The sequence below is a fragment of the Mesoplodon bidens genome (assembly GCF_964165515.1).
Source record: "Mesoplodon bidens genome assembly, chromosome: 3".
Lineage (NCBI taxonomy): Eukaryota > Metazoa > Chordata > Mammalia > Artiodactyla > Ziphiidae > Mesoplodon > Mesoplodon bidens.
In genome coordinates this window covers 64247666-64317261 of record NC_138178.1, presented here as the reverse complement: position 1 = coordinate 64317261, position 69596 = coordinate 64247666, and the positions used below count along the sequence as shown (strand labels likewise).

General features: G+C 57.0%; 2 protein-coding genes across 2 annotated transcripts; one reads left to right on the top strand and one right to left on the bottom strand.

Annotated features, from left to right (window-relative positions):
* Positions 1 to 17625: 17625 nt before the first annotated feature.
* CIMAP1C (ciliary microtubule associated protein 1C) lies at positions 17626 to 20773 on the bottom strand (the record flags this gene model as incomplete). Its single annotated transcript, XM_081228415.1, has 4 exons — positions 17626 to 18107; positions 18725 to 18838; positions 19734 to 19844; positions 20653 to 20773. 4 exons carry the CDS (start codon positions 20771 to 20773, stop codon positions 17626 to 17628), a joined length of 828 nt encoding a protein of 275 aa, XP_081084541.1.
* Positions 20774 to 31295: 10522 nt separating this feature from the next.
* Positions 31296 to 67797, top strand: CSPG4 (chondroitin sulfate proteoglycan 4). The gene is made up of 10 exons (XM_081228065.1): positions 31296 to 31747; positions 51010 to 51173; positions 52674 to 56201; positions 57581 to 58063; positions 58396 to 58572; positions 60221 to 60419; positions 60499 to 60633; positions 60733 to 60899; positions 64548 to 64731; positions 65055 to 67797. The coding sequence occupies exons 1-10, from the start codon at positions 31660 to 31662 to the stop codon at positions 66881 to 66883; spliced, it is 6954 nt and encodes a 2317-aa protein (XP_081084191.1). The 5' UTR covers positions 31296 to 31659; the 3' UTR covers positions 66884 to 67797.
* The last annotated feature ends 1799 nt before the right edge of the window (positions 67798 to 69596 follow it).

Below are 69596 nucleotides of genomic sequence, written 5' to 3'. Positions count from 1 at the left end.
AGAGTCTCCTCCTCCCTATTGCCTTCACCACCCCCACCCCCGCCACCCCACCCCACCCCCGCCGCCCAGGGTGCTTTCAGGCCTGGCCTGGCTCAGTGTCCTCACAGGTCCCTGGACCAACACCAGGCCCCCTTTGATGATGTCATATTTACCAGGAAGAATTCTGCTTTTTCTGCACCCCGGGCATCATGAATCTTACATAATTTTTTCTCCCTCCACCATGATGCTAAAATCACTGCATTCGATGGGGAGCCATTGGGGAGTTTTCAGCAGAAGAGGATGTGGTGGAATTTGTGACTTGAAGGCTGCTCTAGTTACCAGTGAGGGACAAGGGTGGAGGCGGGGGGACCACTGGGGCAACAAACAAGGCATCCGAACTTGGGGTGGGGGGAGGGAGGCAGAGGTGTGGGAGGCCCCTGGGCAGACCCGAGAGCCACTCAGAAGGTGGAATCAAGAACTTGGCAGAGAGTCAGAGAGGCAAAGCCTGACTCCACGGTCCCTGGGGAGGAAAGAGGAGCAGGCCTGCCACCCACCTGCTCCCGACACCACTCGGGGTGTGGAGAGGGAGAGAAATATCGGGGGAAACGCCTGCATGGGGTTGTGGCCTCTGGAGGAGACTGGGCCGTAGGAGGGGGTGAGGCGGGGACAGCCATTTATCTTAGAACTTTTAAAACTAGTTGTATATATTAATTTGATCCCAAAAAATCAACTGAAATAAAAGCACTTAGAGTCAGAGCTCCTCAGTCATGCTTTCTTACACATGAGAGGTTCCAGGAGTTCATAGTCCAAGAAATTATGCCAAGTTGGGTTATGTGGCTGCAGGTTTTTTCTGAAAAGGGGTCTATATGTTTTATTGAATTCTCAAAAGAGCCTGGTGACCTGGTAATACTAATTAACATTTATATAACACCATACTTCAGGCTCTGCACTATATATATGCTCATTTAATCCTCACAGCAGCCCTGTGAGAGACAATCTATTGTCATCCCCATTTTACATATGTAGGGACTGGGGCACAGGGAGACTAAGCAAGGTGCTGAAGTTTGCTCAGGTTAGTGAGATTTGAGTCTCCAGAGTGTCAGCCACTAACCTGGACCCAGTCTGGTTCTATACTGAACTTGCCCAGATGGACAAGTAAGGTCCCAGGGCACAAGCGTTCACCCCAGGTCTGAGGACAGACAAAGCTGGGCAGCCAGGACGTGTGGACCTCTGTGCTCCCAGCCCTTCTCATGATCAAGTTCAGAAGCAATAGGAAATCTGGACCCCTCACTGTCATCCCGGCCCATGGAAGGAAAGGCAATCTTGTGCCAGGGTCATCTCAGGAGCAAACGTGGGGGAGGGAAGCCTCCTTCCAACACCCACTGGTACCCCTGCTGCTACTGGTCCCCCAGGCGCCACTGCAGAGGCCAGCCTAGCCTGGCCGACACTCTGCAGGGACAGAGATCCTCCTTCCTCAATAGCCAAGCCTTGTTGTCTCCCTGGTCTCTCCTCCACACCTCTGCCCTCAGCCTCGTCTGTGGCTGAGGACGAGCCCCAGGCTCTCCACGCTGGGTGGGCCCAGCACCTCTAGCCTCACTTTCCCTATCTCTCCTCCCTGCTGTCTAGCCTGAGCAGGGGTTGGTCCCTGCCCAGGTCTTGTCCTCTGAAGCCTTGACTGGGTCTAGCCCCGCTCCCTCCTAGGAGTACATGAGCCCCTCGGCCAGGTTGGAGCCCTCCCCCAGGGAACTGTGGCAGAGGCAGGACCTGGAGTAGAGGCAGGGTAAGAGGCTGCCAGCAGGGTGGGGCTGCCTCAGGAAGTAGTGAGGGCCCTGCCCTAGGAGACATGTGAGCAGAGGCTGGACCCCCAGTCTCTGAGAGGGGCCTGGACCAGCGGTCATGCCCAGATCTCCAATTTTCCCCTTCTAGGACTCTGTGGGGGGCATGGCGACACTTACAGGATGTCACAATAGCATGTACAATGGGCTCCAACCAGATGGACCTCAGAGCCTGATTTCACAGAGGGACAGTGGCTTGTCCAAGGTGCCACAGCATCTTGAGGTGCACTAGGGGAAGGGCAGCCCTGGGGGGAGAGGGATATACTTGGAGGAGTGGCTGATCCCTTGAGCAGGAGGATCCGAGTAGCTTCCTGGAGGACAGAAGACATACACAAGGGTCCCTCAAGGTAGATAGGACATCTTCAAGAAAAGCAGGAGATGGCTGGAGTCAGACATCCAGATGGTGGGTCTCAGTGGGGACGCTGAGAAGAATGCTGAGCCTAGCAGGAGAGTCCCCTGTCGACAGCCCCCCACCCCGCAGCCCACCTAGGACAGAACCCATCCTGGTGCACCGTCTCAGGCTGACAGGGGGACTGCCCCAATTATCCTAACAGTGTGGCAGTTGGGAGGGCAGTTCTGGGCCTCCCCCACCCACCCTCAAGTCGGAGCTCTGTCTGCCCGCCACAGCCTTCCCAGAGCAGGGTCCCGGCTCTCACCAGCCCCGCCCACCTCCAGGCCTGGCAGGTGGCGCAGACACCGGAGAGGTTGCCCCAGCTACAGCTCCTGAGCTGATTTTCCCCGGTTCTGGTGGCGTCAGCCAAGAGGGAGCGGGCTATTTTTAGCGGGTTCTCCGCAGCAGCGAGAGGGCTCAGAAGTGCCAGCGTGGTCGGTCCCACACCGTTCTCAGCTTTTAGCTCTTGCAGGGAATGATTCTCGCACCCAGCACGCTCTGATTACCAGGGTGACCTGAGCAGCTGCCAGGCATCTCCTTGTGGGCTAAGCCCGCAGGCGGGAGAGACATGAGAGGAGCCAGGGCAGGCCTCCCCACCACTCTGGTGCCCGTCACATTCCAGGACCATGGGGGCAGAGGGTGGGGTGGGTGAGTGACTTCACTGGACTTCGTTGACTTGATTTGCATAGCCTACCTGGTGCTTCACGGGGTGTGAGGAACATTCCAGGAGCCCACCTGTGCCTCCGCCCTTTGCAGAAGGACATGCCATGGAGGGGGTAGACATAGGTCACCCCCATGAAGAGGAGCTCTTTGAGAAGGGCCCCGCGCACTCCCCTTGACAGGGGTCAGACACTGAAATGCTTTCACGGGGGTTCAGCGGGTGCCAGGAGTGAAATGATCTGCTTTGCATGTAAATGGTTTGTGCCATTCTTCAATTCCACAGAGGGATGTGTGCACACTGTGTTGATAGGTCTTCTCGTTTTTTTAAGAGAACTTTAAAATTCAAAATCTGTTGTGGAATCGCCCAGGTTTGAAATGTTGGCACCCAGGTCAAATTTTAAAAGAACATTGTGTGATTTAAACAAAACACATTCAGGAACCACACCTGATCCACAGGCCAGGAGATGGGAGCAGTGTTAACAGTGGTGCCAGCTTTCCAATGCCTCTCTTGCCCCAAACCAAGATGTGTCCCCATGGGAGGCCCCCTCCATACCAGGGCGCGGAGCAGGCCTCAGGACCCCAGATCCCAAAGGACAAGGCACCACACTTTAGGGCCCATCCAGCATTTTTCAAACAGTGATCCAGGGAAACTAGTTCCTAGAGCAGTTCAAAGATGTTCCTTATTTATGGGCAAACACTCTGGGAATCTCTGCCTTAATTAAAGAAAAGCAGACTTCTTTACTACAGGACTTGTCTGATCATTTAACATGCAACAAAGTGCCTTGTGAATCTCTGGGAGCTGGAGCATATGCAGTGCTCCTCAAAACAGTTTCACGTGGACCCCCTTTTCAAGGCAGGCATACACATTAACTCTGGAAAAACACTAGTGTTCTATGGAATATGGTTCTGGAAGTAGGGCTCACAACACTGACCTAGGCAGTCCACAAACCAACATCCTAGGGTAGCTGGAGCACAGGAAGGGAGTGGAGAGGGGCATCAGAGAAGCTGAGACCAGCAGGCACTGGTCAGGAACATGGCTTTGTCCTCAGGGCAGTGGGAACCACCAAAGGGTTTAGACAAGGAGGGGTGCAGTTGGTGGACTGCTCTCACTGCATGGCGAGCAGACTGAAGAAGGGACACCAGGCCGGAGGCAGGGAAGCTGGTGCAGAGGGGATGGGTCCCAGGGGTGTTTTGGAGGTGGAACAAATTGTCAGGACTAGGTGGCTGGAAGGCTGTGGGGAGTGTAGGAGAGGGAGGAGGTGAAGACGAGGCCAGGCAATAGGCTAAATGGGCGGAGCCCAGACTGAGGCTCTGAGCCAAAGGAGGGGAGAACTTCAGAGTCCAGGCTGGGAATCAGTCCTCTCCCTGCCCGTCTCATCAGGGAGCCGGCTTCAGGTAAACTTCAGCCACCTGGGGTTCCCATGGCAACCGGGAGAGAGAATCAGCTGAGCATCTGGGCAAGCAGAAGATGGGGAAGGGGTCAGGAAGTGTTTCTGGCCTGATCAGTGTGCTGTGGGCCCCAGGGGTTCAGAACGTGGTCACCCTGTCCCCCAGGCAGCTGGCAGTGGCCAAGGGGTGGCCAGGAGAGAAAAGCTCCTACCCCCCAAGGCGCCTGATCCCAGAGCCAAGTTAGGAGGGTTGTGCGGGTTCTTGCTGCTGCAGTAAACCCAGCGCCCCGCTCTGGGACCAGGCCTGTGTCCCTCATCTTTCAGCAGCCCTGGTTACTTCCTCTGAGAGAAAAGGCAGGGCGATTCCCATGACTGTGCTTCCTGCTGCCCTCACAGCCACGAGGCTAATTTTAGCCCTGACATCAGCTTGTAGCTTGGGCACTGGGTCAGAGAGGGCCGTGTGTCTGCCCAGCTCAGAATGTAGGCCCTGGGAGCCCTACCCCCAAAAGAACCAAGCAGCTCAGCCAAACAGCCCTTCTGACACTCCCACCTCCACCCCCAGCACCCACCTCCCTCTCCACACCCTCACCCACCCTCAGGCCTCCAGGAGCTGACCCTGCCCACTTTTCAGTTAACTCCCGAGGCTCTGGGCTCTCTCACCAACCGAGTTTAGACTGCTTGGTAGTCAGCTCCCCCAGTCCCCAAAGCAGAGCAAACATGCTACACCATCCATGTCGACAAAGATAGGATGCTTCCGGGCTTCCCTGGTGGCTCAGTGGTTAAGAATCCGCCTGCCAATGCAGGGGACACGGGTTCGAGCCCTGGTCTGGGAAGATCCCACATGCCGCGGAGCAACTAAGCCTGTGCGCCACAACTACTGAGCCCACTCGCCACAACTACTGAAGCCCGCGCACCTAGAGCCCGTGCTCCTCAACAAGAGAAGCCACCGCAATGAGAAGCCCGCGCATCACAATGAAGAGTAGCTCCCGCTTGCCGCAACTAGAGAAAGCCCGCATGCAACAACGAAGACCCAACACAGCCAAAAATAAATAAATCTATTAAAAAAAAAAAGAAAAAAAGAAATGGATTAAAAAAAAAAAAAGATAGGATGCTTCCAGCAACCCCAGAACCACATGCTAAGATCCCACCTTGTGGCGCTGGTCAAATATCACCCCCTCCGTGAAGCACCCCTACTCCTCAGTCAAAGCTAAATTCTCCCTCCTCTGTGCACCCCAAGTTCCCTGTGTCCCCATATGTCACTGTTTTGGGACACATTGTCTCCCACGTGAGACCCTAAGCCCCTGAGAGCAAGGACTGAGTCTTGTTCATCTCCGTCCCCCCATAAGCCCAGCATGGTGCTTGGCACACGGTAAGCATTGCTGGAGCCCAGGTGGAGGGGACCAGGGTGGGGGGCGTGAGTGTAGCCTCTGAGCCAGGGAGAACAAGGCTGGTGAGCCCAGCTCAGCCATCAGTTTGCCCGGTGGTCGTGGTCCCCTGTCCCCCCTCCCTCCCTCCAAGGAAAACAGCATCACTCCCAGGTCTGATGGCTCCTTCTGGGTCACCCTGGAGCCTATGAATGTCTGACCTCTGAGGCCACACTGTGGGCTGTTCACTGACCGTTGGCCTGGTGGGAAATAACCCAGACCAGACTGTCCCCCTAAGTAACTTGACCTGGGACCTTCCACATGATGCAGTCAGTTCACGGCAGAGGCAGAAGCAAAGAGCATACGTCTAGAGAGGCCAGGATGTAGAGTCAGGACCGTAATGGAGATGTAGGAGATGAAGATGAGGAACAAGCAAGGAAGAGAAGGAACAGTTCCTTCCCAGGCTCAGCCTCAGCCCTCCCTCCACTGAGGCCCCCACCTCCCACTCAGTCCCGCCCACCCAGCCCTGCCCCAATCCCTGCTCTGTGCAGAGGCCCTGGGCCACTCTGCCTGGCAGGTTCGTGAGAATGATTCAGTGCCTGCGACCCCCCTAAATAGACTCCGCATGCAGCCCAGGTGGTGGGTGACGGTCCAGCTCCCTCTTGCCCGGGTGAGCTCTCGCTCAGGGCAGGGAAGCCCAACCTTGCCCCTCCCTGGAGGAGAAGGCTCAGGGACGGCGGGAGGACCGCAGCAGGGAGAACACTGTGCCCTCACACGGAGGTCAATGGCTTCTCTCCTGTGGGAAAGTGGGCTCCCGAACACAGCTATGGGCCCCAGCCCTAAGGAATAGACACCCCTCAAATGTACAGGCCACAGGGATCAGGGTCTCCAAGTCCATGCTACCACTCTGGGAGGAAAGACAGGGAGTTTCCTCAGGGCCTCTACTTGCCAGCCCACAGAGAAGGGTCCCGACAAGCCAGCATCAGGCAAGGCCCATGACCTCTCCAGCGGGTGCCAGAGACCTCCCTGCCCACGGGCCATGGCCTCTGCTGTCCAGTCCTGCTGCAAGGACCCTGATGCTCAGCCTCCTAGGCTGGTAGCTATGGATGTGCTGGGCTGAGGCAGGATACCACCGGCCACATGATTCTCCCCCTGGGTCTCAGTTGCCCCTTGTGTGAACTCCCGAGGGCAGAACCCAGGGTGGCCCCCTGTCTCCCAGTCTGGACCTTCTCCCAGGCAGGGGTGGAGCTCTTCTGATTCCATCCAAGGGCACCAGGGCTGGGCACACACCAGGCCTGACACAGATCTGTTCCCTCCCACCCCCCTGAGCCAGGAGATGCTGGAGGAGGGGAAGGTGGAGAGGCCCCGAAGCCTGGGATGGAGCAGGCCCAGGAATGACCAACCTGCCTTGCCTCACCCCCACCACGGGCAGCAATCCCCGAGGACCCACTTCTCCAGGAGAAGGGACCCAGGTGGCAGCCGGCGGTCATATAGCCGTCTCAGAAATGCTCCTGGCAGCCAAATGTAAGTGCCCGTGTCACCGTGAGTAGCAGAGCTGATAAATTACCGCTGAGGGTTGCACACACACCCCTTCTCTGTTTACATCCGCCTTCGTGCCTAAAAATGGATATTTATGCATTTTCAATATTCAGGGCAAACGCTCCATCACTCAGCACTGCGTGGCTGCAGCACATTACCCCGGCCCCCCACCGAGACATTCCTCTTCCACCTGGTGTGCCACACCACCTGGTTTGCTTCCAAGTACGGCCTAGACCCTGAGCCCCTGCAGAGCCCCCACCCCCATCTGCAGGCCTGTGTGCCCCAAGGGGAAGTGGAGGGAACAAAAGGCCAGGCCAACCTCCCCGCGGGGCCCCAAGGCCCACTCAGAGGCTGACTCCCCTCCCCCACTTTACAGACCAGCAGCCAAGGCTCAGAGAGGTAGGGTGGCCTGGGCAAGGTCACACAGCATCTCCTCTAGGTCAGGGTTACACCCCCATGTCCCCACGTGGAGTGGCTCCCTCATCACCAAGGAAAGTGGCGGAGCTGGGCTGTCTCTCCCGCTCTCCCAATCCTTCTTTGCCTCCTTTACTTGAGGTCTGTCTCCTCTGGCTCTGACTCTCTCTCTAGATTCCTCTCTGTGTCTCTGCACCTGGCTGGCTCTCACCAGCTCAGTCTCAGTGTCTCTCACATCTGTCTCTGTCTCTCCTTAGTGTTCCCATCTCTTTCAACTCTGGTCCCTGTGTCTCTGTCTTCCTCCCACCCACACCCCACACACACACCCTTTCTCTTCCTCAGAGCCCCTGTCTTTGTCCACCCTGTCTCCCCAGCTTCGTCTTGGGTCTGAGATCGGGGTGGGGGGAAGCAGATGTACTGATGTCCAGGAGGGGCTTCCTTGGGCAATCGTGTCTCCCCCACACTGGCCCTGTGAAAGGGGAGCCTCCATGGCCCCTGAGCTGAGAGACCCACAGAACAGAGTGGGGCTGAGGTGAGAGGTTCAGGGGGGCAGATTTCCACTCACTGGAAGCAAGTGAAAGATGGGCTGAGTTTCCCATCCCAGGACCTGCAAGATTTCTACATCAGCCCAACCACTTGACTTTAAAGGACCCATCTGGTTTGGTGATTGGGGCTGAGTGATGGGGTCCTGGGCCTGCCCTGAGCTGAAAGGGCTAATGCCCTGGGCCCTGAGGGCCTCTCAAACCTGCTCCCACCCCCACTTCACCTGCACCCCTCCAGCTGCTCCTTTTGCTCTCTCTCTCTCTCCCCATCCATCCCTCTCTCCCTCTGTCAGGAATGATAAGAATTAATTAAATGTGTCCTCAGCCCCTGTCTGCTCACTTCCCCCAGGGAATTAACCAGTCCCAGCACTTCAGGCCTTGTTAGATTCCAAGAAAAACATACCACTTGTGCACTCTGTAACATGTATGTGTGCACGTAGCTGTCCCTGCACACAAAGGTGCACACAGGGTCGGTGTGCTATTGCATGTTTCTGCATGTCCCATCTGCTGGCTCATCAACATGTACAAGACTGTGTACAACTCCATATGCGCTCCTGAATGTGGAGACACACGTCAGGATGTTGGTGTGGATACGCATACGAGTCTCTTGGTGTGGCCGTGTGTCTACACCCTGAGTGGGCATGCACACGTGTGCATTGTATTTCTTCACATTCAGGTTCACTCTGTGTGTGGACAGGTCTCTACTGAGTCTCTGTGCTTGTACTGTGAGTCTGGGTAGACCTCATTACCATGCAAGTCTGTTTGGATGTAAACATATATGTCTCTGTGTTCTGTGTGTGTGTGTGTGTGCATAAACCTATGTGTGCACATCTAAGAGTATGCATGCACTGGTGCATGAGCATGTGTGGGGGGCACATGGGCCATGTGTGTGCAGTGTACACACACCTATACACCCTGGCTGCCTTGCACTCACAGCTCCTTCCTTGCTCCCCGGGAGCCGGCAGCGTTGTCCCCAGCAAGAGCCATGGTGCCGCATCTCCGGGGTGATGATGGTGTCAGCAGTGGCAGTACCGGTGGCAGAAGCCCGAAGTTAGGAAGGGGGAGGCGGTGGAGGGGAACGCGCTCGCGGCCACCTTCCTTGCCAGCCTGGGAGCTGCTACCACTCATTATCGTCTCAGTAAGCAGCTCCCCTGGGAAGAGCTGCTGCCTGAGCCCTGCTCTTTCCCTCCCCTGGGATCCCTTTCCCCCCCCTCCCCACCAGTCGTAAGACACTGCAGGAGCCCTGGGCACCAAGAAGAAAGGCAGACAGAGAGGAAGGCCAGTGCCTGGTCCCACCAGGGGACCCAGAATGCCCACCTGCCTGCCCTCCTGCTGCCAGGAAGCCCACTTTTCAGTGTATTCCTCTGTGTTAGGACCTGGTCTCCAAAAGTCTTCTGGAAATCCAAATGTGCTTCTGGAGAAAGGAAAGCTTACGCACCCTGACCAGTCCCATCACAAACAATGAGCATGCTCCTGTAAAATAAGAACTAGGCAAGAGTCAGCTTGTCTGGCTGATAATCCCAGTGCTGTGTGACCTTGGGCAAGTGCCCATACCTCTCTGGCTCTTGGTTTTCTTGTCTGTAAAATAGGGGAAAAAGACTACAGCCACTGTTCTCAAAGAATGGTGCATGCATCGTTGGTGAGATATAAGACTATTTTAGATAATACGCAGAGATGGGCATCTGCTATTTTAACTATGTATTTATTTTCATGTATATACTCTCATGAATGTGCGTGTGTGTTTGTGTGTATTTAACTAACACATCAGACCCCTGACTTCACAAACATTGCTTTAGACAAGGCTTAACACATTTAAAATTTTTTTTTTAAGAAAATGTTGGGGGTAGGAGTTTATTGATTTATTTATTTATTTTTGCTGTGTTGGGTCTTCGTTTCTGTGCAAGGGCTTTCTCTAGTTGTGGCAAGCGGGGGCCACTCTTCATCGCGGTGCGCGGGCCTCTCACTCTCATGGCCTCTCTTGTTGTGGAGCACAGGCTCCAGACGCTCAGGCTCAGTAGTTGTGGCTCACGGGGCTAGTTGCTCCACGGCATGTGGAATCCTCCCAGACCAGGGCTCGAACCCATGTCCCCTGCATTAGCAGGCAGATTCTCAACCACTGCACCACCAGGGAAGCCTCAACACATTTAAATTTGAAAAGTGAGCCAATTTAAAGAAAAACATTAAGTAAATGAGAGGAAAGGCTAGCATCTGAGTATGACAAAGTCCTGGTGGAAGTTGACAAATGACTGTGGCCCTGGGCCAGAACATCTCTGAGGCTCTTCCCTCTCTGAGAGGCAGTGGATTTAGGACCCCAGACCTCCGAGAATGAGAAATACACAGACTGGGCCCCAGTTCCCACGTCATCCTCATCATCACCAAGACAGACCATCATGAGGAGCGGCAGGAGAAGCTGCTATGCAGTAAGTGGGGCGGTCCCTCCTGGCACAGGCCCCCATGAGAACTCAGAGGACATAGAAAGTGTCCACACATGTGACCCCTTGGTGTGATTCAGGCCAGATCAGGCAGGAGCACAGGAATGGCTGAGACTGAAGGCAGAGGTAGCCGGGTTCTGGACAGAGAGGGCTCAGGCTGGGCCTGATGTGTCATGTAGAGTCGGCAGCCGCATCTCCCATAGAGGCTGGAGGGGAGGCTCTCTGAGCCCCCCAGGCCAGTGAATGAGCTATTCCACCTGTGCTGCCCAAGGAGGAGCAGCCTGTCCCACAGCCCCAATGCCTCTGTCCTCCAAGTGGCCGGGTGTGAATCCCAGGAATTTACAGCCCAGCCTCCAGTGGGATTTATGAGTCTGCCTCAAGCCTGGTCTGCAGGGAGTGGCCGCCTGTCAGCCCCCACCACCCCCCATTTCTGCTGATTGATGAGGATGTTTCCTGACAAGAAAAACTCCCCTCTGTGTCAGGCAGCAGAGGGGAAGTTTCCCAGGCCCAAGGGCCAGCCCCTCACCCCATAACTGTCCTCGATCTCATCCCTTCTCCTTCCCTTACAGCCCACGCCTTCCCACAATCCCCCCAGCCCCACACGCTGACACCCAAACAGGAGGTGCACCCAAGAATCCCAATTCCTGGGCCAGAGCTGCAACCTCCCAGACCTGCCACTTGCTCATCCCTTCCCAGTGCCCTTCAAAACAGATCCATCCCAGAGCCCAAGGCTAGAATGCCAAATTCCAGAAAGAATCAGTGAGGGAATCCAGCGCGCGCGTGCGCACACGCGCACGCGCGTGCACACACACACACACACACGTACTTCACAGATGAGGAACCAGAAGTCCAGAGAGGGATGGGCCTTGCCCAAAGTCACACAGCAGAACAGTGGTGTGGCTGAGACCTGAACCCACAAGACCCTGCACTAGTCATGTCCATGTCTGGTCACGGCTGATTGTCACACAGTCATGCGGATAGTTTTCATCTCCAGATAAGGGCTCCTCCTCTCCAGAGAACTGATGGACCTGGGTTTGAATTTCTCCTCTGTCACTTTGGATCTGAAAGTCACCACTTCTCTGTGCCTGTTTCCTCACCTGAAAAATGGGGCTCAAAAATAACCCTGACCTCCTGGGGTCATTATGAGGTTCAAGTGATATAATACAGGTGAAGTCCCAGGACAGAGCCGGGACCCTGGCAGTGCTCACTAGGTGGTGGAGATTGTCCTTCTGCATTCTTGATGTCTCAAAGGGCTCCACTCCCTGATTTGCTAGGGGATGGGATAGGGTAGTTTAGGGCAGCTGGAGCAGGAGGAAAAGGAGAGGATGTATGTGGGGCTGCAGGGCAGGACTGAGGCCATTTCCTGCTGGAGGAAATCCTGGAAGGGTCCCTGGAAGAGGTGACTTCAAGCAGAGGACGCAGAGCTCTACCTCTCTTGCTCTGAGACCACTTGGGGACTTCCTGAACACCACAGGGCTGAGGGGAAGCGCCCTGCCCTGGAAGCCAAGCCCAGCCCCAGCCCGAGCTGCTTCCCTGAGTGACCGGGGTCAAGTCCCTCCCCTCTCTAGGCATCTGCAAAACAGGGCCAGAGAGGACCAGACCACACACCCTACAGGCATCTTCCAGCTCTGACCTTTATGCAAGCCCATCTAGACCCATCCCATGCAATACCTAAGTTTTACCACTAGGTGGGAGAAGAGAGTGCATCTGGAAGCCAGCCTCCCTGCAGCTGCTGCTGGCCAGTCCCTCGCCCAGCACCAGATGTTCTTTGCTCCCCTACACCATCAGCTGGCTCTCCAGGGAACCAGAGCTGAGTGATCACCCACATCCAGACATTTGCTTCTCCCCACAGCCCTGAAGAGCAACCAGCATTCTCTACTTTTCAGATGAGGAAACTGAGACCAGAAGAGGGGAGGCCTTGTTCAAGGTCACACATCAGACATGGCAGAGCCAAATCTCTAACCCTTTTTCCCAGCCCCCAACACCCAGCCCCCTAGCAGAGGCTGTGTGAAGGGAGGACTGGAGTCAGGTAGACTTGGGCTGGAATCCTGGTGCCCCCAGCCCTACCTGTGCATCACTAGGCAGGTCCCCCACCCTCTCTGATCCTTGGCTTATGTAGGCGTCTGGCACATGGCAAGTGCTGAACACACGAAGCCACTGCTTTGTTTCCGGTATATTTTACACTCCACGAGAGCAGACACGTGTCTATCTTACTCCCCTTGGTGTCCCCAGAGCTAGCATGGGGTGGATGTTCAGAGAATAATGGCTGCCTGGAGGCCCTCTCCCTCCTGGCCCTGTCTGGCACTCAGTATAAGGGTCTAGCCTCTTCCAGTCCCTTCCACCATCCCGGATCAACCCCTTCCCTTTCCCCCCCACCCCGCCTTGGCAGCCCACACCCACCCAGGCCCTGAGGTACTGGCTCCTGCCCACCTGCTCACCTTTTCTCCCCGCGTCTCTCAGCCCCACTTTTCCCTGTCCCTGCCTCTCCCTCAGCCCCTGTTTCCTGCTGAGCCCCCGCTCTGCACCGTACACTGTGTTTACAAGAAAACCATGACAGTTTTTTATTTCTCTCTTTTGTCTCCCTTCCTCCCCTGAAAGGAACGCTCTTCCACTCTCCCAGGAAAAAAGGAAGGGTCCAGAAGAGAAAAAGCAAACAAAGGACAGCGGGGCCATGGGTGTCCCCAGCCCCACCCATGGGCCACACGCACACGCACACACACAATCCTCCTCTTGTCCAGGCCTCCAAGAGCCATTCTGTTATTTAGGGGGGTAATTGAAAAATGTCAGTCTTTATTGTAGAGGATAAACTGGGCAGAGGGACATGGGGAGAAAGAGGGAGAGAGAGACGAGAACCAGAGGGAGGCAGAAAGACTTAGAGGGGAGAAGAGTCAAATGGGAGAACGTGGACTCAGAGAGGAGAAAGGAGAAGCCAGAAGGAACAGATCGGTGGCAGACTCTTCCCCTACAGGGAGCCTGGCAAGGCAGCTTCTGACCCCACCAGGAATCCCAGGAGAGCCGGGTGGCAGGAGCTCCTATTCTAGTCCTCCTGTCCCTGGGCAGCCCCTGGAGTGGGGTCTCTGAGTGCTGGGGGCAGGGAGAAGGGGTCTGGCTTGGTCAGCGAGGGCTCACAACCACATGCTCCCCATCCAGAGGTAGGACCCCAGCCTGGAGGGTTGAGAGCCAGCCAGCAGTTCCTCTCCCCCCGGGACGAGGAATCATGCCCCAGCTCCATCCTGAGCACCGAGACCCTGCTGAGCTCCCTTCCCGCAGCACCACCCCCACTCCCTCTGCGCAGTGGGGAGGAGGGGAGGGTTCTCACTGTTTATCTACTCTGAATCTCCAGGGCTGTGCAAGGGAGCCTGGGGGGACATGAGTACGTACGTGAGATAAGGAGGCGCCTGGAGAGAGGTGTGTGTGTGGTAGTAAATGTGCGTGCCGCATGCGTGTGTCTGTGTCTATGCCTTTCCGTGGGAATGTAATTTAAGGCCCGTGTTTGAGTGGGTTTGCTGTCAGGGTGTGTGTATGGAGTAGGATGCGCGTGCTTGCGCGTGCACGTGTGAGCAGTGCTGTCAAGAGCGTCTGTGTCCTGTCTCCATGCGTATGTGGGTAAAGGACATGTGTTTGTGCACAACCCCTACCTGTGAGCCTGTGTGTGGTGTGGCAGTGTGTCCCCGCAGGCAGGGTCCCTCTTTTGCTCCTGGTCCAGGGCCATCACCCCCGCAAGCCCTGGGAACCAGAGTGACAACTGGCCCTCAGAGTCCCTCCAGCAACAACAGAATGACGGCGACCTATCCCCCACCCCGGCCAGTGTCCAGGAGGGTTGTGTGACTTCAGTTTTACCACCAAGCCCTGGCAGGGGTGACCCACGGAGGCCAGGCCTCCCCCTGGCCCTGGGAAAGGAGGGCGGAAGAGCTGGTAGGTGCCCTGCCATGCACTGACCCTCACCCACCCTCCTATGTCTGCCCCCGCTTGGAGAGCGCTGCTTCTCATCCTCCCACCAAGCCACGCTCTGAATTCCTGGAGGGCGCAGCCAGAGCCTGGCATAGGGCGGGAGCTTAGCAAATGTTTGTTGAACGAATGAATGATTGTGTCTGTGTGATCATGTGCCAGGCTCTGGGACCTAAGTACCTGAGGGCACAGGCTGAAGTCCTACAAGAATCAGACCAGGGCTTCCTGCCAGGTCAAGCGTGGCCCCCGAGTTGTTCAGAAGGGGCAGGGTCATCACCTGGCCAGGCCTGAGAGGCCATGCCCACTAACCTTCTCCAAGTCATCTACATGGTCACTACCACAGGAGAGGCAAGGCCAAGAGATGGGGACTGCTTTGTCCAAAGGTCTGTCTCAAGCTAAATGACCCTGTCACTTCGTGGGCTGAGGTACAAGGGAGGCCCCATTTATCTTCTCTGGAGGCCGCATCCCTTTCTTAGCGGGGCCATCTCTCTTCCAAACGTCTTCATCCCCCAGAGATTCATAACTGAATCCTCCAGCCTCCTCTCCTTCCCTTGGGACCTCAAACCAAGGGTTAGTTCTAGCTCTAGGGCTAACACCCAGCCCCTGCCCATAACTGGTGGCAGCTGGGGCCAGGCTGAAGGCCTGTCACAGACTGAGCCATGGAGGCAAAAACTAGGATTTAGTCCTAATGTAAGTCAAGGGTCTCACCCCAGACTGAGCCCTCACTCTAATCACACTGCCCAACCTGGTCACACTCTGAGCCCTGACCCTGTCACACATTGAACCTTGACCCTGTCACACACTGAGCCCTGACCCTGATCACAGACTGAGACTAGACTTTTATTTAGAGACAGGCCATTAATTTGTCATAGAGCCAAAGCTGTTTCCCTGCCTCTGGGCCTCAGTTTTCTTCTCTTTTTAATGGAGGGCCTTGGGATGGGCTGGACGCTAGATCAGAAAACCCCTACTCAGAGGTTGGCCCGTAGCTTCCCTGACCTGGTGACACAAGAGAGCATCAGCCACTGCCACCTGCCAACCCCCACCCCTACACAACACTTTCAGCCCAAGCATCACTAATTTTTGCAGCCGCCGTGATAAATGGCATTGTCGGCAAAATGACATCTTTCCAATCTGCTGCAAGACAGATGGGTCCCCAAGCTCACTTTCTGTCTCTCGAGCGTACCCAGACCAGCCCTGTGGACGAGTGGGGAGGACAGGACAGACACAATATCCCAGGCATGGGGGCTCTGGGGCGGGAGGGGGAGGAAATTTCAGGCCCAGAGTCTGGTATGACCCCAGTGGGGTTTTCTACAAGCCCCTTTTTAAAATAGTCAGTTGTTTGTCTCTTTTGATATTCCAAAGATATTCTCTGCTCCTTTCTATCCGAAATTAGTTCTTCAATACCATTTTCATTTTCATTTAAAACCTGAATATTGCTCAGATTCGCAAGGATGAGCCACCAGACACTGGTTCCTAGTGGCCCTTTCCTCCTGCCTCCCTCTACTTTGGGGACAGTGGCTGCAGAAGGACATGCCTTTGCCTGAGCCATCAGGCCTGGGGGACATTCAGCCTCCTCTCCTCCTTCCCTAAGCCCCTCTCCCTCCACAGTTCCTGCCCTCCCTTCCCCACTTCTGGAGGCTGCAGAGCAGGTGTGGAAGTCCTCCCCACATCTCCTGTGACCAGGGGAGCTAGGAGAGGGGCTGGTCCTAGGGCTGGGGACAAGTCGGAACAGGGGATCTGGATACCAAGAATTAAGGAAAGACGACTACCAGACCCTGAGACCCCATCCTCCCCAGAAACCGGCAGGAGAGCTGGCACCAGTCTGTCCAAAAGCGGCGAAGCCGGAAGAGGTAGGGGCTGGGGGCACCTCTTGGACTCATGAGTGAGGCAATACTGCCCCCTCCTGGCTGGTTCATGGCTCCTCCTCTCCTCCTCCACGGGGCCCCTGACGGCTAGGAGGTTGAGGCTGGGGACACACAGGCAAATCTCCAAAGACAGCATGCGACATGCAGACCCTCCTCCCAGCAGCCCCCCTGCGCTTTGCCTATTCCCTAGGCTGATCCCTAGCTTCCAGGCTCTGCCCATCTTGTCCAACTTTCTCTCACTGCCCAAGGAATTCTGAAAAGACCACGTCTTATCTAGCTCCATCACACTGAGGACGAATCCTGAGTCCCCTCCAAGCTGCCCACCATCTGGTCCCATTATGGGCCAGCCTCCTACAGCCCAGGCGCCCGCCCTCTGAGCCTCCCCCGGTTCCCTGCCCCTGCACACTTTGGTCCCACCTGCATGCCTTCCCTCTCATCTTTACCTCCACCAAGAATACCCTCCCTCCTACACACTGTCTCTGCTTGTCCTCTGGGGTTACTCCCACAGGAAAACTGCCCTGTCCCCCCAGCCCAGCCAGAGTGTCTCCTCCCTCCTGCCCCACTTGCCCTGCTCCTCTCTTGGGGGCTGACCACCGTCAGGGATCAGAATCAAACAGTTCAGAAGCTGGAGGGAACTTGGACATCCTCCAGGTCCACCATCCCCCCTCACAGAGGCCCAGAGAGGTGAGGGAGCTGCACAAGTCCACACAGCACATTAGTGGCAGAGGTAGGCCTAGAACTCAGCTCCCCGGCGTCTCTGCCCAGGGCTCCTTGGAGGACACCTGGTGAGCCACAGCAGAATATCTCCCAGACAGGGACTCCTACTACACTGCCAGTATCCCCAGCCCCTCATCAGGGCCCAAAGAAAGCCACTGTGAGTGTTTGCAAAACAAAGGAATAGGGCTTCCCTGGTGGCGCAGTGGTTGAGAAGCCTCCTGCCGATGCAGGGGACGCGGGTTCGTGCCCCGGTCCGGGAAGATCCCACATGCCGCAGAGCGGCTGGGCCCGTGAGCCATGGCCGCTGGGCCTGCGTGTCCGGAGCCTGTGCTCCACAACGGGGGGAGGCCACAGCAGTGAGAGGCCCGCGTACTGCAAAAAAAAAAAAAAAGAAACAAAGGAATAAATGAAAATATTTATCTAATGCCTTCTATGTGCTGGACACAGCAGGCATCAGCTCTGCTACTTAAAACCTTTGTAAATTGCTCGATTTGGTATAGAAAAATAACTTCTGGGGCCGGGGGGTGGGGGTGAGTGTGCCAGGAGGGGCCTCAGTCGCGAATGTCGACAACCAGTGGGCACAGGTGGGGCGAGTGCTTGATGCCCATGGTGAAAGCGGGCGTGCGGGCCTTGTGCACCGTGACCTGCTGGATGTCGTAGGAGCCGGGGCCGGGCCGAGGTGTGTGGTCCACCGGGTAGGCAAAGCGCCTGGCCATGCTGTACATGGGGCTGCGGTTCTGGTAGACAGACGGCTCAGGCCGGGCGTGCATGGCAGGTCCAGGGCCTCCCGCCACATCCTCCTTGTAGAACCAGTTCTTGTCCAAGGGGCTCAGGCTGTAGCAAGGAGCAGCTCTGTTGGTGGGCAGGTTGGGCCCCAGCAGGCGTGGCAGCTGGTACTGGTTGGGGCCCGGGTTGGGGTCCATCACTCTGTATGGGCACCGGTAGCCAAAGGTGTACTTGGGAGCCCTGCGCTCCCCAGGTGGGTGGGTCTTCTCCAGGTGGTAATGGCAGGAGGCCAGGGTGGGGCTCAGGCCTGAAAGTGGATGAATGAAGGGGAGGGGTCTCAGGGCAGGAGCCAGGCCCCATCTCCTGGTGTCCAACTAACGGGTCAAGGGAGGGAGCTGAGGTCTTGGTTAGCCTGGTATGACTTCTCTATAACCACCTTAACGGCCGGCAGGAATATCACCACCCCTGCGTGGGACTACAGGATGGAGGTGGGCAGGGACTTCGACCATCCTGATATCAGGATTGTGACACTGTTTTCATAACATAAAAACCCCAAGTGTCATCAGAACATCACCCTTGGGCTGTCATTGTCCCTGTGACAGCACCAGGAAAACACCCTGAAATCACTACAGTCCGTGGACTCATTAGCATGACAATAGTGCTGTCCGCCATGAGCCCTGTGATATGTTGATCATAACATCACCCTGCAACAGACGTGCATAACATTGGCCTCAAGACATTAAGTACTGTGTGACACAGACACTGTGACATCAGTGTCTTGATATGACATTGCAGGGAGAGGCCAGAATCTGCAGACACACCTGGCGAAGGGAGTCATCACCCCTTTGCCCCTGTTCCTGTCCCAAGCATGGACCCCCATCCCCCAACCTCCCACCCCGACCTCCCTCTCCCGGCCCATCTTACGCAGGTTAGAGATGCGCTCCGCCATGGGAACCTGAGGGCAGCTGGACATTCCAAACCGAGTTATTTTAGGATCCAAGAAATAGCAAGGCCCAGGGCTGCATATGTCCATGATCCCTGCAAAGCAGCCAAGGAAAGGCCCGGTCAGCCCCAGAGGCCGCCCCAGGGTGAGTCTGGCCTGCCTCCAGGCAAGATCCCCCTCCCCCAAAAAGGATGGAAGGCTCCTTTCCAGTTCCTCGGGCTCTTGAGTGTTTCGGGAGCCTTGATTTCCTCATCCGTAAAATGGGGCTTTTAACACATGAACTTGTTCAGAGGAACAGATAAAATACCAGCTGTGCAGCAGTTTGGTCAGCCCCCACCCCGCCAGGGATTGGTGCCAAGGGGATAATAATAGGCATAGTGGCTACTGTTAGTATGAAGAAGGGACCCAGCCCTGGAAAGGGGGTTCCCCTACTGAGGAGGGTGTGTCACCTCTGGGAGGGGCCGAGATCTCAGACCCCCAGATACACGCCCTTGCCCACCTTCTCCTCTCACTGGCCTTGGCTGTCATCCCCAGCTCTTCGGTGGCCCTCTGCTCCCCACCTTCCAGGGGGTTCTAAGCCACCTGGGAAGCTTTGAGGCCACCCCCCACCACCACTTTCCCTCCACTCACCAGCTATTCCTGCCCAGCTGCTATGGCAAGTGAACCCATGGCAGCCAGAGCGGAAGGGCCCCAGCCAAAGACCACACAGAAAGGAGACCCTGCCAGCTGGATGCAACAGGTCCCTTCTAAGCTCCCGCAGGAGGTCCAGTTGGGAAATGCCCAGAGCTGCCTTCAGAGGGATGGGTCACCTCGCACCCCTGCTGGCTTCCTTCTGGGCCCAGCAGGCCACGTGGGTGTCCCACTCGGGACAGGCCTGGGTTCCCAGGCCTCTGGCTACAGATAATGACTCCTCACCTCTCACCACAGCCCCAAACATCCAACAATAATAATCCTACACCCACGGGGATGATGGGTGTGGGGAGCACTCACGCTTCTCCGAGTGCAGGGTGTGCAGGGTGTAGGCTGGCTCCTGGAACATGGAGACGTCGTGGTCTATGTAGCCCGTGCAGGATGGCCGGAGGTATTTAGCAGGCCCCGGACCTGTGAGCACCAACAGTGTGGCCCTCAGCCTGGACCCGCCAGATCAGAGGCAGGGGAAGCCCCGAATACAGTGTGCCTTAAGAACTCTGGGGTCTTTGCTCTCATTGATGTCACCCTGAGACAAAGACCACCATCGAGGTGCTTCCTTTGGGGAAAGGCAGTGTTCCCAGATAAAATGTGATTTCCCTTGGACAGGCAATGCATAATCAGAAAAGTAATAGTTACAAGTAACTGAGACCTTATTCTGTGCCGAGTACTATGCTAAGCATTTTCTGTGGGTTATTTCAGTTAAGCCTCTCGACAATTCTGTAAGACAGATACCCTTGTTTTTCCCATCTTACAGATGAGAAAATTGAGGCTTAGAAATATCAATTTACCCAAAGTCACACAAGCCGTTATTGTGAAAATTCTGAGACACCAACCAACAGAGCCGAAATGTTTAATCACATACTAAACCACCTATGTGGGCATAGAGCAACAATCAGTCATTAACAATGTAGTGAGAATTAGTTTGTCTGCTTTCAGTTGAGAGTAAGATTCAAGGGAAGTGAGGAAAGCTAGAGCTGGGCTAAAGATGCCACAGAATCCCTAGCCTGTTTCCAAAACTGGCCTCACTTCAAAACCCTTCCTCCCCCGCCCCAAAAAAATTCCCAGCAGCTAATACCGCCTGCAAAGTTTAACTTGGAAGTGCTGATCTTCTGTGGCTTTGAGGAGAGTCTGAAAGGGCTTTGCGGGAGGCAGGACTGGAAGGCTAGGACACCTTCAGCAGCTCTGCAGAGAGATGAATGAGCCCAAGCCCAGGTCTCACCTTTAATTGTTGCCAGGACAACAGGGGTCTGCTTTACCTCCTGCCCTGAGGGCACCTGCACCTTCTTCTCTGGCTGCTGCCCATAGAACACAGGGTTCCTGACCCCCTTGGGCAGTTTCATGTCTGGGGCCAAGCAGAGGGCAGTAGCAGCTGCTGAGAGACCCTAAGCAGCGGGCAAGGAGCTGGGCCTGGGTGGGGCCTGTTCCAGGGGGCCCTGCCCAAGCCCCTCTTTCCACTCTGTCTCCCTGATGCCAGAGGCTGTGTGGAGGCTGGGAAGCAAGACAGTCCTCCTGCTCGTGCAGCTGAGGCCGTCTGGGGTACAGCCAGCTGCAGGGCTCGGCAGGCTGGAGCTGGGGATGACATCACTGCAGAACTTAGACTGTTTATTTCCTCCAGTTGCCGTGGTGCCTGAACTGTAGCGTAGAAATTCTACTCTGGCAGCTCAGCTGTGGAACCCTGAGAACTCGGCCCCCCTGTCCCTGCTCCCAACTTGGCTAAGTAGCCTGAGGGTCCCCAGAACCTTGGGGCAGGAAAGAAAAATGGAGAAGTGGAGTGACAGATCCAGCTCTTCACTCCTGGTGGGTGCCCTGAGGTTTCTGAAAGAGTGGACGGGTCATGGGTGAAGGGTTCTTGCCACCTGCACAGCCCCCTGGGGTGGTCCTCTATTCCCTGTCCCTCCCACCTATCTCCCAGGTTCTGGACATGCCCTCCCTTCTATCACAGTCTGTTTTTTCTTGGGAAAGTATCAAGCCAATTATTTCAAACTAAGGTGTGACTGTCTGATAGCTTCCCAGACTCCTATCCCACAGTGTCTTTAGGGATCCACGTCTAGCTCGAGGAATACTTGCCTGCTGCTGGCATTTCAGGCAAGCAATGGGGAGCAAATAAAAGAGGAGGGAGGGTGGTGCTTAGGCCTCAAGAAGCTACTTCCTGTGCCTGCGGTCAAGAGCACCCCCTGTGGTGGCGGAAGTGTGAGAGAAAACATAGAGGGATACGGAATATACCCAGCTACCATATGATTGATGGATGAGCCCCAGGGCTGAGGAAATGCTAGACACTCCTTCACCCTGAAAAAACCCAGAGGCTCAGGGGCCCTGGGGCCTGCTTGCACCTAGCAGTTCATAGCTCAGACTAAGGGTTTGATCTAGAGGGGTTTCCATCTCGGGGAACAGATGACTGCTGGCTTTAGAGAGAGTGTCTGTCACAGCCCCCGTACACAGATAAGGAAGCTGAAGACCAGAAAGGGGCAAAGACTTGCCCAAAGTTTCCCATTACATTAGTAGCAGAGACAGAACCAGAACACAAACCCCAGAGCTCTCTTTAGAACATAGCCTCTGATCTAATGGAAACCAAACCATGCTCTGAACTCATTCCAACCAACAGGCACAGTGAGGACTCAGAGCAGAGCAGCCAGGTGTGCTGGGTGCTCCAGAATCCCCTGGTGGGGCTGAAAGGCTTGGAACAGAAGGCAGGGCTCCCCCCTCCACCAGCGGCACCAGATCTTTCCTGTGCCTCTCTCATAACCCGTGGGGCAGCCAAACCTCTGATTTCCGCAGAGGGAGGGCTGGGCAAGGCTGGGATTGGCCCAGCCTCAGTTGGCCTCAGGCCACAGGCAGTGCCTCTTCCTCACCTCCATCACTGTCAGCTTTTCCTGGAGGAAGCTGCAGGCCTGCTGGCCCCAAGCCCTGATGGTCCCCTCATGCTGATAGGGGCCAGATGTGGGGCTGGGCTCTTCACCTTCCTGGGCTGGGGGGAAGGTGGTGATCTACAAGTATTTCAGACCCGGGGAGCCTTCCTGACACCCACACAAACACTGTTCCTGTTTGCCATCCTTGTGCCTGGCTCTCTTAGGGAAACCGAGCCACTCTATACCCCGGAATGTCACAAGCCACCCCACTTCTGCTCCAAAGGCTCCCTTCCCTCCAACTTTAACAGAGACTTAGCTCACCCCTGGAAACAGCCTTTGGCTAGCTTCAAAGCTGCTGCTCTGTCCCTCAGAGCCCAAGGTGGAGCAAGTCCCTGGTTTCCTTGGTATCCACCCAGGCAGTGTCCCCTCCCTGACAAGAGCACATCTCCCCAAGACTCCAGCATCCAGGGTACCCCGCTTCATCTCTCAGGGGTGCCATCTGTCTTGACGTGTTGACCTGGTGGCCCTGGCTCATGGTCTTCTTCCCCAGCCCCCAACTCCTGCTATTACCCCAGTGACTTAGGCCTCCCCAGGGACCACCCACCATCCCTTGGCCTCCCAGGTCCCAGACCTCCTCATCTCCAAATGCCTGTGCTCCACTCCCTCTCAGCCACCCTCCCCAGCACATCCTGGGCTTCTCACCCTCCTCCCAGGAGCACCATTCCCTGTCCTTCCATTTCTGGCCCTGTACAGATTGCCTGCTATCACTGAGGTCCCATCGGTGACCCTGCACCTCCTCCGCATCCTTCAGGCTGCCCTCCTTGTCCCACTTCTTTGCTGGTAAATCCCAGCCCTGAGTCACCATGTCTGCCTTGCCCTCCTGTACCAGGCAGCTAAAAGCGGCTGAGGGCCACCCAGTTGCCCATCTCCGCGCTGGTCAGCTTGCTCTCTCCCTCTCCGCAGAGATCATTCAGACATGGCTTATTCCCCTCTGGGTGCCTGGCCCTCCCTGCAGCCCCTGCTCTGCCTCCTGCTCACAGAGAGAACAGAGGACATCAGACCGGCCTTGGACTCAAACCCTCCGTACTGCACTGTCAGAACCAGCAATTTCCATCTGCTGTCACCTGCTTCCATTTCCCTCCTGGGGCTTAGGAGGACCCACCAAGACCTCCTCCCATCTCCTCTGTGTCTCAAGAACATTTCGTTGTCCATTATCACCTTCTCCTTTCTTTAAAGGAGCCTCATCTGGCTCCTTCCTATGATGTTCTACATACTCTGCATCCCTTCCAACTATTAAGAACCATCTAACACAGGGAACTATATTCAATATCCTGTGATAAATCATAGTGGAAAAGAATATTTAAAAAAAGAATGTCTATATATGTATAACTGAGTCACTTTGCTGTACAGCAGAGATTGGTACAACATAGTAAATCAACTATACTTCAATTAAATTTTTTTTTTAATTACTGCTATCGAAAAAAATAATTAAAATGTTTTTTAAATTTAAAAAATAAAAACCATCTTCCTGGCCACGCACACCTCTCCCCAGACCACAGACAAACTTCCCCAAAGAGGCATTTTTCCTACAGTCTCATTCTCGCCTCCCTTTCACATTCTGACTCCCTGCAGGCTGGCTTCAAGCCCATCACTCCACCTAAACTGTGACCTGCATGTGGAAGCTGAAGCCAATAGCCACCTCTCACCCTCACTGGACCAGCCTCTCAGCAGCACTGGGCCACAATGACCGGCCACTGCCTCCTTCTTGCAGGACCTCTTCTTGGTTCCAAGATGTTCTGGTCTTCCTCCCATGTTCCCATTGCCCCTTCACAAGCTTTCTTTCTGGCTCTTCTTCCTCAGCCTGACCTTTCAGTGTTGGCATATGCTCATTAATTGCAAAGGGAAAAACAGTAACTTTACAGGGAGAATCTTGGCAGGCACTACCCCAACCAAGGGATGTAAGTTAACATTATTGGGACTTCCCTGGTGGCACAGGGGTTAAGAATCCGCCTGCTAATTCAGGGAACACGGGTTCAAGCCCTGGTCCACGAAGATCCTACATGCCGTGGAGCAACTAAGCCCGTGCGCCACAACTACTGAGCCTGCACTCCAGAGCCCGTGAGCCACAACTACTGAGCCCACGTGCCACAACTACTGAAGCCCGCACGCCTAGAGCCCATGCTCCACAACAAGAGAAGCCACCACAATGAGAAGCCTGCACACCACAATGAAGAGTAGATGCAACTAGATGCACTCCACTCGATGCAACTAGAAAAAGCCCGCACACAGCAACAAAGACCCAACACAGCCAAAAATTAATTAATTAATTAATTAATTTTTAAAAAAGAGTTCTTTGTACATTAAAAAAAGAGAGCCACATTGGTTTAAAATAAAGAGAGAATAAAAAGAAAAGAAATCATCAACAATGGAACAGATAGATGCTGTGTACCTCCTGAGAGGCTGCACTGAGAAGGACACAGGATCACTTCTGGGGTGTTCCCACCGAGGGTACATAACCTGAATCTAATTGCAAAGAAACCAGATAAACTCAAATCAAGATTCATGCTCCAAAATAAAATAGGTCTATACTTGCCAAAAATGGCAATATCATGAAAGACAAAGAAACACTGAAGAGCTTTTCCAGATTAATAGAAACTCAATGTAGTTTCTATTCAAATGCAATGTAGGAGCCAGGAGTTTCTTTTGCTATCAAGGATATCAATGGGGAAATTGGCAAAGCCAGAAAAAAGCCTGTAGCTAGTTAAATGTATTGTACCAATGTTAGTTTCCTGATCTGGGTTCTGAAAGAGAAGGTCCTTGCTCTCAGGAAATACATATTGAAGTATTTAAGGATAAAGGAGCATTATATCTGCAACTTACTCTCAAAAAATTCTTATAGGCAAAATATATGCATATACGTAGAAAAGAATTTAAAGGTGATAAAACATCACCGTTTGGGAAATCTAGGTGAAGAGTATGTGAAAAATATTTGTAATGGCCGCGTTGGGAAATCTAGGTGAAGAGTATGTGAAAAATATTTGTACTGGCCTTGCTACTTTTCTCTAAGTCTGAAATTATGTTAAAATAAAATTTTTGTAAGAAAAAAAATGTTGGTGTCTCAAAGTTCAGTCCTGCAGTCTTTTACTGATCACTCTCTCATATATCACAGCAACAAAACATGTATGCAAATTTGTTTAAAATTTGTTTCCTATAACCATAAATAATAAATAATTATTAAATTTTTTAAAAAAGTTCAGTCCTGGGCCTTCCTCTCCCATTTCACCACCCTCCTCTTACTGGGAATTCTCATCCCCTCTTGTTGCTTCAATCCCATTATCTGTACCCCAACAATTCCCGAATATATATGTCTCTGGCTCAGATCTTCTTAGGAGTTTAGACTCCCATATTCGACAGCCTGCACAGTGTCACTTGAGATTCTCACAAACATCTAAAAGTCAATAAGCCCAGAGCTTTTCTCATGAGATGCTCCCTGTCCCCCATTTATCTCAATGAATGATGTCACCACCTACCCAAGTGTCCAAGCCAGAAATCTGGGCTTGTCCTGGACACCTCCCTTGTCCTTACTCCCCACATCCAACAATCACCAAGTCATTTGGGGAGCCTGTGAGCTCTCAAAGGCAGGGCTCTGTCACTTACCCTTGTGTCTCCAGCCCCCAGCATATTGCCCTGACACATGGTAAGTGCTTAAGAAAGGTTTGTGGAATGAATAAATGAGTTGATCCATTGATTGATCAAGGAAACATCATTCCTCCTCATGGGAACAGAGTCTTACTTTCTGAACCCAGACACAGACCCAGTCTGGCTGACTGGACTGCAATTTACATTCGTGGAGGTCAGTTTCAGTTATTTCTTGCTGTGTAACAAATTATTCTCAAAGCCTAAGAGCTTAAAATAGCAATACACATTTATCATCACACACAGTTTCAAGAGTTTAGGGGCCAGGAGTTTAGAAGTGGCTTAGCTGGATGGATCTGGCTCCAGGTCTCTCCAGAAGTAGCAGTCAACATGTCAGTAGGAGCTGCAGTCATCTGAAAGTGTGACTGGGGCTGGCACATCCACTTCCTAGATGGCTCACTCATGTGAATGGTGGGCTGGTGCTGACCATTGACAAAAGGTCTCAGTTCCTCTCCACAGGGGCCTTCCGCAGGCTGCTTAACTGTCCTCAGGCCATGGTGGCTGGCTTCCCCCAGAGCAAGCAATCAGAAGAGAACAAGTCAGAGGCCGCCATGTCTCTTGTGACCTGACCTTGGAAATCATACTCCTTCATTTCTGCAATGCCCTATTGGCCATTTGGGTCAGCCCTATTCAATGTGTGGGCGGTGACTCCACAAGGTTGTGAATGCCCAAAGGTGAGGACCATTGAGGGCCACCTTGGAGGCTGGCTACCACAGGTTTTTCTCTATACAAGGACACCTAGCCAGTGGGGCCAATAAGAGCTGAAATTCAAGCTGTATGTTCTTGGGTGAAATGGCTGAAGACAGCCCTGCCAGCTTGCTCCAGCTGCCTCTTGGTTATCAATCTTGCCTCCCCTTCAAAGGATTCCTGGAAGACGTGCAGAGAACACAACCCTGGCATCAACAGGTGACCTCGTCATAACCACCAGGCACTGCCCTTCATAGTTTATAAAGCCCCAGCACCTCTGTTGGAAGGCATCATCCAAGCACCATGGCGGTTCTACTGTTTACAAATGAGGGGAAAGTTGCCTAGAGGTGAAGAGACTTGCCTGAGGCCACACAGAAAAGGCTTGGCAGAACCAGACTTCTGGCTCCTAACCCCACATTCTTTTCACTGCCCTGTCCAGTCGCCAGTTCAGACCCATGTCTCCTAATGCCCACTGAAGCCTCATTCTCAGTTCTGAGCAGGTATTTCTAACCCTCCTTTTGGGAGCCCCACCCCAGCCCCCAAAGTACCTGTCCCATGCTAGACTCTGAGCAAGTATGTTCACAAATCTGCCCTCCAAACGAGGACTATTCATTCCCCCTCCCAGAGGCTCTCTCTGCAGCCAGCTGAATATCCATTGGTGGAGCGGAGCAGTGGGTAACAGCATGAACCAATATTTAGAAATAGCACAACCCCAGGAGGAGTCAGCTGCGGCCAGCTGGTCATAGCCACTGAAGCCGCAGGTCTTTGTGGACGTGGTGTGGAAGACGACTTCCTGCTCCCGGGAACAGAGGCTCTGAGAGGGTCCTCTACCACCCCCAGCCCCCGTCTCCCCAAGACAGCTTTCCCCTGGCCAGGGAAAGCCCTGCCATCAGCCACCCGTCCACAGCCCACAGCCGGCTCCCAAGGGCAGCAAACATAACATTTCAGCTCCTGAATTGTGCAATTGTTGGGAAGAGCTGCCCCCATCCCCCCTGATCCTGGCTGCCTGCACTTGGAGGAGCCCCACGGATGCTGCCAGCCACGAGTGGGAGCAAGACCACTCCTAGCATAGGCCCTGGACTGGGACCCACCACCAGGGAGCTCCTGGCCATGTGACTACAGGGCCATGGAATCGGGGCCAAAAAGCCCATGTCCCCTTGCACAGTAGTGGTCTGAGTTCTATATGCTTCATGGCAGGAGGCCACTTCCCTGAGGTTAAGATCTAGACAGTGCGAGCTGAGGCACTGTCCCATCTAGGACACAAGCACCGGCCATTTGCCAGCAAGCTGGCTTTGGCCACAAGCTCCCTGGGTGGGGCCCAGGCGGTCAGGGTGCAAAACACAGAGGCATTCAGATGCCGGGCCCTGGCCAAGGACAGGACTGAGCCACAGCCGCTGCCAGAGCAGGCGCTCTTCGTCCAAGAGGCATGAGGATAAGAATGACCGGAGGGCCTGGCCAGCACGCCTGGCTGAACTCTGCCAGCAGAGAAGTGGGTGATGCTCTCTGTTGTCTGTTCTCCCAGAGGCCGATCACTTGGGGAAACTGAGGCAGCACACACCACAGGTCACTGTAGCTTCAGAAAAATTTGAATCCTCCTTCATCCCTGGGGCGTGGGCATCCTTCTTCAAGTGTGTTCTGAGTCTTCCTCTCCCCTATCCCAGGTACCCTGTCCGGTGATTTGCTGGGAAGAAATCTGTCCAAGGGGCCAGGAGGCATTGACTCAACTACGTGTGCCCTGGGGGGCACTGGGAGAATACAGAGATCATTACTCGAGGGAGTCTATGGAAATGGAGGTCAGTGGTGAGAAGGAAGGCTGTGAGGGCTTCCTGGAGGAAGGTGAGATACGGCCACAGAGGCAAGGGCAGTCGGGGATGGTCACCAGCGACACCCGGCCAACCCAAGTCAGAGAAAGTCAGGGCAAAAGTCAGAAGGCAGAGGAAGGCCTGAGGATGCTAGGGAGGCCCTGGTGGGCTCTACTCAGGATGGGGATTTGGTGGGGGCTTCAGGGGGGGTCATGCTGAGGAGGCTGGGGAGAGGACAGTTGAGGAGCAGGCACTGCCTGGTCTAACAGCCTTTGCTCTGAGACAGTAAGAGGAAGTCAGGGATCAGCTCCCAGGCAACAGGAGGCCTCAACTTTCTGCCAGTTTTCCTGGCATGAGGCTGCTCAGCACCAGTCGGGGGTCAAGTTCTAGGCTATAGGCTGAACAAAGGCCAGGCCTATGTGTGCTGTTGCCCCAGCATCCCTTTTCCACTAGAGCCTCAGTTTTCTCATCAGTGAAAAGGGAACACTGTCCCCCAACACACACACTCCCCAGGGTTGTCAAAAAAACAGGTCAATGTTTTGTAAACTGAGAAGCCCCAGCAGAGAAGCCAGTGTGGGCTATTACTGCCGTGCTGGTTGCCATTATTTATCCAGGCCTGTGTTTCTCTCCCCAGCTAGCAACCAGGCAGGGGGAGGCTGCAAACTAATCCTGACTTGAATCTCAGCTGTGGGCGGGAATTCCGTCTGCAGGCTCCACAGACAGACCAATGACTCCTGGTAGCGGTGGGTAAATCTGTGTGGGTGGGGATCAGGGGAGGACATGGGAGAAGATGGGGAGGGCGAAGGATGGGCAGATGGGGTGGGTAGAAAGCTCCACCCACATTTTTGATTCATAAAGAAGCAAAAGTCTTTTCCTCCAAATGTTGTCTTCTCAGCAGCCTCTGCAACTCTGGGCCCACACTTTGCCAGTAATTAGCCCTTAACAAGGACCAGGTGCCTTGCTGACTTGGGGAGAAGGAAAAACAAGGGACAAATGCGGAATCAATGGCTTTATTGCCACCGAGGCCAGCTGAGCACAGCCCCAACCCAGGCTTCCTAGGATGAACTGGATGGGAGTTGTTGTGTTTGCCAAAATCCCTACAGAACAGCAGCAACTGGCTTCTTACTCAACCCCAGCATGCATTTATTGAGTACCTACTGTGTGCAGCTGCCTCTGGAAGCTAAATGCAAACTTTGAGACACATGGAGGATATGCAGCAGGACTACAGGGCAAGGAGGAAAAAAGACAAGCATATGTTGAGCACCTGCTGTATACCTCGGGCTAGGCACTTGAGGTACATTAAAGGATTTAATCCTGGGACTTCCCTGGTGGCGCAGTGGTTAAGAATCCGCCTGCCAATGTAGGAGACACGGGTTCGAGCCCTGGTCCGGGAAGATCCCACATGTCGCAGAGCAACGAAGCCCATGCACCACAACTACTGAGCCTGCACTCTAGAGCCTGCAAGCCACAGCTACTGAGTCCATGTGCCACAACTACCGAAGTCCGCATGCCTAGAGCCCATGCTCCACAACAAAGAAAAGCCACCGCAGTGAGAAGCCCGCGCACTGCAACGAAAGAGTAGCCCCCACTTGCCGCAACTAGAGAAAGCCCACGCACAGCAACGAAGACCCAATGCGGCCAAAAATAAATAAATAAATAAATAATTTTTTAAAAAGCATTTAATCCTCACAAAGCCAATTTTACAGATGAGGAAACTGAACTACAGAGAAGTGAAGTGACTTGCTCAAAGTTGGACAGCTAAGCAGGAGAGCTGGGATTTGAACCCAGAGCCCCGGTTACCACTGTGCTGTGGTGGTAAGAGCCCTGGGCTTGGGGTCAAAGACCTGGCTCCACCTCTTTGCAGCTGTGTAGACTTGCCCAAGTCCCTTAATCTTCTTCAGCCTCAGTTTCTTCTATTGCAAAACGGGGCAAAATTTTGTTGCAAACTCTGAAGGGCTGTACCCATGGTAGGACTGTCATCAGGCAAGGGCAGGGGCTGGGGAGACAGCAAGTGGTGGGATGGGGTTGGGGCTGGGCTGAAGCAGGCAGGTGTGACAGAGAGATTCTGATGGAGGAAAGGAGGGGGAAACACTCCGGGGGTACTCTTCCACCCATTCACTGGACAGAGAAACCGAAGCCAGGCACCGCTGATGCTGGGGCTAGGCAGAGCCTCTAGGTGCTGGATGCTCTGCGATAATATTGCCCTTTCTCCTGCTTGGGACAAGGCTGATATTGTTGCCTGGGAGGGAACCAAGAGGAGCAGGACCCCAGCCTGAAGCTGTTAGGTAGGTGCTAAATCCAGGGTCAGATTTCCAGGAGGCAGCCCAGGAAGTTGAAACAGCCAGATTCAGGAGTCAGGCGGCCTGGGGTTCTGGTCCCATGTGGCCAGGGACCTACTCTCCATCTGGGGGCCTTGTAAGAACCACTTCCAGCTCTGAGCCAGCTTCCTCCTCCATAAAGCGTGGGCAGGAGTGTTGTCACCCACATTGCAGGATTAGTTAGAGGCAACTAAATGAGACCAGGGAGTTAAGAATCCCTCCTGCCTTGTGGGAGACTCTAGAACATCTCTCCTTTAGAGACTGGGAAACTGAGGCCCTGTCAAGGTTGCAATGCCAGTGGGCACAGAGCAGTGTAGAACCTCAGGCTGGTGCTTCTCTGTCCAAATGGCGTCCTGAAGAGACTTCAGAGGCAAAGCAGCCCAAAAGCAGTCTGTGGGGCGGAGGGCATCTGTCCTTCCTCCTAGGCCTGGCGTGAGGACGCCCTTGCCACAACCCAGGCGAGAGCAGAGGGCAGAGAAGTGAAGGGACTAGCTCAGCTCACATCTCCTCCCAGAGGAGCTCTCCGGGAGCCCTTGCGCCAGAGCCCAGGACGTCTGGGCTCCTCTGGGATTTTGTCCCAAATCTCTAAGGTGGAGCCTGGGACTGATCGAGCTATAAGGGTCCCCTGACTACTGACGGGGAGGAGCAGCCCAGCACGGGCCCTTTAAGAAGACTAGGGGTTGGGGGCAGACAGGACAACCCCGGCCTGAAACCGGAGCGCGCGCGCCGGTCGGCGCCTGCCCCGCCCCCGTGTTAAGTAGGCGGCGGGACGCCCGGAGCCCCAGCCCACGCCAGTTCTCTCGACTCGAGACTCTGGCGTCCAAGCTCCCGGCTCCGAACTCCGCTCCTCGCCAGTCCCGCTGCCCAGCCCGCCGCGATGCGCTCCGGCCCGCGGCTCCTGCTCTCAGCCCCCGCCCTGACCCTGGCTCTGACCTTCGCTACGTTGGTGGGACCAGCATCCACAGGTGAGTGAGGGGCCTGAGACGCCGACCTAGACTGGCAAGAGCTGTGGAGGGTTTCTTACGTAGAGGAAAGGGACAGGAGGACCCAGACTGGGAAACGAGGGGACTGCACTTCTGCCACCCCAGGCTGGGGTCTCTGGCAGTACCACCCCACCCCCAGGGCATGCAGGACCCCCAGACATGGCTCTCCATCTAGGGGGTCATGTGGGCTCTGGTTATCTGAGGTTGGCCCCAGGGTCACTTCCCTAGGGTGTGGCTCTGTGCAGGATTGTTCTCTAGACCCAGTGGAGACACCCCAGTGCCGCCTGGGGTCCCTGTGCCCAGCAGGCTTTCTATGACTGGGTTGGTGCCCAAAGGACCCATAGTGACAGTGAGAAGCGAGTCCCCCACCTCAGACACCCAGGCAAGGAAGGGGGAGTGCTGCAAGGCGTGAAATGGGGAGGAAGCCACCCTGCCCCACCCTGTGTGGGTCCCCGCAAGCACCCCAGCCTCCTGGGGCCTCCTGCAGCTGCGCCCCAGCTCTGCTCCTGTTCCCCTTGTTCCTGGGTGCATTTTCTGTCTGGCCTCTTCACCACCACCTTCCTCCTGGCCTCCTCCTCCCCCTCCTGTCTTCTGTCTCCTCTCTTCTCACTGAGAAGGCCTAGTTAGTGGCAGACAGGACCACCCACTCTTCAGCCTCCTAGAGGCAGGGCTGGTGCCCCTCAGATATCCTGTGCCCCTCAGACAGCTCTGGGCACCCCCCTGCCACACCTCCCTGTCCCAGGCATTGGTGCTTGCCTCCAGCAGAGACTGCCGTCTGAGAGGTGCTAGGATGTATCCGTCTCTATTGCAATGCCAGAAATCCCACCATTATGGCATTCTTCCCTTAGTTAAGGCACGGTCTAGTTATGCCATAAGAACTGTGGCCTCAGGGCCCATCAGTCATTACTACCCATGTATGTATGAATTAGTGCTTCAGCCTACATCTTTCGGGACCATTCCCAAGAACAACTTTGAGCAGAAGAAGGGCCTGAGTCTCCCTTCCAGGGACCTAGGCCACACCCCTCTCCCCATTAGATGGGGAAGCCAGTTAGAATGGACAGTAATCACAAGGCACCCAAAAGGGATATGAGTCAGGGGAGGACCCCCCAGTGGGGTGAGTCAGAGCTGGATCCCAGGCTCCCTGTTCCTGTCCCCAGGGACCCCATCCTTCAAGGTCTCAGGGCCTGGGTTGTGGGCTGGGCCTCTAGAGAGATAGGAAGGGGGCATCTGAGCTGACTAGAGAGGTCTGCTTGCCCAGCCTCCAGCCAAGGGAGGGACTCCGGTACCCACCTCCTTGGACTTCACCTGAGAGCCATTCTCAAATACCTTCTCAGCATCAACAGTGTGCAGACATTGTGCTGGGCAGTCAGGAGTGCAGAGAAATGCATAGGCTGGACTTGGACTCATTCAGGAGGCAGAAAAGCAAATTAAAACTCAAACAGCAATTCCTATCGTGTCTGCAAAGATCCAGATGAGGAGAATGGTGAAGAGAAATTCAGAGGCAAGCTGGGGCGGGGCAGAGGGTGATCCTTGAGCCAAGCCTTGGAGGATGGGAAGGGGGTCAGAACTCCAGGCGAGGGCTCAATGAGCAAAGGCTCTGAGGGGGTATGAGCAGAGGGAGGTTGAGATAAGGAGTTCCAGCAGCCTGGCTGGAAGGTATATATATTTTGAGCACAAGCCAGAAAGAGCCATTGGGCTGGGGCACAGAAACCTGAGATGGCAAAATGCAGTCCACAGCCTATACCCTATTGGCAGTGGGAAGCCAGCGAAGCTTTTAGAGAGAAGAGTGACATGGTGCCAGTGGGGTTTTATAACATCAAGCCGACCCCGGCCCTTAGGAGGCATTTGGAAGCGGTGAGGGAGTGGGCAAGCTAGTATCCTGTCCCCCTCACAGGCAGAGCTCCCCTCCAAGAGCCCACCTCTGTCCCCATGCCATGTCCCCTCTGTCCCCCATCCTGGTCTCTGCAATAGGGATAGCCCCTACTGAGGAAGGTATCACTCCCACCCCTCCTGGACACCCTTAGCCCCAAAGGCCCCCAAGTCTCAGGTACCAGAGTGAGGCACACTGGGATGCTTTCCCTGCACTCATCAACATTCCAGGGCATCCAGGTCATGGGACCTGAGAGTCAAGCACCTTTGGAGACCATCTGGGCCAACCTTCCAATTGTACAGACAGGGAAGCTGAGGACCCAGGGAGGAAGCAAAGTGCTGTAACCCACAGAGAAGCCCAGCTGCCCGACAAGAGCCCCTAGTCCCACTTTGTTGGAGCTCCCCGCCTGCGTGGGCAGCTAGACTTGACCCCTGTGCCACTGTGGATGATAAGTGTGATGTCCAGCCCCTTCTAAGCCCCGTGGGAGGCCCAGCAGAGCCACAGGCATTGGGGAGATTGGGTTTGAGCTGATGTGCTTCCAGCCAGGGGGTACAGCACAAGCAAAACTGGGAGGTCAGAGTGAGCACAGAGCGTGCAGTGCCAGTGGCTCCCGTACCTCTTCCCTGCCTGGCATAGCTGACTTTTAAAGGCAGAAGGTGAGGGGCTCACATGGGACTCAGGCGGGAGTAGCTGGCAGAGAGGGTTCCTGTGTAATCTGGGTGAGGGCTCTGAACTGATGGGGGTGTCTTAGAGAGCAGGGCTGGGGTGGGGACAGGGGAGCCTCAGGTGCAAGGAATTGAACCAGGGTAGATTCCGTTGCCTCTAAGGATGGTCTGGGGGAACGAATAGTGCTGGAGACAGCCTCTCAGCCTTGTGTGTGTCTGTGTGTCTGTGTGTGTACGTACACTGCCCCAGCCCTCCAGAGCAGGGCAGGGGCCAGGGCCCTAGGCCCAGCACCCCCCACCGGACTCTGAAAAAGCTGTTCCAGACCAAGTATAACTGAGCCCCCGCTCCCAACATTCACCCGCCTGCCCAGCCAGGACAACAAGAGTCTTTGAGTGCAGCCCGCGTGGGGGGCCCGAGGAGGGGGCCGTGCCAGGTGGGCCAGGCGGCTGATGAAGGGCCGGAGGGGAGTGGGGTGTGAGGAACTGGGCGTGCTGCCCAGGATGGGGCGGGCAGGGGAGGGGGAGTTGGAAATAGCCCTGACTACACACTCACTGGCGCACACAGATGTGAGCCCGCGCAACCGTGCACACAACCAGCGGTGCTCACAGACCTGGGCTGGGTGGGGCCTTCAGGGAAGGAGGTGAGGACAAGATGGGGGCAGGGGGTGCTGAGCTGCACTGGGGCTCCTATTCAGTGCCAAGAGCAAATAAACAAGGGGGCCTTTAGGTCTGGGACTTGAGCCTGCTCCCTTCCAGGTCCCTCCGCTCCTTTACTGCCTTGCCGCCGACTCCTGGCCCCATCCAGCTCCCCTTTTGCCTCCAACATGCCCCTGACTCAGCGTGGGTCCAGTTCTGTAGAGCCTTTCAGAGTTAAGACTCCTCCTCCAGGTGCAGGCTTAGGGTGTGTTTCAAAAGTATTGTATTACCATTATTACTGAGTGTGTATGAGTAATTTTTGAATGAACCGAATTTGTATGAACAGTTTTGTACTTGGATTCTCCCTGGGGTAGGGGCTCCTGGCTCTCTGCTTCTCAGGAGGGTCCGTAACTCCAAACAGGGGACAGGATGGAGCTCTCTTATAACAGAGCTCCTACCTCCCGAGACACCCCGTGGTGGGGGGGGCACTAACCATGTTGTCCTGCAGCTTCACAGCAGCCCTATAAGTCAAGAAACATTCCCCATTTTACAGATGAGGAAACTGAGGCTCTGAGAACGAGAAGGACTGGCCTCAGGTCCCTCTTTGGGTACACAAGCCATGGTGTTCTCACTCACCCCAACAACAGCCGCCTTTCCCAGATCAGGCCAGGTAGGCAGCCACCGACCAGTGGACTCAGGCCCCCCAGCAGAGGAGAGAGACAGGTCTTCAGGAGAGAGACAGGTCCCTGAGGACCCCAGATCTCTGTTCCCATCTCTGCAGACCCCTCCAGCAAGTGCCCCCTACCTTTCCAAACCCTCCCCACTTCCTCACAACATAAGCAGATCTTCTTCAAGGAAGCCTACCACTCCTCCACCAACAGCTGGGGTGGCAAATGAAGCCCCATCTGTCTCAGATGTAGGGTGGTGGCTCTGGGGCTGCCGTCAAGGTGGCTTGGTGGCATGGCTCACTCATGTTCTGGACAGTGCCTCTCCTGTTGACCACTCCTTCCTCCCACTCAGCTCCTGCCCACGCCCTGGCCGCTCCCCGCCTGCAGAAGCGCCAGCCCTGCCAGCTCTGACGCGCATTAGCCAGGCCTCCCGCCACTGCTCATACGAAACCATTTCAGTGTGTGTCTCTCTTGCAGCTTAAGTGTCACGGTGTGTCAGTAAGGCAGCCTCCCCTCCCAGACCTCACTGCAGAGACTCCCCAACCCAGGCCAGCCCCCCATGGTTCATAGGGAAACCAGGACCCAGAGAGGAGCAGCTATTTTCTCGGAGTCACACAGCAAATGCTTAGCAGGGTAGGGGGTAGACCTCTCTGCTGTTTGTCCTTGTACCCTGGTTTGGGTGTGGCCTTCCCCACAGGACCAGCAGCTCCCCGAGGGCAGACCTCCCATCTACTTTTCTCTGAGGTCTCCACTATCTTGCTGCACCCAGGACTGGGCCCGCAAGGGGCATAGAGATCACTGAGCCAACCAGGGGTTTTCAGACTGTGTCCAAGGTGCTCCGGGGCTTTCCATTCCCATACCTGGGAATACGGGATGCTTGCACCACCCTGATTCATGCAGAGCAGTCTCGTGAACGTGTGTTTACGTAAGATACAGTTTTGATAAAGTGTTCTGTGGCTTAAAAAAAAAGGCTTGAAAACCAATTAATTGCTTTGAGTTAAAACATACTGAGAGCAGGGGAGAGTCAGGTCACATACAAGAAAGGACTTCCTGGCTTTCAAAGAATCCAGATCAAGATTGATATCAATGGCCCCTGGAAGATATCCTTCCACCAGTGGAGCAAAGTCTGGGGGCCTGAAGGCAGGGAGCAGAATGTAGTCCCAGCTTCCTCCCGGCCAGCCCTGGGGACCTGGCCTCTCCTGCCCCAGCATCCCATTCCTGTCCCTCTCGGAACCAAATGGGACACTTCTGAGTATCCAGGTAGACAGCAGCCTCATGGTGCCACCTGCCTGCAGGCCCAAAGACACCATGACTGTGGCTGGGCCCTCTCTCCCCCCAGTAGATCAGCCTCCACATTCAAAGTGATGCTGTGTCCCACAGGCTGGCTGATGAACTAGAGCATCAGATAATAATCCATAATCCCTGGCACCTTTCCACCCTTGCCCAAGCTGTTGCTTGCAACTGCTCTTCTTTTTTTCTCTCCATCCTTCAAGGTCCAACTCCAGCATCACCACCCCTGGGAGGCTTTTCCAACCATTGATTATTCAGGCCTACAGCCTGGTCTGCCCCCCTTCTGGGGCCCTGCCCTCCATCTCTGTGAGATTACAAACCTTTCTCCCCCTACCTTCATCTGGCCCCTGCCCCTGTTCTGTGACCTCCATCAGCATGACACCCAGTAGGTGTATGTACATGTGTGTGCAGACACACACTTGCAAACACACACACACACACACACACACATAGTGTTCTCAGAAGCCTGGCTCAGGGCCTAGCAAAGAGAGTGTCCACCCCCAGAGCGAGAAGCCTGGGGGAAACCCCCAACTCAGGACACACAGCCCCCAGTTCCACCACCAGGCCAGGGCCTCTAGCCTGTGCCATCCTTCTCTCTGGGAAGATGGAGAGGGGGTGGAGGAGAGGAGACCAACTTCCGTTCCCACCTAAGAGCAGCCCCCGCCCCGACATTTCAGGAGGGGGCAGCTATAAATATCAGTGGGCCCAGGATGCTGATTCCCACGACACCAGCCCTCCCTGCCCCTTCCCTTGTGTGCAGTGACTGGGGCAAGTCCAGCTCTCCTACAGCTGGAGGCCAGCCAGGCAGGCCTCCGGCCCAGACACACACACACACACACACACACACACACACACACACACACACACGCGCGCGCGCGCACACACACACACACACACACACACACTTCTCACCGTGGTGAGGGCAGGAACGAATCATCCTTTTTGGGCGTCTTGGAGCAGCTAAGAGTAAGCTTCCCTCCTGCCCCTCAGTCCTGACTCAGGCCCCACCTCTCCCTCCTCTGAGTCCTCAGCTCCTGGAACAGGGCTGGGGGAGACAGGAGGCCAGGCTCATCGTGGTAAAGAACATGGTGTTAGAGAGCTTAGAATTTAATTTCAGCCCTACAACTCAATACCAGTGACCTGGCCTTTCTGAGCCTCAGTTTTCTCCTCTCTGAAATGGGATAAATAATTCCTACCTCCTATGTGTGTTGGGGATTAAAGCCCTTTGCCTGGAGTAAATGCTCAGTAGGTGCCTGGTCCTGAGGTTGCTGTTATTCTGTTTTTCCCATCTTCTTCTGGAGTGGGGCAGGCCCAGCAATGGTGGCGGGGGACGGGTGGGGGGTGGTTCCTGCTTAGGAATCTTTGAGAAAGTTTCCAAAGCAGGGGATTGGAGAGGGTCTGTGTGGGGACGAAGTGACACGGAAAGGGGGAGGCAGGCTCCCAGGGGACCTGTCAAGCCAGCCTCTGCCCGCCAGCCCAGGACCCTTTAGAAAGGGGGGTGGGGGTAGGTCCTGCATCTGACTGACTTACTGGGCTGAGGTCCACACACCTCTCCTGTGTGAGGAGAAGCAGGACAGCCCCTTGCAGCCCCACCCCAAAGCCTAATGGTCCCTTGGATGGAGATGGTTGAGCCAGGACGTAGCACAATCAACCTGTTGAATGAATGACCAAATGAAACTCAGACCCTGTCCCAAGAGCAGATGGGTGGGGACAGAGAGAAGGAGCAGGCCTCGACACCTTTTATAAGATGGGGAGCCCACAGGGAGATCAGCTCGGTGCTTTGTGACCGCCTGGAGGGGTGGGATGGGGAGGGTGGGAGGGAGGGAGATGCATGAGGGAAGGGATGTGGGAACAGATGTATATGTATGACTGATTCACTTTGTTATAAAGCAGAAACTAATTAAAAAAATTAAAAAAAAAAAAAAAAGATGGGGAGCCTAGAAGCCTGTCTTTTCCCTGCTCTCTGCCCACCCTTCAGGGGCCCCTCTGGAGGTAGGGGCTGGAGGCCAGGGCCCAGTGATGTGAGATGGCTCCCATGAAGCTCCCATGGGACTATTACCACCACTCATTAAGCAGTAGTGGCTGCATCATGAGGAGCAGGATCCAGAATGAAGGACTGAGGGATTCTCTCTATCCTGGGCTGCTTGGACCCATCAGGGGTGTTGGTGATGCCTGAGTCCATGTATGCGTAAGATCAGAGTTGGTGGAGGTGAGGGGAAGTGAGTCTCAGGAAATGGCTACAGAGTGGGGTGAGCAGCCTCGGGGAGTGCCAACTGGAGGGACACTCTGGATAAAAAGCCTGGGCCCCCAAGTCAAGATCCCAGTGTGGGGGCATCCTCTGCTTTCACCCCCAGAGAGGTAACCTTCTGAACAGACTATTGGGCAAAGACTGGTCAGCTCCCCAGATGTGTGCTAATAGAATCCAGGCTCCTGCCCCCGGCTGAGGCTCCATCTCTGGACATCGGGTGCCCGTGTGCTTCCAGACACTCATCTGGAGCCCATCTGAGCCTCTCCAGGGGCAGGTACTCAAATAGGAGCCCCTCCTTCCAACTGTTGACAGCCCTGGGATAGAAGGGATATTGTAGGGACCTGAGCCAAATGTGTAATGGCAGCCCTTGGGATACCTGGCCCTGCTGTGTGGCCTTGGGCAGACCTCTGTCCGTCTCTGGGCCCCTGGGTAGGATCTTCATTCTCCAAGGTCAGCTCTAAAATTCTGAGCTCGGGCTTCCCTGGTGGCTCAGTGGTTGAGAGGCCGCCTGCCGATGCAGGGAACACGGGTTCGTGCCCCGCTCCGGGAAGATCCCACATGCTGCGGAGCGGCTAGGCCGGTGAGCCATGGCCGCGGAGCCTGTGCTCCGCAAGGGGAGAGGCCACAGCAGTGAGAGGCCCGCGTACCGAAAAAAAATAAAATAAAAATTCTGAGCTCAAGCCTCTTGGGAAAAGGACAAAGATCTCTGCTTCTATCCAGAGACAGCTGGCTGCTTATCTAGGTCCACACAGCAAGGCAGGCTAGGCTCAGAACAGGGCTGAGAGGTGGCCCAGCCTGCCAGAGCTCTCTGGCATCAAGAAACCGTTTTCCTAAGTTGGCACGGAGCCCTGGGGCTCTCCTGGGATGAGAGCAGCGGCTCTTCTCCACCCCCAGTTCCCCTCTTCCACCCCCACCCCCAGCCCCACCCTACCAAAAATAAACCCAGTCTCCCCATCTTGTACCAGCCAGACCCACCCAGCCCCTCCAGAGAAAGTTGAGTCACTGCTCAAAGCTGCTCCTTTTTTTAACTGTCTGAGTCACCGGTTGTGGCTGTAGCTCCATGACACATGCCCCAGGCTGTAGCCACCCCACAGCCCCCAACGACACAACCAAGGGAGGGGAGGGGTCTGAATAGAGGCTGGCAGCAGGTGTGAGCCCAGGCCATAGCCTCAGCCTGTAACTCCTCCAGGCCCGGGGAATTCACCTCCTAGCAAGTCAGAGCCCAGACCTGTCCCCAGCAGTCCTGGAACTGCCCTGCCCCCTCTGTCCAGGACAGTCCTTCCACGATCTTGGCGACGAAGCCCGTGTGCATCGGCTCTGCCCCCACAGCTTTGCTTTGCCTCCAAACGGACCCGGGCCTCCCAGCATTAGATTGACGGGAACAGAGGGTCTCCAGGTCCTGGGGGTGGGAGGAGTAGGCAAGGCCTGGCCTTCTTTGGTACAGGCCACAGAGATGCCTAATTCTTGCCCTTTCTCACCTGGATCCAACTCAGACTGACCAGTCTGCCCAGAGCACTGTGAAGACTTTCTGTAGGACGGAACGCCCCACTTCAGATCTCCCCTTGCTTCCTCTATCTCCTCTCTATTCAGGGCGTCCGCTGGGCTGCAGATCTCTCTCCGCGGACCCCTGTCTGTCTCTGGGTCCTCCCCAAGGCTGTCTCTCCATCTCTCTCCCCATCCCTGCGTCTCTCTCTGGCTGCCCTGTTTTCTTTCCTTTACCCAGTCCGCTGGCAGGCGGCACCCGTACCCCCAGAGCTCCTTCTCTGCCTCCTGTGCCTTGCAGACATGTAACACACCCTCACCTCCACCCATTCCCACAAAGAACTCTGGGCCCCAGGGACCGATTCTGAGAGAAAATTTCCATCCTCCTCACCCAAGTCCCCTCCTTCCCCTGCCCCAAAGTGCAGGCTACATCCTGTCCCAGGGAATGTCAGGATCCCACAGGCACTTCCTTGGGGGCTGAGAAAGGGGGGCAGGGGGCCTGGGAATGGCTCCACCCCCAGCGCCTGCCTGAGCGGGAGCCTGCGCAGCCTCAAACCCCATCCATCTCCTGTCTGTGGCTATGGCCTCCAGCTATAAATAGGTGTTCTGATTCTATTTTCTTTAAAAACAAGCACCAGACTGTCACCACAGGCCCAGAAAAGGGCTCCCTCGTTGGGGCAGTGCCCCACTCAGCCCCAGCCATTGTGTCCAGCCTCACCCCACCCCCCCGGGGCCCTGGAGGGCAGAGGAGGACTGAAAGAAGCCTGGAGGTAAGACAAGTGGGGGGCAGAGCTGGGGCAAGCTCCCAGGTGCAGCCCCTCGCTGCTGGGTCAGCCAGGGAACGTGACACCCCTCCTGCCCTGTTGGGCCCCTCCCTCCTATCTTGCCATCTCTGTCACCAGTCTTGTCCCTTTAAGGCTCACACTGTTAACAGAGAGAGATGACAGTCACACAGCTCCCCAAGCCACGGTTGAGTCTCTTTGCACCCCAAATGCAGAGAAGGAGCTATGGGGAAGGGTGGGGGAGGACTTCTTCCCTGAAGGGGCATGAGGGCATTTCACAGGCAAAAAGGAACGAAGAGCTTGCTGGGCAGAAGGCCCAGCCTGAGCGAAGGCCACAATGGGGACCTGTTAGGTGTGGATGGAAAACAGCCCAAGGTCTGTGAGGCTGGCACGTGGGGTGTTCAAAGGAGTGAACAGGAAAGCCTGGCGGGGCAGAGGCAAGGTCACCCAGCACCTTCAGTGCCACACCAGAGGGCTGGGGCTTGATGATGGGGCACTGGGGAGCCATCGAAGGCATCCAGGCAAGGGAGGAGGATGGAGCCCCGCCGTTTAGGTTCACTGTGGCTGCAATTAGCAAAGGGAGGCAGCAAGGGATGGTGACCATGTGTCTTGTGGGATGGCACAGAGAAGCAAGAGGGGGAGACAGACTTGAAGGACAAGTAATGGAGCTGAATGGAGGGAACATTGATTCATGGTCAGGAACAGGGAGAGGGTCAAAGCAACTTTCAGGTTTCTGCCCAACGGTGGGTGCATGTGGGGCCTTCACCGGGTGGTGAGCAGGTTGGAGGAGAGATGATACTGAGTCTGGCTTGAGCAGGTGGGCTGGGGTTTGGGGGTTCCTATAGATGTTCCCGGTGTAGACGTCTAGGGGGCATTGGCAGGCAGGCCCAGAGCCCTGGAGACTCGGTGCTTGAGACAGAGATATAGGTACGGCAGCAAAGAGGCAGTGCCTGAGGTCAGGGGAGAAGAGGTGGGCTGGAGAGAGGGTGGCAGAGGTGGGGCACAGCTCAGTGGGTGCTGACGGACTGAAGGGGTCTGCGGAGTTGTCAGATGGGGGTACTAGGCAAGGAACCATTCCAAGAGGAGTCAGGCCTGCCCAGGAGTGGAGTGGGGGCCGGGGGTCTGGGGATCTCTGGCAGAACCTGGTTAGCACAGAGGCCACCAGCAAGGACACTGTGGTTTCCTGGTCCACCCTCCTAGGCCACACACTCCTGCTGGCACAGCACCAGCGCCAGGAACTTGCTTCTCTGCCTGGCTGCTGTCAGACAGCAATGCTGTTAGAAAATCCCTCGTATGGGGCAAATGTCACCACCATTTGATCCTTGCATTCCCTTAGGTGCTCATGTTTCATCTGTTGGTACCTGTGTATGGGCCTCCTGGATGGCAGATGCGCTGGCCCGGAGATACAGGCCTTGGGACCTGTCCTCAAGAGCCTCCAGTCTAGCCAGGCCCGTGGCCCTTCAGGCCAGAGGTGGCTGTGCTGTACCCACTGTAGTGATCACACCTCCCCACCAGCCCCTTTCTGCTGGGCTGGGCTGGGCTGGCCAGGGGACAGGTGTGTGTGTGTTTGTGTGTGTGTTGGGGGGATGATCCCTGACCCAAGCCTCTGCTTTCCCCAGTCTCCTGGATGTGGGACTTCTGTCTGCGGGGTCATCCCACCCCTCTTTCCTATATTTCAGATGGGGGAACTGAGGCACAGATGGCTGTGGTTTCTCCAAGGCACACAGCCTGTTGAGCACAGTCTGTGTCAAATTCGTCCAGGCTTCTGTCCAAACCCACAGTCATTGCTTCCACTATTCCCCATCCCAGTTCGCACACTCACTGTCTCCAAGGCCAGCCTGCCAGGCTGGGGGAAGCCCTGAGACACCTCCCCAGCAGCCCTGCCCTTAGAGGTTTCTCATCCCAGAGCGATGGGGAGACTTGGAGATGAGCAACAGGCATCCCTCCTCTGGCTTCTGCCCAAGAGAGGGGCTGGCCCATCAGAGAGCAGGCTTCTCACCCTGGGCAAAGCCCACACCCCCTGCCTCTCCACTCTCGTCTCTCCCCTCCAGGACCCCCGTGGGCATGGGTAGCACTATCAGGGGTTTCTGGAATGTGCCATCTGCAGCCAGCCTTGAAGAAGGTCCCTCCCTGATCCGGCCGGCCCCAGACCAGACCCCATCCAGCCACACTGGGAAAGGCCAGCTGCCAAACCACCCATCGAAAGCAGATGCTTTCCCCTCCTTTCCTCACTCCCTCCCACCACCACCCCCAACCCTGAGAGAGGGAGCCCCTGAGGACTGAGGACCGAGGACCGGAAAGGAAGGGAAAAAAGTGTGTCTTCCCAGGCAGGAGGCCAGCTCTCACACCCTCCTCCCACTGGGGCCAGCCGCAGATGCTCCACTTCCGATTCACAGGCAGCAACCAAACCCACCCCCCCTCTCCCTGCTTCTGTGTGCACACACCCCTCCCTGAACCCACAGCACTCAGCTCTGGAGCCACAGCCACAGGGGCTCGAATCCCAGCCTTGCAGCTGCTCTTCTTTAGGCCCTAACACAGATGACTGCTGTCTCTGACCCTCAGTTTCCTCACCAGTAAAATGGGAGCAGCTTCACAAGGACCCTGTTGCAGTGGGGGACTGCAGACCCATGCCAGGCGAGGGTCCTTCACTCTGTTTCTTCCCTGCCAGGACCCCTACCTCAGCCTGGGCCCACTGAGATGAGGATCCCACCCTACTTCTGGGGCCAAGAAAGCCAGAAGGAACGGGATGTGGAAAAGGGCATAGAAATCCACTCAGCTGCCCTATAAGGAGGAAAATTATAAGGCAAGGAAAAGCCGCTCGGAATTGCTCCATGCCACAGCAGCCCCACCCTGGGGAGCAGCAGGGCCTCCACAAAGACTCCATTGAGGGCCCTGCTTCCTCCACGCCCCTGCCCTCCAGCCTGGGTGGACTCTGGGCTGCTTCTTCCAGCAAAACCTCTCATTTTCCCTCCCACTTCCTCTGTGCCGCACGTGGCCCCAGGGTTGGAACATGTGGCTGGGATCCCAGGACGCCAACCCTGCCCCTGTCGATGTCTGTGGACCAAGCTCAGCATCTCCCACCCCACCCGTTCCCTGCTTCCTCTCCAGGGGTACTCACCTTCCAGAGGGGATCCCTGAATTGGAAATGTTCCCCAGTGTATGCCACTCAGCATGGGTGGCCTCCGGATGCTTGGTTAGAGGACTGGTAGCTGAGACCAGTGACCAGAGTCAGGGCTCAGCCAATAGCTAAGGAAACTGTTGTCCTGCCCTGGCCTCCTTGGCCTTGCAAGGAACCAGAAAGGCAACCAAAGAGGTCAAGTACCCCGAGAGTGAGTCTCAGGGCTCAAGAGTTCTTGGAGTGAGGAGGGATGGGACTATCTTGACCCCAGCGAGGTCTTCGTAGTGTTGAGATGGGGAGGTGGTCAGACAGGGCCTGGAGTTCCTGCTGTCTGTTGAGACAGCTTTTGTCTCCCAAGAGGAAGGTTGCTTCTTTAAGTCTCATGTGATTTTGACCTAACCTACCATTGTTCCTATGGCTGTGGCTCACAGGGCAGGAGAGGAGCAGGTGGTCGGTAGGCCTCTGGGTTATTCCCCGGTCTGGAATCAGTGGGTAGGAGAGCCAGCACAGTGAGCACAGTGGGTCTGCAGGTGTGTGAGCCTCTCACAGGCAGCCAGCCCTGGCAGGTAGTGAGCCATCTAGCCTTGGCTCTATGACCCCTGTGTCAACCACCAAGGGCAGGTTATGTTGCCCCTTTGGTCTGACCTGAAGTCATCCCCGTAACTTTCCCCCGTTACCTTCAGTGGTAACAGGCTTGGTGGAAAGTCATAGCTCGGTTTGAGAGGACTGAGCCTTGGGGGGCTATGGAACATGCTGAGGGAGGGGCAGACACCTGAATAGATGCAGTGACCACTTCTCCCTTGCCCCAGCGCCCAGGGCGGCAGGCGTGGCCAGGGAGTCATGGTCCAGTACCCAGAGCCAGCCTGGGCCCACCGCACCAGATCCTCACCTGCCCATGCTCACCTCGACCCGCTGTGACGCGTGGCGCTGCCCCGCACTCATTCACACTCAGGCCCACACGCAGCCCACTGTGGCCGTTCAGGAGTCTGCAGTGCTCTGTGGGGCTGAGTTCTCATCTCAGAATATTTGCTTTCCCAGCCCTGAAATGGGCGGGAGCAGTCAGCCTCACCGGCAGTCCTGGGAGCGGAAGCTCTGGTTCTAAATCAGAGGGAACTTTGCACCCCACCCTCCTCAGGGGTCCCCTGGCTTGGCGGCAGAGTGCTGGTAAAGAAAAAGCAAGTCCCTTGGAGGCGTGAGAGGAGGGGATCAGGCCTTAGGTCCAGAGGGCCTGGGTGACGGGGCGGAGCCCCAGGCCCATCCCTGCTCTCACACAGGGCCAGCATTCAGCCCGCAGGTGGGCCACTCACACTCACTCTCCCTCTCTCTCTCTCTCTCTCTCTCTCTCTCTCTCTCTCTCTCTCTCTCTCACACACACACACACACACACACACACACACACACACACACACACACACACACACACACACACACACACACACACACACACACACACACAAGGGGAGACAGCGAGCCCTTCATCCCTGCCTTGGCCCTCCCGGAACATCCCACCCTGCAGCCCCCGGTCAGACTCCCTCAGGGGGACTCTCCCAGCCTCACTGCTGCCTACCCAGGGCCGGGATCTGGAACCAGGATCTTTCACCCCTGGTGCCAAACCCCAAGAGGCTACGGTGGAGAAGCCCAGCTTTGTCCCCTCCCTCCACAGCTGGCTGGTGGGGTGCCCCCTCCTCACTCTCCTCGATCCTGTGCACAGCAGCAGGCTCACTGCCAACATCCTGCCTCTTCTGTCTCTCTTGGTTTTTCCTCCCCCATCTCCTTCCTCAGGCCTCCGTCTGGATCCCTGAGTTCAGTCTTTGTGGAGGAGGGGGTCTTTATTTCTCATTCTCACTTTTACTGTCTTTCTCAGGCTTTCTGTATCTCCCAGGTTAGTTCTCCTCTTCCATCCCCGTCGCTACATTATTATATTTGTGCGTGAATGAGTGAATGAATAATGGTTCCCAAGTCTCATCCCCATCCGTCTCTCACCTCCTGCTCCGCCTCGGTACCACTGGATGTACCTTCCCCACATCCTCATGTCCAGGTCTCCCACCACCCACCCTTGACTGTGGGGCTGGGCACTTTCCACTGGCCATCCTGCCGGCAGCTCTGGGCTCCCAAACTTTCTCCCTTATAAAGTCAGGCAGCAGCAGACACCCAGGAATGCTGCAGCTGCCCATGACGCATGCCAGCTCTGGGGCTGCCTGGATGCTCCCAGGCAACCAGGAATGTGGTGGGAGGGAGCGCACAGAGATTGACTGCCTGGGGTGGGGTCCCCAGGCAGGCAGGGCTCCAACAGGTGGCCAGGCCAGGAGCTGCAGGCTTTCTGCTTCTCTCTGTCAGATTGCTTCTCCCCTGGAGCCTCAGTTTGTCTGTCTGGTAAGTGGAAGCCAAGTACCCTACTGCAGGCAAGGGCCACAGAGAACTCTGATGTTGTGGAACCCATCACCAAGGAGTGAGGGTCCCAGGGCTGGGGAGACAAGTCTGGCTCTCTGGACTGTTCTGGGGCAAGGGTGGCACTCCCAGTTACAGCCGGGATGGGACAGAGGAAAGAGGGGGGCCAAAGACCAAGAGACAGAGAGAAGAGGAAAAGCAGAGGCAGAGACAAGGGAGATGTGGGACAGAGACGGGGAGAGAGACAGACTGGCCAGCCCCAGGGGTTCTGAGGACCCAGAAGGAGCAGGGTCTGCAGCAACCCCAAGACTGGAAAGGCACTCATGCTTGAGACCCTGCCCCTGGCCAGCCTGGGAGGGAGTGGGGAGCCTGAGAGAGACTGAGAGGCCAAAATCCTGCTGATAGGCAGAGGGTTGAGCGCCATGATGGAAGTAAGCCTCATGTTTGGGGTCCCCCAGGGACAGGGACCAGGTCCCCATTCATAAACATCCTAGGAGTGGCCCAGGGAGCCAGGAGATGCCAGCATAACCCATGCTGTGCCAGAGGGTGGCTTGTTGGGGGACCTTGGCCTAGGCTTCATCCCCCAGTGTGAGAAAGGGCCGCAGTGGGGACGGATACAGACTCTTTCTGTGCCCCCAGCCCTCCTCTCAGGAAGAGGGATGGAGCGCCCACCCTGGGCCCAGACAGCAGCGCCCTGTTCGTGGGCAGGAAGGATGGGAAGCTGTGGGATTCTCCACCTTCAGCAAACCTCTCGGGTGGATGGGTGCCGGGTGGGAGGGGCTGCAACCCTCCAGGAACACACTGCCCCTTTCATGGAGTCAGGCACAGCCAAAGTCATGGCGGGCGGGCACCGAGGGGCAGGACAGGCCTGGGCACAATCACTGCTCTGTCCTGGCAGCTCCCAGCCCACACGCATACACATGCACAAACACACAGCCTTACGCAAACCCAAAATACACTCCCAGCAGCCACCCACACACTTGCACACACATGCAAGTACACATCTACACCCCCCTGGACATTCACCTGTGTATCCTCTTCCAGGCAGAGAAACCCATACCTGTGGCACTCCTCCTGCCCCTCCTACTTGTCCCCCAGACCCTTGGGGGCATCCTGCTCCCCACATGCCAAAGGCCTGGAGCCACCCAAGCAGCCCACACCATTAACCCTCTGCACACTCACGTTTGAGAGCAGACCCAGACCAGAAAGGGACCTCCAGGACTAATCCCCACAGACAGGAGGAGAAAAGAGTGGGAAGGAGTGCCCATTTTACAGAATGGTGACACTGAGGCCTGAGTTGGGCCCCTTCTTCTGGCCCAGAGGGAAGCCCACATAGCTGCTGCAGGCCTCAACTGGTGTTTTGATGAATCGTGGGTCTTCTTGGCCCAGGAGAGTCAAGGACAGTTCTCCAGGCAGTAATGATGCCTCCTCTCCTCCCCCCGCTGCCCTGGCACCCCTCTCCGTCTGCTGAGCCTGGTGTGGCCCATGCTTCTTTTCTCTCTACTCCTCTGTCTTCCACATTTCCAGAGCCTGTATATCCCTGCCAGTCTCCCGTCCTTGCTTCCCTCTGCCCATTTCCCTCCCTCTCTGCTCCTCTACACAACCCTCACCTCCCCCAGGAAGCCCTCCGGGATTGACTCCAAGCTCATGACTTCTTTATCCTGCATCCCCTCTCCATTCGAAGCCCCTCTCCAACTGTCCCCCTGCCCCCAGCCCAGAACGGGGACTCTGGGTTCTTACAACTGCAGCCCATCAGAGACAGTAAGAGAGGCAGCAGAAGGAGACCAGGAGGTGGGGGGAGTGGCACTATCAGAGTTTCCAAAATCCTGGCCAGCAAGGCCTCAGAGGCCTCCGTTGGGGTGAGGGGGCTGCCTGCCCTGTGCGGTCCCAACAGCACAAGGCAGCTTGTGTGAGCCCTTTCCCGCCTGGCCCCGCAGGAAACAGCAGGGCTCAGCCCCTCAATGGGCCCATTCAGACCCCAGCTCTCTGGAAAGAACCTCTGCTTCCTGTCACCCTCCCACTCTGGCCTGGAGAACCAGGCCTAACAGGCTGCTACTCTCCCCTGCTGGGAGGGTGCTGGAGGCAGGTGGTTCAGTGGTTAGAGACAGCCAGCTACTTAAGTTCCTGCCTTCTCCTCAGCTTGACTGTGCCCTGGCAGATTGACATCCACCTTTAGCAAAAGGGAGTGTGGGTGAGGGCTTGTGCTCACTCCCACACAGGGGAAGCAATGGGCCCCCAACTCCTGCGTGGTAGGCAGGTAAATGTTTAGCAACAGGCTCTCCTGGAGACAGGGAGCCCTGATTTGTAGTGTTTGCCTCGTTCCGTGGTATAAATGTTCTCACTGGGCAACATCACCCGGCTTGCAAAATTCCTGAAAATGTAACAATCAGCTCTTGCCAGCTGTTCTGAGTTCCTACGTGCCACGGTGGTGGCTCCATCCTGCGGGGCCACCTGCCGCCACTCTTTGGCTGTGGCTGCCCTCAGTTTAGTGTGCTGCATTTTGTTCTTAAGAATTGATGATCTTGCAGATAAGGCACCCCTGTAGGTGCCTGCCAGCTGCCAGTTCCCTGGTCTGTCCCTCATGGGCACCGAGGTGTCCTGGGCCTGCTGGGCTGTGTCCGCCTGGATGGTTTTGCAGTTCTCCTTTGATTCCTTTAGCTTCCCAAACAAGGCTCTGGTGTGGCCAGCAAGTGCTGGCAAGAGGGGATAAGTAGAAGGGATTTCAGCTCAGCCCGGGGGGAAGAGCATCATCTTTCTTGGATATCCCTCCATCCCTCCAGGCTGTGTTGGCTGCCCTTAGGACATACAAGTCTGGGACTCCTCCAGTGGCTGATGTTACTTCTTCAGGTGCATGTCAGCTGGCTCAGGCTGCCCGGGGACCAGCATGTATATGGCTGGTGCCAGATCATCCCTATCAAGGCCATCAGCCTTTACTCACTCTCACCGGATTTAAGAGAAGCCCAAGGGGGGGTGGATCATCTCTGTAACCCATTCCTGTCTCCCCAGCCCTGGATGTCAAGTGGGGAGAGTCAACATTATATATGGCACTAAATCTCCACAAAAGGAATGGACCAGAAATTGTGGCAGCAGGTTAGAGGCCAAGGGAGGCTAATTTGGGGAAACTGCCTGGAGGGGGTGACAACTTAAAAAGAGGAGGTGTCCCTACACAGGGACCACTGACCCTGGGAAACCCCAAATATGACCCCCTGTCTTGGGAGGCCCTCTGGCCTGCCCATCAAGCCGTCATCCCCTCTCAGGCCTTGTCTTCAGCCTCAGACCGAGGCTTGAAGAACTCAGCTCTTGTCATCCCTGGCTTCCTGGCCATGGTGGAAATAAAGGGGCCGGATCTGACTGCTCACCAGGGACCTTTAATAGCTAAGCAGCAGGAAGCAATACAGGGTGATGGAGGAAGTCTGGCCCTTTTTGGGTCCGGCACTGCATGTGGTCTCCATCTAGCCTCAGAGCCTTTGCTCTTCGATGGACTCAGGCCAACAAGCTGCCCCCACCGACCCCCAAAGACAGCTGGGAGCATGGCCCAAGAGAGATGCAGGGATGGGTGGGTTGCCTGACTTAGCACCACCAGAGCCCAGCTGTGGTCCCAGCCAACCCAGGGGCTAAACCATATGGGCGCTTAGGAGAAGGAATTTGAGCAGAGATCAGTTTGGGTAGAGGTGGTTCTCCTAGAGCTTCATTCCTGGGGGTTGTGACCATCGGGCCAGGTGATCAGGCCAGTGACCATTTCCCTTTGAGCCAGACCCAGGATGGAGATTCCTCTGAGGGCCAGGGGAAGACAGCCAGAGCTGCCAGAGGCCTCTGGCCCCAGAAACCTCTGAGGAAGAGACCTGAGATGCTTGAAATGCTGGGTCTGGCCTCCTTCAGAGCCAGGGTCTGGGCTGGACACAAGGTGAGGCCGTGTCTTCTGGTGCCAGGACCAAGCAGGTGCTGGGACCAGCTGAGGCCACGGGAGAACGCCACATAGGAGAACCGTGAGGGAGCACCAGCATGCCACGCCCTCCCTGCAGCCCACCCATCCACCCTGCAGCACCTCTCCTCCAGGCAAGGGGCTAAGCTTCACCACAGCTCTCTCTGTCACACAGCCTCCTTCTTCGGAGAGAACCACCTGGAGGTGCCTGTGGCCATGGCTCTGACTGACATAGACCTACAGCTGGAGTTTTCTACGTCCCAGCCCGAAGCTCTGCTTCTCCTGGCGGCAGGCCCAGCTGACTACCTCCTCCTGCAGCTCCGCTCTGGACGCCTGCAGGTCAGTGACATCTCCCTGCTGGACTCCTCCAGCTTTGAGTGGCCCCCAACCGGCGGTGTGACCTTGTGGGAGTCACTTTCGCCTTGAGGTCTCAAGTTCCCCACTGTGAGATGGACAGAAGCATCCCAGAAGGTGTGACTTCCTCGTGAACCAGCTCTGCCCTCCTGCTCTCTAGCCACACTTCTCACCACAACCCCTAGCCGGTCCTCTGTGTCCTGACCACCCTGGCTGCTCTCAGTTCCCTGCCGTCTCGCGGTCTCTCGCTTCTGCTCACTACACTCCCTCTGCCTGGTGCAAGCCTCACTCATTCCCTGCACCTGCCTAACTCCAGCCTCTCCTTGAAGTCTCAGCATGGGCATCCCTTCCTCACCTGGACTGGGTCCCCTCTCCTGGGTTCCAGCACCCCGTGCACTCCTCTGGCATAGCACCAAGCACCCTGATTCACCCCGATCTGTCGATGGAACAACCAGTACTGCCACAGCTTTTCCTCAGTTTTCTGTTTCATCCTTCAAGTCACCACAAGCTTTATTAGCAAAGAGTCTTCTGGCTCTCTCTTGAGGTTTCCCCCTAACCATGAAGAGTTTGAGAACATGAGGTCTTAGTCCAAATCTGGGGGAACCATCTGCTTCCACACCCCAGGGGAGAGAGGCCTCTGGTCCTCTCAATCCCTCAGCTGCTTTCAGTCCATCTGATGCTGCCATTGCTTCTCACTGCCATGAGGTGTCACTGTTGAACATGGCCTGGTACAACCTAGCACTGATGCTCTTCCTCCCTGCCAGGTATATTGATGCCACACCCCCTAGAAAGGTGCCCCAGACGTGGACTCCCAAGGCCATACGTTCTTCGTGCTCTGCTCTTTCAGTCTCCATCCTCTGCCACCACCCATTTTACCATCTGGTTGTGGGAACACCACACCAGAGCTGGCTCTGGTGTCAATGCCCTGGGGACAGAACCATGTCTCTCTTCTCTCCCCAAGGACCTCCCCTTGGACAGGTCAAAACACAGAGCATCTGATTGGGCTTCCCATTTCTGAACAGTGAGCCTGGCTGCCTCAGTGACCCCATGGTGTTTTGGTCTACTTAGGGAGACTCCTCAGGGGATTCCCAGGTGCCCATTTTATGCCAGGGGAAGAATCTTCTGTATTCCAATGTGATTTTTCTAGCACCTCTCACCCAAGGGAAGAGGGGAGACATAAAAGAATTTAGGCTGAATCTCTAGGAAAGCATCTTGCTGTATGACAGTTCTGTGTGGGCAGGGACCACATCGGATTCACATCGGGGTCCCCTGAGCCCATCCAGGCCTGGCACAGAGATCACTTTGGTGAGTGTTTGGGGGATGCGTAAAGAGATGGCAGGAAAGGGAGAGGAGTGGCATGAGAAGCCTTTGTCCTAGGCCCTCTGCTCTGGGGACCCCAAGTGTGGGAGACCAGTTATGCTTTTACTGCAGAAGTGATGGATTCAGTGTGCCTCCCCCATCCCCCATTCCCCCGTCTCTCCTCAGGTCAGATTTATCCTGGGCCAGGAGGAGGTGAGGATGCAGACCCTGGCAGAGACACTGCTGAGCGACTCCATTCCCCACACTGTGAGGCTGACCGTGTCAGACAGCTGGGCCTTGTTGTCAGTCGATGGGCTCCTGAATGCCTCCGCCCAAGTCCAGCAGGCCCCCCTGGAGGTCCCCTACGGGCTCTTCCTGGGGGGCACCGGGAGCCTTGGCCTGCCCTACCTGAGCAGAGCCAGCCGACCCCTGCGGGGTTGCCTCCACACAGCTACCCTCAATGGCCGCAGCCTCCTTCGGCCACTGACCCCAGACGTGCCTGAGGGCTGTGCTGAGGAGTTCTCTGCCGGTGATGACGTGGCCATGGGCTTCTCTGGGCCCCACTCACTGGCTGCCTTCCCTGCCTGGGGCACTCGGGATGAAGGCACCCTGGAGTTTACACTCACCACGCGGAGCTGGCAGGCGCCCCTGGCCTTCCAGGCAGGGGGCCGGCATGGGGACTTCATCTACGTGGACATATTTGAGGGCCACCTGCGGGCCGTGGTGGAGAAGGGCCAGGGCACCGTATTGCTCCACAACAGCGTGCCTGTGGCCGATGGGCAGCCCCACGAGGTCAGTGTCCACATGGATGCTCACAGGCTGGAAATCTCCGTGGACCAGTACCCCACACGTACTTCCAACCGTGGGGTCCTTAGCTACCTAGAGCCACAAGGCAGTCTCCTCCTTGGGGGGCTGGATGCAGAGGGCTCTCGCCATCTCTGGGAACACCGCCTGGGCCTGGCTGTCAACGTCTCCCTGCGGGGCTGCCTGGAGGATCTCAGCATCAATGGGCAGAGATGGGGACTCCGGGAAGCCTTGCTGACTCGCAGCATGGAGGCCGGCTGCAGGCTGGAGGAGGACGAGGACGAGGAGGATGCCTACGGCCCATACGAAGCTTTCTCCACCCTGGCACCCGAGGCTTGGCCGGCCATGGAGCTGCCTGAGCCCTGCACCCCTGAACCGGGGCTGCCTCCGATCTTCGCCAATTTCACCCAGCTGCTGACCATCCACCCGCTGGTGGTGGCTGAGGGCGGCACGGCCTGGCTGGAGTGGCGGCACGTGCAGCCCACGCTGGATCTGAGCGAGGCCGAGCTGCGCAAATCCCAGGTGCTGTTCAGCGTGAGCCGCAGGGCCCGCCACGGCGAGCTGGAGCTGGACATCCCGGGCGCCCAAGCACGGAAAATGTTCACTCTCCTGGACGTGGTGAACCGCAAGGCCCGCTTCGTCCACGATGGCTCCGAGGACACCTCTGACCAGCTGGTGCTCGAGGTGTCGGTGACAGCTCGGGGGCCCGTGCCCTCCTGCCTTCGGAGGGGCCAAACGTACATCCTGCCCATTCAGATAAACCCCGTCAACGACCCGCCCCGCGTCATCTTCCCGCAAGGCAGCCTCATGGTGATCCTGGAACACACTCAGAAGCTGCTGGGGCCGGAGGTCTTCCGAGCCGATGACCCAGACTCCGCCTGCGAGGGCCTCACCTTCCAGCTCCTTGGTGTCCCCGCCGGCCTCCCCGTGGAGCGCCAAGACCAGCCTGGGGAGCCAGCGACCGAGTTCTCCTGCCGGGAGCTGGATGCGGGCAGCCTAGTGTACGTCCACCGCGGCGGGCCCGCCCCGGACCTGACGTTCCGGGTCAGTGACGGGCTGCAAGCCAGCCCCCCGGTCACGCTGAAGGTGGTGGCCGTCCGGCCGACCATTCAGGTCCGCCACAACACAGGGCTGCACCTGGCCCAGGGCTCCACTGCACCTGTCTTGCCTTCCAACCTGTCGGTTGAGACAAATGCTGTGGGGCAGGATGTGAACGTGCTGTTCCGACTCACGGGGGCCCTGCAGTTTGGGGAGCTGCAGAAGCAGGGGGCGGGCGGGGCAGAGGGCACCGAGTGGCAGGCCACACGGGCCTTCCACCAGCGGGACGTGGAGCAGGGCCGCGTGAGGTACCTGAGCACCGACCCGCAGCACCACGCCGAGGACACCGTGGAGAATGTGGCCCTGGAGGTGCAGGTGGGCCAGGAGACCCTGAGCAATCTGTCCTTCCCAGTGACAGTCCAGAGAGCCACCGTGTGGCTGCTGCGGCTGGAGCCTCTGCACCCACAGAACGCCCAGCAGGAGGCCATCACCACAGCCCACCTGGAAGCCACCCTGGAGGAGGCAGGCCCGAGCCCCACCACCTTCCACTATGAGGTGGTTCAGGCCCCCAGGAAGGGTAATCTTCAGCTACAGGGCATGCGGCTGTCGGACGGTCAGAGCTTCTCCCAGGATGACCTGCAGGCTGGCCGGTTGACTTACGGGGCCACAGCACGTGCCTCAGAGGCAATCGAGGACTCCTTCCGTTTCCGGGTCACAGCCCCGCCACACTTCTCCCCACTCTATACCTTCCCCATCCACATCGGTGGTGATCCGGACGCCCCTGTCCTCACCAACGTCCTCCTCTCGGTGCCTGAGGGCGGCGAGGGCATCCTCTCTGCTGATCACCTCTTTGTCAAGAGTCTCAACAGTGCCAGCTACCTCTATGAGGTCATGGAGCGGCCCCGCCACGGCAGATTGGTGTGGCAGGGGGCACAGGACAGTGTCACCATGGTGACATCCTTCACCAATGAGGACCTGCTGCACGGCCGGCTGGTCTACCAGCATGACGACTCTGAGACCACGGAAGATGACATTCCCTTTGTGGCTACCCGCCAGGGCGAGGGCAGTGGTGACGTGGCCTGGGAGGAGGTACGGGGTGTCTTCCGGGTGGCCATCCAACCCGTGAATGACCACGCCCCTGTGCAGACCATCAGCCGCGTCTTCCACGTGGCCCGCGGTGGGCAGCGGCTGCTGACCACCGACGACATGGCCTTCAGCGATGCTGACTCCGGCTTTGCTGATGCTCAGCTGGTGCTGACCCGCAAGGACCTCCTCTTCGGCAGCATCGTGGCTGTAGATGAGCCCACTCGGCCCATCTACCGCTTCACCCAGGAGGACCTCAGGAAGAGGCGGGTCCTGTTCATGCACTCGGGGGCCGACCGCGGCTGGATCCAGCTGCAGGTGTCCGATGGGCAGCACCAGGCCACAGCGCTGCTCGAAGTGCAGGCCTCGGAGCCCTACCTCCGTGTGGCCAACGGCTCCAGCCTTGTGGTCCCTCAAAGAGGCCAGGGCACCATCGACACAGCTGTGCTCCACCTGGACACCAACCTAGATATCCGCGGTGGGGATGAGGTCCACTACCATGTCACAGCCGGCCCACGCTGGGGGCAGCTGCTCCGGGGCGGCCAGCCAGTCTCAACCTTCTCCCAGCAGGACCTGCTGGATGGGGCCATTCTCTACAGCCACAACGGCAGCCTCAGCCCCCGTGATACCCTGGGCTTCTCTGTGGAGGCAGGGCCTGTGCACACAGATGCCACCCTACAAGTGACCATTGCCCTAGAGGGGCCACTGGCCCCACTGCACCTGGTCCAGAACAAGAAGATCTATGTCTTCCAGGGGGAGGCAGCAGAGATCAGAAGAGACCAGCTGGAGGTAAAGGGCTGAGGGCGTGAGCAGGGGTATGGGCCAGGTAAAGGGGATCTTTCCCTCCAGCCTTCATGCCATGCGTGCTTGGATGGTTTGGGATGTGCCTGTGGTGGCTTCTGGGCCAGTGTGTGTATGTGCCTTAGGTATGTAACTGTACATGTGCATGTTGGGTGCCTGAGGGTTTCTGGGGAGTTTATTGTACATACGGCTGCCTATGGGTTACGTGTTCCTCCACATGTCATGTGCACACATGTACATGCTGTGACCAACCATTCAAATTCCTGGGCCCACCCAGACCATAGACTCTGATGTGGAGCCTGAGAATCTGTATTCGAACAAGAGTAGGCTCTCTGGAGGGTTTTAACAGGTACAAACTTTGAGGACTATAGGCCTTGAAGACAGGCTTGGTTGCCCCCACCGCCCAGCTCCCATGTCCTCAGTTCTTTTTTTTTTTCCTTTTTAATATTTATTTATTTATTTTTATTTTTGGCTGCATCAGGTCTTAGTTGAGGCACGGAGGACCTTTGTTGCGGCTCGCGGGCTTAGTTGCCCCGAGGCATGTGGGATCTTAATTCCCCAACCAGGGATCAAACCCACGTCCTCTGCATTGGAAGGTGGATTCTTAACCACTGGACCACCAGGGAAGTTCCCCATGTCCTCAGTTCTTTCCCCAGACCTCAGGCCAGGCCTCAAGGTCTGGAGAGGGCTGCTGACCACCCAGGAACCTCACAGAGCAACCGCAGGCCATCCAGCAGACCCATTGCCTTGCTGTGCAACCTCACACCAGTTGCTTGCCCTCTCTGGGCCTTATTCTCTTACACTGCCAACTTCTGAGCCTCTTGTGGTTCTGGCTGTCTGGACTTTAGGGCAGACTGTGACTAAACATGTCTGGTGTTGGGAAGTCTTCTGCCGGGAGAAGGCAGCATTTGAGCCAGGCTTTGAAGAGTCTGGGATTTAACAGCAGAGAACGGGGGGACAGTATCCCAAGCAGAGGGACAGAACAGGAATGTGAGTTTGGGGGTGGTGTATAGCCTTTATGGCTGGACCATCAGATGAGGGAGCACCTTCCCTCCAAGCCCTAGACTGGACTAGGGTTTGCAAGCTGCCTGGGGCCTGTACTGTAGGAGTCTGTGTCGCTGAGAAGGATGGGGCGCCCTCTTGTGGCAGTAGCATGGCAGGGGCAGTCAGTGTGTGTGTGTGTGCGTGTGTGTGTGTGTGTGTGTGCGTGTGTGCGACATATATGTGTCTCCGTCCACACATTTGTGTGTGGTGAGACTGTATGTCCGTGTCACTGAATCTGAGGATGTGTGATTGCGTACATCGCCGAGGGAGTGTGTACCTCAGAGGCTTCAACAGCCTCCTTCTGTGACCCCTCTCGTAACCAGGCAGCCCAGGAGGCAGTGCCACCAGCAGACATTGTGTTCTCAGTGAAGACCCCACCAAGCTCTGGCCACCTGGTGATGTTGTCCCACAGCGCCACAGCAGCCGAGCTGCCCAGCCTGGACCCTGTGCACAGCTTCTCCCAGGAGGCGGTGGATGCGGGCAGGGTCCTGTACCTGCACTCCCGCCCTGAGGCCTGGAGCGATGTCTTCTCCCTGGATGTGTCCTCAGGCCTGGGTGCTCCCCTCGAGGGCGTCCACGTGGAGCTGGAGGTGCTGCCCGCTGCCATCCCACTGGAGGCGCTGAACTTCAGCGTCCCCGAGGGCGGCACCCGCGCGCTGGCCCCTCCGCTGCTCCGCATCACTGGGCCCTACTTCCCCACACTGCCGGGCCTTGACCTGCAGGTGCTGGAGCCACCCCAGCATGGGGTCCTGCAGAGAGAGGAAGGACCTCAAGACGGGACCCTCAGCACCTTCTCCTGGAGAGAGGTATGGTCAGGGAGGCCCAGGGTGCAGCCCAGCTCTGGGGGCAGAGTCTGGGGGTACGCACAGATAGGAGGCAGGAGCCCACATTTACAGAGCCCCTCATCTCATCCTCCCTCCCTGGCAGAGAGAGATGAATGTCCCCATTTCCTCCACTCCTTCATTCCTTCGCTCTGGGAGAAATGATTGTCCCCATTGCCACCTGCAGAAAGTGAAGCTCTGGAGGAGTCAATCTCCTCCTGCACCCAAAGGCAGGGCATGAAACGTGCTGGGCCTGAGACCCACCATGGGTCTCAGGCCTGCTGGGGCCTGACCCCTAGCCCTGGGCCTGCCTGCAGGTGGAACAGCAGCTGATTCTCTATGTGCATGACGGGAGCGAGACGCTGGCAGACAGTTTCGTCCTAGTGGCTAATGCCTCAGAGATGGACCGCCAGAGCCAGCCCGTGACCTTCACCATCACCATCCTGCCTGTCAACGACCAACCCCCCGTCCTCACCACAAACACAGGCCTGCAGGTGAGAGCATTCTAGGACCACCTCCCACCTCCCCTCCCAGAGAGAGGCCAGCACATAGCTCCCCCTCTGTGAGCCTCAGTTTCCTCCTCTGTAAAATGGGGATCCTACCACATGCCTCACTAGGTTATTGGGAAGAGAGAAGAGCGACTGCACTGAAAATAGAACACAGGTGTGGGGCTTTATTACTGGACACTTATAAGTGCAATAGACAGCCTTGTGAATGGACATGCTTGGTCCTGCTGTTCCCTGGACTCACCCTCAGCAGGAAGCTTTTTCCATGGCTCAGGACCAGGACTCCTGAAGAAAGCTCTTTCAGACCCCTAAGGGTGGATCCCAACTGCTCTCCACTCCCACCACCAGCAAGTGAAGGCCACCGCTTGGCTCGCCAATCCCCTGCCTCTTACACTACTGCAGAGTAGTGGTGCCCCCATCCAGCAGAGGTGGAAGTTGAGGCCCAGAAAGGTGACAAAACTTCTCCAGGGTCACAGTAGAAGTTACTGGTGGAACAGAAAGGGTGTGGCTTGACCAGGGCCACACAGCAGGATAGCAAATGGGCAGGGCCTTGAATGCTGACTTCTAGAGTGTGGACTCTGGGTCAGCAGCAGCCATGGAAGGCTTCAAAAGAGGGCTGACTTGGGCTGTCTGTGACATGGGGCTCTGGGAGTCTTTGCTGGTGTAGGATGTGCCTGTGGGGAGCAGCCCCGTGGTGGGGAGGCCAGCAGAGGTTAGGTTTCAGGCTAAGGGCTGCCCTGGAACCACAGTCAGATGGTGCTGTGTAGCACTTCAGCCACCAGGTGGTGCTGTCTACCGTGTTTGTGCCAGGAGCCCTGTGCTAAAGCCCGGCATCTGTGCCTTGCCGCTTTCTTTCCAGAGCTCCGGCTGAGCTCAGCCTTGGGCTAGGGGAGGGAATCCCAGGGGGCTCAGTTTTCCAGGTATGGGATCCCCTACCCAGTACTGCTCATAAGTTGCTGACCCAGCAGGACCTGTAATAGGACCCTTGGAACAGGAACAGGATCCTGCCCTGCTCACAAGTGGGAGGCTTGAGGGGGGCTCCCCTTCACTCTGAGCGTGGGGTGGGGCTGCCTGCCCCCAGGAAGCCTTCACCCACCTGCCTGGGGGCTCATGACTGCACTGGAAACACCTGGGCCCCCATCCCAGTGCTGCTTCAGTGCTGCAAGACACTGGCCTCTCCAGCTCACCAAGCCTCCCACCCCATCCCTCACCAGGAAAGGGAGCCCATTTCTAAGTATCCTGGGCAGACAAAAATCACGATTCCCATCGTGTACCAGCCCCTGCCCAGACTCACCATGGAGGGTCTGAAGGGAGACCCCTGCCCTGCCAGTGAGCCACATTAAGCAGCACTTTGGGTCAGGGTTGGGGATCTCTGGGGAGGGCCTGAGAGCTGGGGTCTTCTTGGGGTTCATGAGCTGGCCTTGACGGACAAGCAGGACTAGAGCAGATGGAGAGCAGGGAGCCTGGGCGTGGGAGCCCTGGGCCAACAGGGGAATTTGAATGGGGTGGAGGGCGCTTTGTGCAGGGGAGCCCAGATGGCAGTGTGGTTGGAGCCCTGATGGTGGCCCCAGGGCCAGGGAGGAAAGAAGTGGGTAAGCTTGGTGGGGGCAGAACCTTTGCGCGCTTGTACCCCCAGATGTGGGCGGGGGCCACTGTGCCCATCCCTCCGGAGGCCCTTAGGGGCACAGACAGCGACTCAGGCCCCGAGGACCTGGTCTACACCCTTGAGGAGCCCAGCAATGGACAGGTGGTGCTGCGGACAGCGCCGGGCGCCGAGGTCCACAGCTTCACCCAGGCCCAGCTCGACGGCGGGCTCGTGCTGTTCTCACACAGAGGTGGGTGCCGAGAGGTGGGGGTGCCCCGAGGATGGGCGCCGGCGTGGGCCAGCGAGACCCAACTCCACGCTTGTCCTAGGAGCCCCGGACGGAGGCTTCCGCTTCATCCTGTCTGATGGCGAGCATACTTCCACTGGACACTTCTTCCAAGTGACGGCCCAGAAGCAGCTGCTCCTCTCACTGGAGGGCAGCCGGACGCTGACCATCTGCCCAGGTGGGTGTGCCATGCCAGGGGCAGGCTGCCTCCCCAGCAGTCACAGGCCTTGCCCTGCCTCCTGGTCAGAGGCTGACAGTCCCCTTTTACCTCTCGCAGGGTCCATCCAGCCACTCAGCAGCCAGATCCTGAGAGCCAGTTCCAGCACAGGCATCGACCCCCACCACCTGTTCTACCGTGTGGTACGGGGGCCCCGGCTTGGCCGGCTATTCCACACCCAGCAGGGCAGCACCGGGGAGGCCCTGGGGAACTTCACTCAGGCAGAGGTAAGGACCACTCTCTACAGCCACCGCTTAGACTCCATCCAGCCTCAAGTGGCCCACTCTGCCCCTGGACACACATGTAGACACGGGTACCAGCTCCAGCCTCGTTGGCAGCCACTCCCTGGGCCTGCCATGGTCCAGGTTCTGCATGCCCCGCCCTCCAGGAGCTACCAGGCTGGTAGGGCAGATGGGGCTTAGTGTTCCAGGGGGAGGAAGAAGGATGCGGGAAGTCAGGGCTATAGGGTCCCAGGGCAGGGATCAGGTTCTGGGGCTTGGCTTCCAGAAGGAACTGCAGTTGGACCCTAGGGGCCTGGAAAAGACACACTGCATAGGGGACCCTAGACAATCCAGTGGCTGGTGAGGGAGGGGCAGTGTTTGATCTGGAGGGAATAGAGTTTGAGATAAAGGCAGTTGTTGGGCTTGTGGGCAGAGGTGTGAGCCTGGGGCTCAGGTCAAGAGCCAGCAAGAAGCAGAGTGGGTCCTGAAAGCAGACGAGTGGACAGAAGCAGCTGAGTAAGTCAAGTTGGGAGTGAAGCTGCCATCCATCCATCATGGCAGCTTCAGGACACAGCTATCCCAGAGCACAGCAGAGGCCACCAGTGAAAACTAGAACTCTCAGCCATGGGAAGAGGCAGACCGCTAGGCTGCTTCTGCTGGGATCACAGAGCTCTCTGTGCTAACTGTGCCAGTGGGGCCAGCAGCCATCACTTAGATTAAGGCCCCTTCTAAGTGCAGGAGGTACCAAGCATTCCAGGGCAGCCTTGGTTCTCCCTGAAGGCGGAGTGGGGCGGGGGTGGTCTTTCAGGCATGGGGAAGGAAGTAACTTTAACGAGGGTGGGAAGATTTCTCAGGTCGCTGACATCAACATCCCCCAGGCCTGGGTTCTCTGTTCTCCCAGCTTCTGCCATGGCTCCCTTCCTGCCCCTCCACATAATGAAATATTGAGCAGGCTGCAGCAGCTGTGCACCCTGAATCCGTGGCAGGTTTTGTCATCGGATGCCCAGGAAGGGGGAGGGAACAGGATGAGCCCTTCAGGCCCCTCCCCCACCCTGCTGTGCTTCCCTCACACCCCAGCAATCTGAAGGACTGAATTGAATGGCCACCAGGGGGCCAGGCTGGCAGCACCATCCAGGGAAGCTGGGAGGAGGCTTCGTGGCAGACACACACACACCCCCTTGGAGAAGTGGGCAGGGCAGGACTGGGTGGTATCTGACAGTGCCACTGTGCCACAATACTCTGAGCTGGGTAGGGCAGGGACCAGGTGTCTCCATTTTACAGATAAGGAAACTGAGGCTCACGAAGGTCAGGTGACTCTATTTAGAGCCCACGGCTAGTAAGAAGCAAAACCGGGGCTATGCCTTCGGACTGCTAGTCCAAGATTCTTTGACCAAAGGACACTACTGATTCCCAGAGGTCAGGGACCCCTCCCCACCTTGCCTGTGACTTACTTCATCCCCAGCCAGACACCTCCCACCCACAAGTAGCTCCTGTACCCAGGCATCCAGGCTCTCACCCCCACTCCTGAGGGTCTCCGTTTCCTTCCTGCCCACCCGTCAGCCTGAGCCAGAGGTTACAGCTGGCAGTCCTTGCGGGCCACAGCTGGCCCACAGATGTGTTTTATTTGGCCTGCACGTGCATTTAATATTTTAAAATTAGGGGATCTCACACACACCAAAAAAAACCAAAACCCTGATTTCCGTTTCTTAAAAGACCTGTGTTCCCTCTTCCGGCCGTCAGCTGAAGAACAGCTACCCCTTTGACTGGGCTCGGCTCCCCACTTCACCACAACCCCGCTGCTCCTAGAATCTCCTGCACACTGTGACCCCAGTCGGCTTCCATCTCACTATTGCATAAGTTTTGTTTTTCTGAGAGAAGGAAAATAGTTCCCTGTGTCTCCTAAAAGGGGAAAACAGAAGATAAGCCAAGAGGACACATTGGGATTAGAAGGGGGAGGGAATGGATTTCTTGATGGAAGTGGAGACTATTCCTTGGTGTTTAACAGCAGACGGCCCCTAGAGAACAGTGGGTGTGGCTGGAGTGGAGTTGCCATGGGAGGAGTTGGAGGTGAGGTCATGGGTAACGGGGTCACATGGGGTCTTTGAAGCCAAATGGTGGTGAGCCATTGCACTGTCTGAGCAAGAGAGACAGAACCTGACCTACGTTTTTAAAGACTCACTCTGACTTTTGCATTAAGGACAAACTGTAGAGGGGGGTGGAGCAGGGGCCAAAGCCAGGACACAGTTAAGAGTCTCTTGTGGTAACCCAGGCCAGAGATGATGGTGCGTGAGAGGAGGAGAGGAATCAGAGGTGACTCCAGGGTGTGGGACCTGAGCCACTGGAAGAACAGAGCTGTGCCCTCTGGGGTGGGAAGGCTGGGAGAGGTGGAGCAGGTCAGGGATTGTCTGGGACATGCTGAGTTTGAGATGTCCCTCAGACATCCTCGAGGAGCTGCCCAGGAAGCAGGTGGCTACGAGCCTGGAGTTCAGGAGACCACAGCCCCGGCTGGAGATACAAATAAGGGGGTCATCTCATGGCTGGCATTTGAGGACATGAGACCCACCAAGAGCACATGGGCAGTGCCTATAGATAGAGTCTCAAGGCCAAGTCACAGACATTGCGGAGAAGGGGAGGGACCAGCCAGAGCATTTGTGAAGAAGCGACTAGTGAGGTTGGAGGAAAACCAAGGGAGCAGAACTTCCTGAAAGCCATCGGGTGGGCTGGGGGAAGGAATGCTCAGTTGTGTCCAGTGCCTCTGAGAACCAGCCAATGGGTCCAGCAGCACAGAGGCCATCGTGCCCTTGGTGACAACAGGAGTGGAAGCCTGGGTGGAGTGCACTCGAGACGGCATGGGGGAGAGTATAGACTATTCTTTTTGGACTTTTGCTGCAAAGAAGAGCAAAAGTATGGGTGGTGGGACAGCAAATGTTGGTGTAAAAAGTGAAGTCAAGAGAAGTTTCTTCTTTTATTTTTTTTTGCGTCACACGGGCCTCTCACTGTTGTGGCCTCTCCCGTTGCGGAGCACAGGCTCCGGACGCGCAGGCTCAGCGGCCATGGCTCACGGGCCCAGCCGCTCCACGGCATGTGGGATCTCCCCGGACCGGGGCACGAACCCGTGTCCCCTGCATCGGCAGGCAGACTCTCAACCACTGCGCCACCAGGGAAGCCCTAGAAGTTTCTTCTTTACGGTGGGCGGATAGCATAGTTGCGTAACGATGGGAATAATCCGTTTGGGGGGAAATTGATGCCATGGGAGAAAGACAGGAGATGTAGAAGCAATGTCTTCAGTAAGGAAGAGGGTAAGGGATTTCATGCAAAAGAGGAAAGACCTGTTGTCGAGAGAAGCACAGATAGAGCATTGCTTTTCCCAGGGGCTCAGAGGTTTGAGGTGACTTGCCCAAGGTGGCAGAGCTGGGATTTGACACAGGCATCTGACTCTAGAGCCTGGCTCTTCACTGTCATGTGACTGTTTTCTGGCGACCCACTGAGTTGGTGAGGGAGAGCATGGGCTACAGACATAGAGCGAGGCACAGTGGGGAGATCCTCCAGGGAGGCTGGGCTCCGAGGGGCTGTCAGGGAGGCCCAAGTGCCCAGTGCTCCTGGGCACCATGGGCTGGACCTGCCTCTCGTCCCAGTAATGGGCTCTCCCCGCAGGTATATGCTGGGAATGTTCTGTATGAGCACGAGATGCCCCCCGAGCCCTTCTGGGAGGCCCATGACGCCCTGGAGCTCCGGCTGTCCTCACCGCCTGCCCCCGACGTGGCCGCCACCCTTGCTGTGACTGTGTCTTTTGAAGCTACCTGTCCCCAGCGCCCCAGCCGCCTCTGGAAGAACAAAGGTGAACAACATGGTGGGATGGCAATGTTGGGGGGGCGGGGGGCGGACACTGGGAGAGGCCCAGATAGGAGGGGACACAAGGCCAAGGTCAACAGCTCATGTCAACTCCCAGGACCTGGTAAATTATAGGGAGGGTGGGCAGGTGGGGAGGCTTTGAGGTCAGAAGGAGGGACACGATCCTGGTCGTCCTGGGACCCTGAGCCCCAACCTGGGGTACCTGGTCTGAGGGGGGAGGGACAAACCTGGCCTTGGGGACCCTGGTCTGAGGGCCCATGGCTCTCCCCTCAGTGGACGGGACCTTCATAGCCTGTGTCCCACCCCCAGGTCTCTGGGTCTCGGAAGGCCAGCGGGCCGAAATCACCACAGCCTCCCTCGATGCCTCCAACTTCCTGGCCAGCATTCCGGCCCCCCAGCGCTCGGAGCACGATGTGCTCTTCCAGATCACACGGTTCCCCCAGCGGGGCCAGCTGTTGGTGTCTGAGGAGCCCCTCCATACCGGGCGGCCCCACTTCCTGCAGTCTGACCTGGCCGCAGGGCAGCTGGTGTACACCCATGGCGGCGGGGGCACCCAGCAGGATGACTTCCACTTCCGTGCCCACCTCCAGGGGCCCGCAGGGGCCTCCGTGGTAGGACCCCAAACCTCAGAGGCTTTCGCCATCACAGTGCGGGATGTGAATGAGCGGCCGCCTCAGCCGCAGACCTCCATCCCGCTCCGGCTCACCCGGGGCTCCCGCAGCCCCATCTCCCGGGCCCAGCTGAGCGTGGTGGACCCAGACTCGGCTCCGGGGGAGATCGAATACAAGGTGCAGCGGGCCCCCCACAATGGCTTCCTGAGCCTGGCAGGGGCCAGCCCGGGGCCTGTGACCTGCTTCACCCAGGCCGACGTGGATGCAGGGCGGCTGGCCTTTGTGGCCAATGGGAGCAGCGTGGTGGGCACCTTCCAGCTGAGTGTGTCTGATGGGGCCAGCCCGCCCCTGCCCATGTCCCTGGCCGTGGACGTCTTGCCCTCGGCCATTGAGGTGCAGCTGCGGGCACCCCTAGAGGTGCCCCAAGCTTTAGGGCGCTCCTCCCTGAGCCGGCAGCAGCTCCGGGTGGTTTCCGATCGGGAGGAGGCAGACGCAGCCTACCGCCTCACCCAGGGGCCCCGGCATGGGCATCTCCTGGTGCGCGGGCAGCCTGCCACAGCCTTCAGCCAGTTCCAGGTAGACCAGGGCGAAGTGGTCTTTGCTTTCACCAGCTTCTCCTCCTCTCACGACCAATTCAGCATCCTGGCACTGGCCAGGGGTGCCAACGCATCCGCCACGGTGAATGTCACCGTGAGGGCTCTGCTGCATGTGTGGACAGGTGGGCCGTGGCCCCAGGGTGCCACCCTACGCCTGGACCCCACAGTCTTAGATGCGGGCGAGCTGGCCAACCGCACGGGCAGTGTGCCGCGTTTCCGGCTCCTGGCGGGACCCCGGCACGGCCGCGTGGTCCGCGTGCCCCGGGCCAGGACAGAGCCCAGGGTCGGCCAGCTTGTGGAGCAGTTCACCCAGCAGGACCTTGAGGACGGGAGGCTGGGGCTGGAGGTGGGCAGGCCGGAGGGTAGCTCTCCTGGACCTGCAGGCGACAGTCTCACTCTGGAGCTGTGGGCCAGGGGTGTCCCTCCTGCCGTGGCCTCACTGGACTTTGCCACGGAGCCTTACAACGCAGCCCGGCCCTACAGAGTGGCCCTGCTCAGTCTGCCTGCTCGGACAGAAGCAGGGGAGCCAGGGAGCAGCACCCCCACTGGTGAGCCAGGCCTGGCGGCCTCCAGCCCCGCGCCCACCGTGGCCAGGGGGCACTTCCTGGGCTTCCTCGAGGCCAACATGTTCAGCATCATCGTCCCCGTCTGCCTGGTCCTCCTGCTTCTGGCACTCATCATGCCTCTGCTCTTCTACCTCCGCAAACGCAACAAGACGGGCAAGCACAGCGTCCAGGTGCTGACTGCCAAGCCCCGAAATGGCCTGGCCGGCGACACAGAGACCTTCCGCAAGGTGGAGCCGGGCCAGGCCATCCCCCTCACAGCGGTGCCTGGCCAGGGGGCTCCGCCGGCGGGGCAGCCTGACCCAGAGCTGCTGCAGTTCTGCCGGACATCCAACCCTGCTCTCAAGAATGGCCAGTACTGGGTGTGAGGCCTGGCCTGGGCCCAGATGCTGATGGGGCCAGGGACAGGCTTGATCAGGCCCCGGCCCCATTGCTCCCATGCCCTGGTGCTGTCTGAGTATCCCCAGAGCCAGAGAGCCCTGGGGACACCAGGGGTGGAGGGTGCTGCGAGGAAGCCCCAGGGGTCCAGGACCAAGTGGAGTCAAGAGCTGTAACCTCCCCAGCTCACTCTGAGCCAGGAGAACTGCAAGGGGCCAAGGGCAGAGGCAGGCTTGGAGTCAGTACCCTGCCCTGGAGCTAGTGTGGGCTGTCAAAACCAGAGCCACTTCCTAGATGGTCAGGACTCTGGGTCCTGGGTCTGTGACCTTGGGTAAGTCACACCTGACCCAGGCTGCTAAGAAGGCAAGGAGAAGAAAGGGAAGGGAGGGACAGATGGGGATTCTTGGCTTTTCCACTCCAAGCCAGGCCTCCCCTCACCTCTGCCCCAGAGCTGAGAGGAAAACTTTTTCCCTTGGTTTTTTAGGGAGATGGTATTTCCTGGAGCAGAGGGCAGGAGGAGAGAGTCCTCCCACTCTCTAGAAGGCATAAGCCAGTGGAATAATGTATCCAGGGTGTAAGGTGGGTGGGTTGCTCTGGGATGGGTTTATTTAAGGGGCATTGCAAGGAAGCTATTTAGCATGGTGCTGAGCTAGCCCAGACTGGTGGAGCCCCTGGGGTGAGAAACAGAGGAGGGTCTGAGGCCAGCTCATTCCCAGGGCCCCACCTTGATGGGCTGATGGCTAGACAAGCATGGGTCTGTGGCCCCAGAGTGGGCTGGGCTGGGGAGCGTGCAGGGTCTCAGGCCATGGGCCCCTGCGGTGCCTGTGCTCCCCTGAGGACTGGGGCGGGTACTTGGGGGCACTCGGCTCCATGGGGCCTGGATAAACGGTGCTTCTGGATAAGAGTTTCTGGACAGCCATGTGTTGTTTGTCTGACCATGCACTGGGCCCTTGGCCACACTAGCCTGCACTCCACCAGTGTAGGCCATCCCGCCAGACCTCAGCCACCAGGAGAGATGGGGCCCGAATTCCCACTTGTGGCCACACTGTGCGGCTTGCAGGATCTCAGTTCCCTGACCAGGGATTGAACCCGGGCCACGGCAGTGAAAGCCTAGAATCCTAACCACTAGGCCACCAGGGCCTGTTCCTCTCCATTCATCTCTCAAGAGGTTAGAGCAGCAAAGATGAGGAGAGAGGGGGACTTGGGGACCCCAAGGCTGGGGGCAGAGGGGGACCACCGGAGGTGCCTTCCCTCAGCTCCCTGGAGATTTTCACAAGGAAGATTTCTGCTGGTCTTTACCCTTCCAACAAGAGGACCAAGAGTGCTGCTTCTCAAAGGCAGAGCAAGCAGCAAGGGTTCTGAAGTCAGCTGTCCCTGTACATGGCCCAAGAGTCCATCATGTGGTCAGCGATGGATCTGAGACACAGCATCCTCAGAAGGCCCTCGATGAGTTGCTGAGGAGCCACCACTCTCTGGTCCTTTCCCTCTAGAGGGTTTCCCAGGGTCATGGGCAATGGAGACAGATTCTGGGTCCCAGGGAATACCCCAAGGCCTGGAAGCAGGTTAAAGTCCTCAGAAGAAAAGCAGCAGGAGAGCTGTCTGAGCTCTGGGGGGAGGTGGGAGGGAGTGGCTGGGGCCTGAGCACAGCTGCATTGGGGGTGGAGAGCACCGGCCAGGCTTCGGCAGCTGAGCAGCATCACCTATTCCTTGTGCTCAACATCTGTAACACCTGAACCAAGAGTTAGGGCAAGAGAGAAGATTCCCTCTCCCCACGGTGCTGCCCCTGGACCACCCCTCCCCACAATGCCTTTTGCATTTCAGCATCCAGCCTCCTAGAGCCTCCCCCACTCTCAGAAGTTTCGGGGAGGAAACCCAGAATCCTGGTAGATCACTGCCGGAAGGGCCCCCAGAGAACCACGAGGGGACTGAGAAAGAGGAGAAGAGGCTTGTCCAGAGTCTTGCACAGCAAGGCAACCATAGAGTAGACCAGACCCCTGAGGCCCAGCCAACTCCTGTTGCCACACTGAAAGCCTCCCCCTCATGGAAGGTGGCCAGGACCCGTAATTGGGGGGTTCTGCAGAGATCCCTCCATACCCAGGGCTCATGATCCTGGCCCCAGCTTCCTTTTCAAGCCTGGTCTCTCCAGCACACCCCAGGCCAGCCTCATCCAGAGGCCCTGCCAAGCACGTCTCCACGCCACACCCCACACTCTGCCCAGCTTCTCCCGGGAGCTCAAGGCTGCATCCTCAGGGCCCTGATATCTGGGGCCAGTCTCCACCCAGGGCAACAACCAGTTTCCCTGGGAGTGTAAGCCGAGAAGAGAGTGACAGACCTGCCAGGCAGGATCTGGCCTCAGCTCAGGTTTCTCCAGAGGCCTGATGATACCCTCTCTGTTCACAGGGCCTGGCCTGGCCTGCTCCCAGTGAGCTGGCACGGGCTGACACTGATCCGGCCCCTCAAGCCTGGGCTGGACAGTGGGCAGGACCTGGGAGAGTGTCTTTCACTGGGGCACCAACCTCGGAACCCATTCTAAATGTGGGACCTCAATTTATTAGGTAAATCCCTTGCAGGTTTCAGATATACAACCCAGGCTTAAGGAGGTTGCTACCCACCTTACAAAATAACTCACCATTCGTTCCTTTAAGGAGCTGGTTCCTCCCAGGCACTGAGGATAGGAGCCAACCTGTGCACAAGTGCTCAGGA

Excerpts from the sequence above, each read along its gene's own strand:
- CSPG4 (XM_081228065.1), top strand. The coding sequence starts at position 31,660 with ATGCGCTCCGGCCCGCGGCTCCTGCTCTCAGCCCCCGCCCTGACCCTG. Across the intron at positions 31,748-51,009 it reads GGTGGGACCAGCATCCACAG|CCTCCTTCTTCGGAGAGAAC; the intron begins GTGAGTGAGGGG and ends TCTGTCACACAG. Across the intron at positions 58,573-60,220 it reads CCACAAACACAGGCCTGCAG|ATGTGGGCGGGGGCCACTGT; the intron begins GTGAGAGCATTC and ends TTGTACCCCCAG.